Here is a 72,089-nt window from a genome sequence, read left to right as displayed (position 1 = left end):
CTTAATCTGTAGCAAGAGAGATTTAGGTTAGATGTTAGGAGAAGCTTTTTAACTATAAGGGTTACTACTGGAAGAGTTTACCAAGGGAGGTTGTGGAATCCCTGTCGCTGGAGGAATTTAAGAGCAGGTTAGACAAACATCTGTCAGGGATGATCACAGTGTATTTACTCCTGTCTCAGTGCAAATGGCCGGTCTGATTCTATTAAAGAAACAAAATCAACATATAAATCAGAATTTTGGGATTTTCCAAATATCAGGAAATGTATTGGTGTACATGTGATTTTAAAACTATTAGCGATCAATGATTTGCAGTGTTTTGGAAATGACTTCATGTTTATCAGCAAACTGAAATGTTTCTAAGATTAGTTCCATACTTTGCACTGTAATATTTTTTAAAAACCTGCTGAAATTTCCAAAGTAGAAGTATGTATTATAGCAGAAGAAGTATCTAAAGCAATCCCTATTTTATCTAATTAATAAGTGGGGCTGAAAAGAGCGATTGAACAATGCGTGGACCATTCTTGGTTGGAAGCATAATTCCTTCACAGAACAGTCAACTTGTTCCTTAGATGATCAACAAAAAACATGCCAGTTAGGAAAAGCAATCTGTAGAATAGGAGTAGAGCATAAACTCAGGTGTCTGTGATTGACATCTTGAAGAATTGGGGCTCTCCTAGAATTTCAGAGCATACTCTGTGTTGTACATTCTAGGTCTAGGTCTTTTGTCATGTAATCCCTGGAGCAGATTTTTTTTTTAAAGTTTGAGCAACAATTTATATGGACCAACAGTCTCACTGTATGTTGTCTAATTATAAAATGACAGAACAGGTAAGGCTAGCTTTTTGTGGCATGGACAGTCCTCAACAGTGCTTGGGTAGTACCTGACATAATGGGGTCCTTATAATAAAATGAAACAACACCAGATGTTCCACCAGAAGAATTCTTAACTCATTACTTTAGATCACAAAACTCAATTTTTTTCTACGCCCCCACTGTGAAGTAAAAATATCTCTGTTTTCAGTAATTAAAACAGACTACATGATATAGCATATTTCTGATATAGATCTTGCAATTATTTCAGTTGACCATTACAAATTTATCCTGAAAGATTTCAGTCTTTTCTGATTCCAAGCTTATTATAAGTTGTTCACATCAGGTACATATCCTAGTACATTATAGCTGCTGACATGAATAGGATTTGAAAAGTTTCAGAAATGTTTTCTATGGGAGAGTGTCTGTGAGAGAAATTTTACTTAAGATTCATTTTACGTAATAACTCTGCTTGTCTAGATGACTAATAGACACTTCTTAAAGGGAAAATTAATTGAAATTATGGAAACCAATGCAACTATTAAAAATTAATTTTTTTTCTCCAAGAGTACTGACCACTGGATAAGTTTAAACCTTTGCTTTAAAAGAGTGAATTTTATTACTTCAGCAGTTTTAATCTTTGACTATCTTGGTCCCTTCAGATAAAGAATGTTGTTATAGAATTTCAATAGATGCTAAAACACAACATCTTCCCCAATACTCCAGAACTTCATTTTTAGAAAGTCTAGTTTTTATTTTCAAAGTTGGATTGCACTTGATATAACTGGGAAATGTGTGAGTGGTTTAACCTTTAAAGGTAAAAAAACTGTCTTTGTTTTACTTATGGATACTGGAGATAATTCATGTTCGGCGACATTTGGAGCACACTTCTCCAATCACCTAACTCACGTAACAGGTCCAGGAATTCAAAAATATTTTATCTTACAGGTATCTCAATTTATTTTTGATTATTTCAAAAAGTTCCTGGATATTACTAACTAGTTCTAGTGTGGAGCAGGTGGAGGGCAAACACAATAGGAAAAAGGTTCTGTTTACTTCATGCTGCATACAATCAAATAAAACCACAAACTTCCCAGAGAACCAAAACTCAAACTAAATTTTAAATAAAAACTGTATGATGAAATTTAAAATAAAATGGTAAAAAATTATAAACTAAATACAAGCTAAAATACAAATTGACTCTGAAATTCTATAACACAACATAATATAGGTATTACAACTACAACATAGAATCATTGAAATGTAGGGCTAGAAAGGACTTTAATAGTGACCTGAGACAAGACAGTCTGTCTAAACTCTACTTAAAAACCTCCAATGACAGAGATTCCACAACCTCCCTAGGTACTTTGTCCCAGTGCTTAACTACACTTGCAATTAGGAAGTTTTTCCTAACATCTAACCTAAATCTCCCTCACTGCAATTTAAACCTATTACTTCTTGTCCTGTCCTCGGTGATTGAGGAGAACAATTTATCACCCTCCTTTTTATAAGAACATTTTACATACTTGTAGGCTGTTATCATGTCCCTCCTCAGTCTTTTCCAGACTACACAAACCCAATTTTTTCAATCTTTTCTTGTAGGTTCATGTTTTCTAGACCAGCGGTTCCCAAACTCTACCACATTGTATATCACCAAGATAAAACGCCACCACTTGTAGTACCGCCACCCCTTTTTATAAACAGGCTATGTATGAAAATCATCTTAAAACCTAAGTGTTAAAACACATTTTATCAATAGCATAGCTATTTATATAAAAAGCTGCAGTATTGCAAAATATGAATAAATGCATTATAAACTTGCTCCATCTGAGATTTCTAGTATGTCTTTAATGAGAGGGATGTGCTTGATTGACAGAGCAAAGTTGGTGGATATCTGATGAAATCTTGGTCAGTTTCAGGAGATGGTCGGTTCTACATTTAATTTTGTTCTGTACTTGGTTTTGATGGCCATCATTGCTGAAAATCCTGTCTCACACAGGTAACTTGTGCAGAATGGTATAAAAAATTTTAATGTCTTGTCTGAAATGTTGGGGGTACTACTCTTTTCTCTTGAGCCAAATATCACTGAGATGCATTTGCCTGAATTCCAGTTGCATGGCACTGTCACATGCAAGTTCTATTAGCTGGTTCCTCTCCTCACCTGAGAAGTCACTTGGCATGCTGTTGTCTTCAGTGAAAATGGGTTCCTGATCCAGTTCTCTTTTGTCACATCTTTGGGGAAATAGTCACTGAAATCTGAGATCTGACCAAGACCATGTTCTTTAATGTCAGTGATCAGGTGCGCGTGGAGTTTCACTTTGTTTTTCAGACAGAAAATCAGCGTTGGGAATGATTGGCAGTTACCTCGCTGTACGCCCGTAATTGTAGATTGAAGTTTCTTCAGGAATGCCCTTGTTTTGTCGTGAACATTAAAAGGAGTTGTTTTCAAGCCTTGTAAACTAGCATTCAGTTCATTAAGAGCCACCACTCATCAGTGGAATGTTCATGTAAGTCAAAATGAGAGTCAGTAAGAAAAATCTGCAACTTGGAACGAAGTTCAAACAGATGAGACAACACCTTTCTACGAGAGAGCCATCTGACTTCCATATGAAAAAGTAAAATTTCGTGCTCACTTCTCATTTCGTTACATAGCAGAGAAAACAAAAGTCAATTGAGTGGCCGTGCTTTCACAGAATTGACCACTTTGACTGCTTGATCTACAACATTATTAAGATTGGCGCACATTTTCTTGGCTGCAAGTGCCTCATGGTGAGTGCAGCAGTGGGTGAATTGGGCAGCGGGAGCAACGTTTTTTACTTTTGCCAGTACACCTCCTGACTTGCTGGTCATGGCTCAAGCCCCATCAGTACACACGCTAACACAGTTTTGTCACGCTGATCAGTTATTTGTCATAAAGTTGTCCAGCTTTTTTAAAATCTCCTCTGTTGTTGTACGACTTGACAGAGCTTCACAAAACAAAAATTCTTCCTTAACTGACATATCTGCTTCAAACCTTATGTATTCAACTAGTTGGGCAAAATTTAGTTACATCTGTACGCTCGTCTAATTGCAGAGAAAAGTACTTACTTCTCCAGATGCTTTTAATTAGTTTGTCTTTCACCTGTCAAGCCATGTCTTCAATTCTTCTTGATACTGTCTTGTTAGACAAGGGAACAATGTACAGTTGTTTGGCAGCTTTTTCTCCAAGAACCAATAAAACTGTCTTTTGCAGCAGGTAGCAGGAGAGTCTCCTTATCGTATGTGCACTCCCAGTTTGAGCAATCCTTCAGCTTACTTTGTAGGATGCTTCCAAAGCCCTCACATTAGTGCCACTTAGAGTTTATTGCTCTCCTAGACTCTTGTAACTGACTGAGTTTTGCTTTAAACAGATCTATAGGTTTGTCTTTAAAAGAATTGTTTTGTGTAAAGATGGTGCTGAAGAAGAAGCGGCTTCATTCAAGGATTTGACAGGAGTTCATAACAAATGATGCACTGAGGTACTGCTTCACTTTCCTCACCGCTCCAGGTAAATCCAAATGCTAAATAGCTGGGATTATATCCTCTGTTAACCTTGCATTTGCTAGCTGTTGTAGCCTCAGGGCTTTTAGAACTGACAGCAGTCTCCTTGCTCGCTTGAGCTATGACTGATGATGGTGTCATGACAGCTTCATCAACCTGCAATTCCTCAGATTCATCAGAGGTACTTTTTGTTTGTTTGCTTTCATTTCCCATAATTTAGCCACTTAAAATTTAATTATAAATGATTTTTTAGTGTCTGATTATTATGAACTGACACGATAAATTTCCTATTAAGCACAAAAGATGCCAAGATCATGGGCACCAGGTTTATATAGTTTTGGTGGTGCCCACCCCTCACACCTGCCTTGTAAGTCCCTGGGGAGGGTGCAGCATCCAGGCTCACGTGGGAGGGGGTGGGGCCAGGAGGTGGGGCAGCCACTGTGTTGCTTGGGGCAAGAGCAGCTCCTGGCCAGGGTGCTCGGCCCATGTGGGAGAGGGGAGGGGAGGGGGAAGAGGTGGGATCAGGAGGGGGCAGCGGCTTGGGGTCAGGGCTGTCACTGGAACAGCTCCTGGCTAGCTGCTGTGTGTCCATGGGTCTGAACGGCTGGACCACCACACTGCCGGGGTCAGGGCCAGCGTTGGAGTGGCTCTTGGCCAGCCACTTTGTGTCTGGGGGCGCAGAGGGAAGGAGGCAGAATGGCTAGTCCGCTGCACTGCTTGGAGGTGGGGCCAGCGCTGGTGGATCCATACCATTGGGAAGTGACCTGTGTTCCACAGTTTGGGAACAGTTGGCCTAGACTGTTGGAAGTAACGAGAGTCATCTCCAGAGAAAAAGGGCTCTTTTTCCTTCAGCAGCATCGTGCTAAAAGTGGAAATGTCCGTGTGCCTGCCAGAGTTGCAATAGTTGTAAATGGTGCTGGACTACAAGACAGGTGCTTGAACCAGAAACTAGTTTCAGGCAGACCTGCCTCTCATCACTTCAAGGTTGCCTTGATTGGGTTTACTGACCAGTTAGGTGTCCCAGTGTTCAAATCTCAGGGTTTTGGAACATCCATTTTGGGGAGTTAGACAGCTGCCTGGTTTCTGTATGTAAAGACTGCTCGGCAACATGATGCTTAGGGAGTTGAGAATTACAAGACTAAATGAGACACTACCTAAATAGATTTACAGATCTCACACCTTGTTACTATCTCAGAGCCATGGATAGACAAAAAGGCAGCATTGTTTGCTGAAGATGCTCCTCTCTCCAGTACAGAAATTCATATATTTGTGTTGTGATTGTTTTGGGGTGCTGTGTGGAAGTACACAGCAATGAGGTCAAAAGCCATTTATCCGTCTCTTTGGACAAGAAAGGGATGCTGCTTTACAGCACCAGCCCCCTACATTGTAGAATTCTACAGTAACCATTGGCTAATGAACTGTACAACCACAGTTTTGAATTAGCTTTGTGTGACTTATTTTCAGTAGGCATAATTTTTAATATTTACATCTTCTATTGAACACTAAGTCTGTAGATCTGAGATAGAACCAAACCTTTTTTGGTTAATAACAATGTTTGAAGTGTTTTCTTAATAACCCAACTAATAGTCAGTCCTCTGGAGAGTGCAGTCATAATTTAATTAATAATATGATATTAGCTTATTGGACCCTTCAGATAACAGCATGCTGATTCAGTGACATTTTGATGATTTCAGTGTTTTTCAAGAACTGGTTAAGGTTGGGCTTTCTGAATTAAATCCGTCATTAATTAGATAACCTCAACCTCAGTTCTTTTAGTTCAGATGCTTAATTATGTAAGATTTAAAAAAAAAACTTTATAGTTAACCTAATGGAGCCTACTTTTGATTTTGAATACTTTCTAATTGAGAGAATTATCACAGTTCATGTTCAGAAGTCTCCATGCTCTATGGTTTTGTTCCCTGCTGTTTTCAATTTTCTTTATATTTCATTCTCAGCTGGTTAGTTTACTATTTAATATTATACTCCAGATATGCTCTCAGCCTCCTTGAAATTTGAAACCTAATACATTATAGGATTTTGTTCTTCTTAAGTTAGGTCAACAGTATGTGCATGAATGTAACTAAGTATGGCAGAATTAACAATGTAGTTACCAGCATCTGTCTAGAAGGCTTTCCATCTTGTGACATAGTTCTGGGTAACCATTAAGCATCTATTTTATGGTTACCTTAATTTCTGAAAGTCTGTCAGCATAATATAAGATATGTTAAAACATTACTTAATTCTGCTTTTAAAATACTTAATTGATATTTTTACAATAGCCTGTAATAGAATGTTAAGGACCAAATTACAAAGGAACAAAGTCCCCAGCCTCTCTCCAGTTATGTATAGCAGAAATGGTAGTATATACACAGGCCAGATCTCTGTTGCGGGGTGAATTTGGGTCTTGAAGACGGTCAAAGTTAAGCTCAGTTTTGTAATATGACATTTACTAAAACAGACTGTCTGTTATTTGTAGTTCAGCAATCATAGGAACTGCAGGCTGATAACAAAGCATGCTGAGTATATAAGACATGCTTTCCTCAATCTCAGGGAGATCAGACAGATAATAGGACCTGCTGAACATACTCTATTAAGGAGGAGACAAGGAAAGGATCAGAGTGTTGATCCTGCTAAATGGGAATGGCTTGAGAAAAGCCTGTAAATGAAGGCAGGAGAAGAGCTAAGCAAAGGATCGTTTGAGAGCCCTACATGAAGAGGGGTCCACCCATTCCCTGACGAGGAGTCTATAACCCCAGAGAGGGTGGTGTTTGTTTGGCTGAACTTAAAATCCATTTTCCAGAGTAAACAAACAAACCAACCTCCCAACAACAATAGCAAAGGGCGAACTCATCCAACCAACAAGAGAAACCAAGGCATTGGACAAATGTGACATGGGAAACTACACTGTCATAGTCCTCATTTGCAACCATTTCTCTGCTATCAATTTTCTATATGGCTGATTCTGTCTTCCCCTAGCTCAGCTTTCTATATAAGCACTTCTATATTCTCCATTTGAATCAACGTCACCCCTCCTTTTTAGAAAGCTAGCAATGCTGTTCCCATCTTTGCAGCAGCTTCCACTGTTAGTCCTCTCCATTATTATGTATATAGGAACCTTTTCTTTTTTCATACCCCCTGAACAGTCATCTTTTAAATTGTTCCATTAGTGGAAGGGACTTACACCAATATCCAGCCATCTATCGCTTTTTGTATCCAGATTGTGGGCTGCTGCTTGACTCATCACCTACCTTGGTAAAATACCCCACAACTCAGAGCTCTTTAAGCATCCGGATGGATTTTTCAGTAACCATTCCTCTCTCCATAATGACACACCGTTGTCACATCAATGACTCACAGACTGTACCCACACCCCCAAATCCTCCTTCATCTCCTTTGTAACTCTTGTAAAATGGTGAGGTCTTGCTACGCCTGCAGTAGTTGCTGCCAGCCAAGTGCAGAATGCCTGCCTTAGGGTTACCACCATCAAGTAAAATTAAGGTGTCCAATAATAGATTGCGGCTCACAGAGTGTAACTTTCTTGGTCACTGTATCTTTTGTAAGCAAAGCCAGTAGCTCCTGAAGCTTATCCTGATGGAATCGCAATATGCCAGCCCTAGCGTCTAGCTCAATCCCTAGGTAGGTCAGTGTAGTAGAAGGTCCCTCTTTTTTCCTCCAGTAGGGAGACCCCCAAGTTTTTAGCAAGGGCCTGAAAGGTGTCCAACAGGTTAACACACTTATCTGACTTTTCCCTGCACGCAAATCACAGGCCTGGTCTACACTTACCTGGCGATTCGGTGGCAGTCAGCGGGAGTTGTGCAAGCTACGCAGAGTAGCTTGCATAACTCCCATCAACTGCTGTGCTTCCCTTCTGTGTGGCGTCTTCACTGCACTGTGCCACTTGAGAGGGTGCTTTTACAGCGTTGACCTCTGGATCAATTGAGCGGGTCTTCACTGACCGCTCAATAGATCCAGAAAGGTCGATCTGATGGCGGCGACTTTGCCGCTGTCAGTATAGACATACCCACAGTGTATGATGTGGTATCACTGGATGTCTAATTTGCAACTTTGCTGAAATCGTGAAATTAACCTTCAAAATAAAAATACGTATTTTATAAAATATGCTGCAAAAATACTGTGATTATGACAATGCAAAAACAGTTGACCACAATCATGCGATATCACTCCAATCATAGTGGATTGAGGATGTCTGTGAAGTTTCATGATGTAAATAAATAATAATAATAATCATAGTAAAGTTTAATACTCAAAGTTTTGCAGAATCTAAAGCTTACATAAACACATGTATGCTTTTCTAAATAAATACAGTCCATTTTATTTGTTAAACACCAGCATTCAGCATCCACCAGCAGTTGCAGTTATCTTCTGTCTCTGTGGGTTGAGTATCTGTTCATGCATTGAAATGACACGTTCTGCATTCACAGAATTGGTAGGAATTGTAAGGCAGCATTTTGCCAACTTGTAGAGATTTGGAAACTGGTCAGAAAGAGTCCCAAAATGCAGTTACTTTTATCAGCATCTGGCATTCTTTGATGAAGGTCAGGTAAGCAACATGTTCATTGTCAAGATCTTTCTCCCATCCAGGAATTGCTTATTACCTCAGGTCAAAACACTGGGAAGGCACTTAATTTGGGTAGCAAATGTGAATAGCACTTAAAAAGTAGGCAGCTGGTTGTTTAAACTGAGGTGGTAGTGAGAGATCATACCTATAATACTGGTTTAACTTCCCTGCTATTGACTGTAACAATTTTTGTGTGTGGCTATTTTCAGTTTGGCAGCTTGAAAGTTGTTGTGATGCCATATCTTCAGTTCAACTGATCAGATATATCAGTTTGTTATATGCTTTGTGAATCAAAACCTGCTGACTTTCACACCTCCAGTAGGGATACCCCAATTTTTTAGCAAGAGCCTGAAAGCTGTCCAAGAGAGTGGATGGATGAGTTTCTGTGGCCTGCATTGTGCAGGAGGTCAGACTAGATGATTATATTGGTCCCTTCTGACCTTAGAGTCTATGAGTCTTTTCAGTCTATGAGTAACACACTTATCTGACTTTGCTCTGCCCATGAACAAAAAAACCCATCTAAATAATTCACTACTTGCCATGATCCAGCTTAGAAGCAGTTAGAAGCTGCACGAACTGGATTACATTCTCAGCCATGAACTTCACTTGGTCTGCAATTTTCCTCTGTTTTATCAGAGCAGAGACATTAAGCAAATACTGTTTGCCTGGTGTGATTTCAAGGTCGTCACACACAAATTGTTGGTAGTATTTAATATTCATTACATGGTAAGCAACTGCATTAAACCATGAGTTCGGCCTTGTAATCACTGGTTCAGGTGGAAGCAATACTGGTTGGCTACCATTTTGATTGGCTACGGACTCCTTGAATCATAGTTTACGGCTTGGACAGTGCTTGAATATTTTTTTTTTAATAGAAGAAATCCGCATAGCCTCATCAGGGAAACTTGTGCACCAGATATCACTGGCCACTGAAAGAATGTGTGCATTACAGGTAATGTGAATTGCACTGGGCATCATTCTTTGTAATACATCAGAGAAAGCGTCTCAGATGTACATTGCATTGTCAGTGAGAAATGCTGAGACCTTGTTGAAATGTAAACTGTAGTTTACAACAGCCTTTACTACAGCTTGTGATGCAGTTGAAAAATTTACCAACTTGAGCTGAGCAGGCTCTGTTAGGAAAATGGGCATACAGCTGTCTATCCAGCTGCCAGGTACGAATAAAATGTGCAGTATGTACTTATCCTTAGCTTCTGTTGCTTCGTCAGCTACAACTGAAATGGAATCATATTCCGCCAGTGCAGATTTTGTAGACTGAACATGCTTTGCAATTACTTCTGTTAAATAATTTTGGCAAAGTTTGTTTGCACATGGGAAACTGCCACCATTTGGCACATGCCTTCTAAACAACTTCCTTAATTTAGAATTATCCATTTTTTCTAAAGGTATGTTGGAAGCAGTGAAGGTCTCCACTAGTTCCACTGTAGTATATCTTTTTGCTAAACTACTTACAGTTGTTCTTTTAAACATCATTGACACCATCACTTGTTTTTTGTTTGACCTGAAGCCTCTGTCCATGCTTTTCATTTAATATATGATTCAGATTCAAAATGGTGATCGATTGAAGTTTTTTCTGAACAAATCCAGAATCACGTTGCAAGATGAACAGAACAATTTACTACCGTCTGTGTGTAAGGTTCTTTCTGGTAACTGCTTGATACGATCCAAAGCTGATTTTTTTTTCTTTTTTTTTAAATTTGTCTGCCATCTTTACATGCAATCCTTTAACTCAGGGGTTCTCAAAGTGGGGGTCATGACCCTCGGGACCACGAGATTATTATGTGGGGGTTACAAGCCGGTAAGGATGGCATGGCATGGGTAGGGTCATTTTTGTGGGAGGGCCAACACAGCCTGAAATATTTTCAGAGGAGGTCCCAGCAAAATAAAATTTGAGAACTGCTGCAAAAAGTTTAACTCAATGGGATGACTGGCATGCTCACTTTATATTGACACACTCTCAATCCATGATCTACTGTAATGACTACCATGCTCATTTTAATCTACTATATAGTCTAATATATCCCTTATCCAGGATGATTTACAAACGTAACAGTAGTTCAGTACAATACTTGTGTATATATACACTGTATAAACACATCCACAAAATTTGCTATTTATGCCACATCCAACCCATGAAAAATGTGTGATTTCTCTATGATTTAAGTAAACCTCTAGGTATGACCTACAGATCTTGGTTTGTGTTGCCATCTTCAGTCTGAACTGTTTGTCATAATTAAACCAAGCCATAATACTGCATGTATTATATGTTCACCTGGTTATATCCATATATTTAAACAATGCTGGAGTTTTGTCTAGCTAAGCTTTTGCAATAACTCCCACATAGATTGGGAAGGCAGCTTCTCAATTTTTGCATGTTCTACTGCCTTGGGCCATTTGGGCATTTCATTGCCCTGCTTGCTCTGTCCTGCACCTATAATCTCCCCTCTATATCAGTCAACTGTGGGCTGAATCAGCATCTGCACACTGATCTGCTCTGTGTACCCCCAGGTAGTTTAAGCTAGAGAACATCACAGTAAGGTGAAGGTCCTGGTAGAGTTTTCTGATTTTAGGATTCTTTCTTCTCTCTTAATAGGTAAAAATGACTTAACTTCTGTGGGAATCAACATTCTTCCTATGAAGTGTTCAGTGTTTATCTGTTTATGCACTGTGCATTCAGAGGCCTCAAAAGTGAATGTTCTAAAACCAACAAATCTTTTAATTCTTTTTTCAAAAGGTCACCTCCTGAATAGATAATTTTCCTTCCCAAATGCCAGCAAACTTAAAAAAAAATCCAGTATTTTCAAGAGACTTTTTGACATGTTAACAAACATAAGGAAAAGATATGCTACCATATAGTAATAGGACTAATAATGATAGCTCATGTTTAGAAAAATTACCAATAACTGAAATTTTGACTACTTGATCTTGGGTTACTTTTAACAAGGTCAAGATAAAATCCAATGCTTCTGCCCCTCTATCCTCTAGTCTCAAAACACAATCACAATATGACTGAATAACACAATTAGAAGAAGAGTTCTAAGTACTTCATCTTCTTTATTTTGCACTGAAGAGACCCAATTTGTATGGAAAAGGCATTTCACCTGCTTACAAATTGGACACTGAAACCCTTTATTCATTTTTTTCCAAGTAAGGAAGACAATATAAACTGGATCTGCTCCCTAAATTTATTCTTTCACACTAACACAAGAAAGTTGGAGGCCCTGGCTTTATGTTAAAAAAGAATTACAGTCTTTGACTAATTATTACATTATCTTGCCCTGGGGTATGTAAAAGTATCTCAAATTCTGAATGTGACATTCCTCCTCTGCAATCTGGACTGGTGTGTAGCTGTGTCACCCCAATTCTTCACTCCCAGGCCCCGACTTACCCCACTTTGCTGTGTGAACCACCCCCTCCTGGGTCAGCCCATGCCCAGCCTCCTGTATGTAACTGGTCCCTCACCTAGGGAAGGAGAGCTCTGGCCAGCCACTCATGGGATAGACCCCCAGGAAACACCCCCACTCCCAGATGCAACCCCAGGAACTATGGTCTTGCAGGGTTCAGTGCTGAACACTGCACCCTGCAAGCTCATTTACACTTGTCCATCAATTTATCAAACAAACAAATTGATATGCACCAGCTCTGTCACTCTAAGTGAGGTCTCTGCACACACTCAATCCATATGCACTGTTTTAGATAAAACAAATAAGTGTATTGACTACAGCAATAAGTGAATCTTAGTCAGATTATTAATAAATCAAGGAGTTAATCACAATTAACTCGCATTTTAACATAAGATTAGTATGCCAGCTTACCCCACAGGCTTGTTGTGATGCCTCTTGCAACCAGCCAGTCCCCCACTATGGGTAGATTCTCAATCTTTGGTATAGCTTAGAAGATGGATTCCAGGGGAGAGCCAAGAGACAGACACCTCAGCTTTTAACAAGTTTCCCACCCCTAGGGGTCAGGTGATCAGCACTGTCCAGCAATGGGCATGATTTCTCCCACTTGAGCCAAAGTGCTCACAGGTGCATAGACCAGTCCATTGTTCCTGTATGCATGCCTTTGTGGGGCATGGAAACACAGCTTTGTGTTCATCTGCATCTATTCAGACTATGTGAGACATACATTTGGGGATATGACACAGCAGAGTTTCATATCTGTACATGTGTGTGACATTGCAGGAAACATGCTACCCTAACAGTAATGTTCAGTATGTCATGAGCATTCCAAAAACACTTTACATGGCATACTTTGCATCAGATAATACACAGTTACATTGTAAGGGTGAACATGAATGATACACAGATCACCTTATAAGGGTGGACATGGGGTACAGCATGTCACATTAAAGATCAGTTTTACTTTGAACATATTGCTTATAGGGATTAGTTAATTAGTATTTTTATAGTTTATTCTGGGTTATTCATCTCCTGCAAAATTACATAAAACTTTCAGTCCAGGGATGGACCAAGTACTCTTAGACTTACTCTCAAAATGAATCTGTGAGAAAGAGCTAGAACCTCTGCTGAAATTTAGTCGTCTGTTCTTTCCTTTCAGTTCTTGAGTGCACCTTTACTTTGATGCCATATTTCCAACAAGAATCACACATCTGAAAAATAAGGCAAAAGAGATCTAAGGCAAACTAGATCACTGAAGAAGAAGAATCTCCATAAAATGAATAAAGAATTCCAGGATTGTTATCCTAAAACTCTGGGACCCACAAGGCCCTGTGCTGGCATAGGTATACTAACAGTACCATTCCCAGCCTCACCTTTATATGCGGGTAATTACTGTGGTCTGCCCTAGGGGATTTACAAAAATTTTGCCGGAGGTTCCCATTAACTTTCACTTAGAAACTCCCTAGTCCTGCCTGCCTTGGTTTACCTTGGAGAGGACATGGATACAGCCCTCCTTTCAAAGGATTGACACTTAACAGCAAATTATTTGAAAACAAATGTCTCTTTATTAATTACTAATTCTAATACAGTTGGCTTTTAAATTGAAAATCAGTAGAGTAAAACATATAGAAATAAGCTTTTATTACAGTGCAGAATTCTATAATCTATATGGTACAAGAATTCTAAAATTGCAATACAGCATTCACAACATAATACAGTATTCCTGTATCATGAGCTACAATGTTATGAATACTTAATTGCGTTCGTATAACAGACATACAAAGTAACAGCATATAACATAAGGAAATCCTGCATAAATATGTATACATCCTTAGCACACTGTAATAAACTCTGGATATTGCAATGTGGCAAGTAATACACATGCATATAGTAACATTACAATAATATTCTTAACAATACTACTACTACCATAAACTAACTAAAATTCTATGAGTGTTGATCAGGCAGTCATAGAATGGGTGGGGTGATCACTCAAGCCACAGGCATCCAGCTTTATTTACAGTCATTCCCACACATTCTTTACTATTAAGAAAAGATCATACTTACTGCTCCTGGATCTAATCCCTCTGCTCCATCTAAGACCTCTGTCTGATCTATTTGTTTAAAGGAGTTGCAGCTGCTGCTCAGATTGTCTTCTGGTCCTGCTGCTCAGCTTTTCTTCTCACATCACAATCAACCAAGCCTATCAGCTCTCTGCCTTATATACAGTTTTCCTGACCCTAACAGATCCTTGCTGATTGGTTGCTTTCTTCATTTCAGTCAACACCTCCTTCCCACCAATGGGTGAGATCATGTTGAGTCAATCAATTGTCCACTATGCTAGTCAAGCTCAGACCTCCTCCTGCTCCTCCTCCATAGAGATAATTTCTTTAATCAATCAGCTATCTGGTATGCTAATGAGCTTCACTTGTTTACTCCAAACCTGATTCCACCCTGCTCCATCTTCTCACTTACAAACCCCTCTCTTTAGGTATCAAGAGTGAACTTTATCACACCCCATATTGCCTTCCTGCTATTGGTCAGTTTCTCAGTAACTCCATTTTGTTCCTACTCCCTCTCTACCTGATGACATCATCAGCCACCATTTTGATTTCTAACCAAAACTTGTACTTGTACAGGCGTATTCAGTAGCTAAGATAATCTAAAATCAAGATCTAACCTATAAGTAATATTTATTATTCAATTAATTTTAAAATTAAATTAAATTACATGAAAGGACAGTTAAACATAGTCAACAGGTCAATAGTATGAAAACTAAAGCCCATTGATAAAATTTAAAATATGGAGAATAAATATATCTATATCTAAAATATATCTAAAATCCACAGGATACACGAAATGAATGTTCAGGTTCACTGTTTATCGCTAAAAAGAGCCAACATATCCGTCGTAGCATACATAGCAAGTCTGCACACACTTTCTTTAAAACTTTTAAATTTATCAATACCTAAAATTTTAAAAATTTCATAATTTCTTTCACTCCATTTACCTCTCGCCCCAACCACAAATCCAAAGAAGTGGATGATCTTCCCACCAGTGAGCTGCAGCACCTCCTCCTCCAACTCAGAGTAGTATGTCTCCTTCTCAATGTGGGCTGCCTCCACACTGTCAGCGTTGTCTTCCCATCTAACTGTGACATCCACAACGGCTACCACTCCTTCCTTTTCAATAATGAGATCGGGTTTTCTCAACTTCCCTTCTTTATTATGAAGGTAAGGTTCAATCCAAATTTTACATCCTTTATTTCCTACTTTATCAATTAGTGCTTTAACTATCCTATTATGTCTTTTAATTCTTGCTTCTTTCATTTTTATGCACTGACCAGAGATATGAGGAATTGTTTCTTTGACCTTACCACACCATCTACATAACCCTTCCTCCATCTTCCATCCTCTTGCTAGAGCTTCCCTGGTGGGAAAAACATTCGCTCTCGTTTGCAATGCCGCAATCAGAGAGGAGGACTTGGCCAAGCAAGGATATTTTAAAAACAAATTACTAATACCATCATTTTTAAAATATTTAATACCAATTCCCTGACATCTTAAATTACTCCATTTTAAACACTCTTCATCTCTCCACGTTTTAGGATTAGCCGTTTTAGCACTATATATTAAAATTTTCTCCACTAAATTTTCCCCAGCATATAAAAACGAGAAATCTATCCAATCATCTTTGGAGACAATATGTCTCCTCCATTTACGAATTAACATGTTTGGAATTTGGGTACTAAATTTTGTAACTGCTAAACCCCCATCTCTAGTTCTAGCATAGAATAGCCCGTCAGTTGTACACTGGGGAAGATGTAAAATCTTTTTAAGAGTGTTCCTAACTAAAACATCTAATTCATTTAACATATAAAGTGGCGGCTCGATTAAAAGTAATTCATAAAAAACTCTCGTTAAAATGTAAACTTTTAAAATTATCAATTTCTGCGCAGGTTTTAACGGAGCCTTACATAAACTTTCACACCAATCAATTAATTTTTCCTTAGGGGAATTATTAGCCACTCCCACCCATGGATCTATTCTTGCACCTAGATATCTTTCAGACTCACCAGGTTGAGTATAATCAATTAATTCATCACCTAATCCCCATTTATCTTTTGGGTTGATAACATATGTTCCCATGCTTGGGAAAATATGAAAGCCCTTTGTCTTTTTAACATTTACTTTTAAACTTGAATTTTTACAAAACTGATTAAGAATTTTTAAATTCTTAACCATCCCCCTATAGGACCTACTTAATATAGCGATAACTTCATTGGCCTTTGCCGACGATATCTTTCTACCCTGCACTATAAAACCATCTCCTTCATCTTCCAATTTATATAAAAGAGGGTCCATGGCTATATTAAATAAAATAGGGGAGAGCGGATCACCTTGCTTAACTCCACTCTTAATTAAAATAGGTTCTGTCTTATCCTCACCAACACTAAACTATCATTAATTACCACTTATCAGAAACTTTAAAATTAAAACTAACTATATCACTATTCATGGCTAATCATTACGATACCATGACCATTTTTGTTTTTCTGATTAAAGCAGATAAAATCTTTGCCCGTTTTATCCCTCTCCACCTACATTTTTCAGCTGTATGACTGCATGGTTGAATGCTGTCTCTGGTGCTGAGCATCTTTTGTAAACTAGAGCAGCTTTAAAAACCTAGTATCAGGATAATATCTAAATAGTATAAATCCAGTTTATGGAGAGCCCTCCTGTCAATGCCTCCCGAGGTGATTATAATATAACTTTATTTCCAATAATAAAGACATTAGCTGTAGATAGTCCAGAAAGAGCTAAAATAAAGTAGATACAAGGCTGCTGAAGGCCAAAGAGTCCTATATTTAAATAAAACATATCTGTTTAAAAGAATTTAATAAAGATAGCACAGGTAGGGAGCTGGTGAATCTCCTCTTATAGCTTCCTTTATAAAGAGGTTAGGAGTGAAGAGACAAATGTCAATGGATGCTGTACGCACCATAAGAAAGCCAACAAACTTAACATAATTGAATCAGCACCAGTAAGACCATGGATAATTTATTAGGCACTAATTAAGCCACTATTCCAAAGCCCTTAACACTGAAGTCAAAGAAGACTTCCATTTTCTTTAGACAGCAGTGGAAAGAGTTCTAGATTGAGTTCCTTGTGTCTTTCAATGGTTTTTATGGATTTATTACATATATCCATGCAAGAACATGGTTTGTGTGGTTACCCTGCCATTTGAAGAGACAAGTTTGCTGGAAACGGCAGCAAAATCATAACAATATATGAAGTAATAGTGTGAGGGAAGGAGGAAAAAAAACATGAAAGCTGGCAGGCAAATCATTCCAGACAACTGAGGTAGAATACGGCTCTAGGCAACGGGAATGTACTTAGAGTATCCTGGTGTGAACTAACCCTCCATGAACAATGCATTGACCATTCAGCACTCCAACTGCCTCCTGGAGATAAAAAAGATTTACCAGGATGACTACCAGGAGTCTGTAGTGCAGGAAATGCATATGAAGTGTCTGTATGGTAATATCAAAAATGAAAAGGCCACATACATTCCATGAAATGCATTCTGTTCAGACTTGTCAGTTTAATGTAGCATTTTAGTGATTAATGTGTAAAAATCTGATCTGTCTAATTAATTTCACACTGTTCAGTTAGGCAGGGTTTAAATTAGATGTATTACAGGTTGCAGAGTGAGAATCTTCTTAGCAATTAACACAAAATGTTTGTTTAAGAATAGTTTAAAGAAAGGTATTTTGGATAAGATTAGTTCTACAAGTGTTGGTCTTCATTATATTCCTTATGGTGTTGTGTAAAAAGGTTTCGGTTAGAAGTCAGATGGGAAAAAATATAGCCTGGGTCAAAAGGCATGGGAACTGCCACCCTTACTTCCATGCTACTGTTGGTGGCAGCTCTGGTGGGAGAGCATGCCCCAGAGCCCCTCCCTGTTCTCCGTCCCTGCGCTCACCTCCCAGCTTTGCTTAGCACAAGCTCTGGCTGCTGCTCCTCTGCTTCCCAGGACCAGCCTGGGGGCACAGGAGATCATCCTGGAACCTGTGACTAGGAGCGGTGGCAGTGGCTCACTGGTGCCTTTGCCTTGCAGTGGTATCTTGGCACCAGCAGCTCTGGCCTTGCAAGGTGCCAGCACAGGATTAAAGCAGCACCAGGTTGCTCACTGATGCTGACTGGTGTGGCAGGAGGATGCGGCAGAGTCGGGGGGGACTGAAGGGAGGAAGGTCCCACTTTCTCCACCACCCCTTTGAGGGCAGCCACTTTATGAGTAATGCCACTCTCGGTACTGTGAGCGGGGCCTCTCTGGCTTGCGGGGGTGCTGTTGGGTCTGAAGGCAGCACCTTGCCGGAAAGATAATGGGTAGCTAGGGTGGGGAATGATGGCTGCAGTGGAATCCTCCTGGAAGTGGGGTGAGGTGGGGGGGCCTTTGGAGCAGCCTTGGAACAATCCCTGAAACAGAGACTCCAAAAGCATGAACAGACTGGCAGCAGCTAAAAAAAGGGGGGCAAACTCACCCTAAAGCTGCCCAGCCCTGTGCCACTCAGGTGGGAACCCCCACTCCCACTTCTTCACCAGTTCTCTCAAGTCCCTTCTTGTACCATTAGCTGTTTCTTCTCTTTTTACTTCATACTTTGTCCAGAAGTTTTAAGCTGCACCCCCTCCTCCCATTACTTCTGCCAATTCTCTTTCTGAAAGCCAGGTTCTGCAAGGAACAACCGGTTTCAACTTTGTTCTACAGGTTCTTGCAGGGATGGCAAATACTTGCTCCTATTCTTCAGTGGGGACTGGGAGTTATATCTCCAATAGCTGGGAAACGAACTGCTCTGCTAGAGCCAGGTGAGCTTTTGTCTAATGGGAGAGGATGCTTCTCCTTATCTACTTCAGTGGCTTCAGATATTGGAGTCACACTTGGGCTTTGACAAAATTAATGTAGTATAATTAGTGGGTTGTACCTTTGTCTTCCCCTTCATATGATTCAATCCATCCAGAAGCACCAAAGTTAGTTCACCCAAATTATTTTAGTTCTGTGCCTTGTCCTAAACCGGTGACTATTTCTGAGGAATAGCAAAATGTTCCTTTTACTTAAATTCACTTTCTTTCATCATGGCAGCATAACTGGCTATTTCAATAAAGCTGACCAAGATTATTGGGGAAAACACTGTTTAATTCAAATAGATTTTTTTAAAAACAATAATGCCTAATTGACCCATTAGCCATAGTTTGTCCAAGCACATATATACCTTAAGGGCCTGCCAACTGACTTCAATATAAAGCCTCCCATTAATTTCAGCGGCCTTTAAATCAGACCCTTGGTAAAAATACCATTTTACCAGTCTCCAGTGGGAGCCATGCCTGCCAAATCACACAGACTCTAGTCACTAGTGTCCTCCCTTCTCCTCTGAATCCACTTAAATATGCATTTGCGTCGTCTGATAATTACATATGACTAATTTTATTGGAAGAAGGTATTTTAATGAGCTAGAGAGATTAATTTTCAGTATGATTTTGCTATTACAATCTACATCTGGAAAGGAAATGCACAATTTAAAATCAACATTCCCCATTCTTTTCTTAAACTTGTCCTATTATCCTTAACTATTGTAGCACATATGATATGTATTGTCACACCCGGACCTGAGACCTCCGCAAAACCAAGAGTTCAAGATTGTTGTGAGTTTTAAGATGTCTTAAACATTTGCTATTTTCTCGTTAATTGTTTTAGGGGGAAAATCCACATAAAGAATGTATAGAATAATATATTATAATCTGAACCATTATACTATATTATGTAAACACGTTTACACATTTTTAATAGTGTGTCTTATGTAAATTTTTAAGAACTTTAAATATTCAAGTTGTTAACATGATAGGCTGCAAGAGTTCCAACATCTGTAACAATTTAATTCATAATTAAAATTTATGCAATAGCTATTTTTATGTATCTCACTTCTTGCATTTTGAAAGAGTGACTTTATGGAAACATGTATTATTTCAGTTCCATTGCATAACACTACTGGTATGGTTAAAGGCTCTGTAACAGTTCTACTTTATATATCTCAGCTATTAGGATATTATTTTTAGGCATAGATATTTGCTGCAGGCTGCATTTTTGGATTAAAGAATCTGAGCCCAAATTATATTAATGGTAGTTTCTCTAAAAAAAAGTTTTTAAAAGGCTTTATCTGTTTTTAGAGATTTGTAAATGCAAAAACAAAAGATAAATTAATTCATTTACTTACACATGTAAAAAGCAAGGTTTTTTTAAAGAAATACAGAGCCTGATTCTCATTTACATAGAGTCTTTTTTACACAACTCAATCAGCATAAAGAGGTCTTGACTTGTGAATAAATTATGTTTGCGGCCACTGTAAGGGCCCACATTACACAGTGAGAGCAGTGTAAATGGGCCCTTAATGTAAGTGAGACTCAGTCCCTAAATGTTTTTCATGTATTTGACTATTATGTAGACTGGTACATAGGAGTAATTACTTTTTAAAACAGTATCTTGGTATCAATTTCTGCCCTTGGATATTGATGTGCTCCTCCCTTTGAGTTAAATAGGTGCAACATGAGTACATCCATGGTCAGACTTCAACTGTTAATAATAGGCCTATAGTTATTTGCCAGATCCTGTCCCTTAGATAGAAGATGTAAACTGTTGTTTCATGTTCTTTGTGTGTGTAAATGGCTAATTTAAAAATATAATACATTCTCCAATTTAAAATAATTAGCTATTAACATTATTTATTCCAGAAATTTGCATTTGTTTAATGTTATTGTTCATTTTATTAGTATTATTAGTTTATTTATTGGCTTTTTTATATTGATTTTCTGTGAGTAAATGTTGCACCAGTGAGCTGCCATAGATGAAGTTTTAAACTAATCTGTCTCTATATATTTTTATTCTTCTTTTGAGGATAAGATAGATAAAACACATTTAAGTGTGTATTGTTAAAAAAATAAATAAGTAGGTGTGCCTACAGGATGTATAGCACAACCCCCCAATATTCTGTCTAGCCCACCTCAGCCCCCACTACCATTGGGAAAAGGATGGCACCACCCCTGTTATACAGTAACCTCGAGGATGACACAGTTTGTCCCTCCATTGCTTGCAGTTCCCTACAGGAGTTCATAGATTGGAAGAATCACTAGGCTCAGTTGAGTACAGGATTGTAATTTTAACTGGCCTTAAAAGTTGCATAAAACTTTCCCTGCTATTTTTTGATGCATAAACTGTAATCCCACAAGTATCTGTCTCCCCTTTGTATTATGAATTGCCAGTGAAATTTTGTCTTCCATCATTTAACGATCTGAGAGCTCAAGGTTCTTTATACAAAATGGCAAGTCTGCTCACCTCGGAGACTGTACAGCTATTTATAGCCCCACCTATTGACATTTAAATAGCTCTGCCTCATATAGAAGTATATTTCCAGCATGTGGACTCTGAAAGGGCACAGGAAGGAACCCCAGACAGAAGGAATGAGCCAGGAGGCTAAAGGAGCCACAGGATATATGTCTTTTGCACTCATGAATGCCATATGGGGCAACACTCTGATCCATGTCTGCAGTTCCTCCCTCTCCTGCCCCATGACAAAAGCAGCTCCATAACCTGCTACCTCACAACTTCTAGGCACAATCACACTCAGTCCCACTCTTCAAGGATGGGACCAGGCAAGGTGCTGGAGGCTGCACCTGCAGGTGTGGGGGCTGGGGAACCAGCCCAATATTGAGCTGAGTGGCAGGTGGTATGTGATCAATGACTTTGTCGTGGGGCCCTTAGCGCATCTCGCAGCACCTCTGGCTGCCTCCTACACAGGTGGCACTGGTCCCAAAGTCTTCACCCTGGCCACATAGGAGCCCTATGCACCATAATTGCAGGAAGCCTCACCTCCAAAGACTCCCAAACACTAGAATGCCTCCTACTCCTGACTTGCTGAGGAGATGCATCCTCTCCCTCCCTCATTCTGCCTACTCCCATTTCCTATCCAACTTCTAAGGGAGTTTGTTCAATGCTTGGGTGCGTCAGTGACCCTGACTAAAATTCACACTCGGAAAACAGAATTCAATGTGGCTACTATTTTCTCTCATGGTCTGAGTCTGAATCCTCCTTAGTTTCAGGGCTACCTAACATTAGATTTCATTTCTTGAAGGGTTTATCTCCTTTTCTTTTCTCCCTGAGGACATATTGCTGTCCTTGATGAGTGAACATGAACTTTAAAGGGGAAGCCTCATCTATACCTTATATAGACTTCCCTAGGTTGGCTGTAATTTCATTCATCTCCCTTCTTTTCTTTAAATTTGTAGTCGCTAAATCTTGAAAGATCTGCACTTTGTGCCCTCCTTGACTTAGTACAGAGAGTTCTCTGGCTTGTCTCAAAATCTGCTCTTTTTGCTCAAAGTAGTGTAGTCTTTGTATTATGTCTGTTGGTTTCAGAAAGGGAACATACAATTCTTTGTGAGTTCTATCAGTAACTATTTCCAAGTTCTCTCCCATGCTTAAATATAGAAGGAACGCTTTAGAAACTTATCTGATGCATCTTTTTCTACCCCTTCAGGGAGTCCCCTAATTTTTATGCAACTTTTTTCTTTCCTGATTCTCTATCTTCTACCTTTTCTGCAAGGTTTTTCCCCCCGCCCCTTAAGCAATTTAATTTTATTCTGTAACAGTGTTCCTAATTCCACACTCTTCCCCCATGCCTTTTTCCAGGTCAATCACTCTGTTCCCCATTTCTTCAGTGTCAGATTTAATCTTGTTCAACTTGACATCCATGGAGGATTTAAGGGAACTAAAATTCAGCAATCTGCTCACCAAAATCGTCCTTTCTGTTAGGAGCTCCTCTCTCCTTTTATTCATATCCCCATAGAGTGACTCCCGTGTGTGTGAAGAGTGCCATTTTGGACATCTGCTGCGAATCTACATGCTTGGCCTCCTCATGCCCCAATGAGTTTTTCTTGGGAAAATAAAGTTTTAAATTGCTCCCCTCTGTGAGGTAGCCATTAAGCAGGAAAAGCTGTTGTGGGTCATTGCGGGGGCTGGGAGAGGCAACGGATGCAGATTATGTCGGCATCACCTCACAGCTAAGGGCTTACGCAGCCACTAAACTCTGGTGGCATTAGCATTCTCCCTCCCAAAACTCTTCTTTTTCCTTTGTCACCTGGCAGGGTGTCTTCTATTTAAAATGGACTCCTGATGCAGTTCCCATTTGTTACACAGTCAGGAATGTATTCATTAAACTGGGTGACCAAATTCGGGGCAATGTTCTTTTCTATCATGATGAGTTTTCAATTCATTTTAATTGAGGTATTTTTCCAAGGTTGGAAGTGACTGGCAATTTCCCTTTTCTCCTTCTTGTGTTATAAAATGAAGCTTTTGTGTTATTGCCCTTTTTTTTGTCATGAACATTAAAAGATGTAATTTTCAGTCCCTGTAAACTTGCATTCAGTTTATTGAGATGTGTAAACAAGTCAGCTCAATTGTTACAAGGGAAAGATCTATAAAATGAGTGCTTAAGGGAAGGTAATCTTTATCAAGGACCCCCCGCTCTCTGAGGTCCACTCCCTATCCTGTATCTAATCACTGTTAGAAAAAATTCTGTTAATCACTGCCACAACAATATGTGAATGTGCAAACAGGTAAAGGTTTATTGACAAGAATAAGGGTAAAATAGAGTAGCCCGGATGTTATCAAGAAGCTTAAAGCCAGGGCCCAGTACTTCATAAATAAAACCCGTTGGTACAGTAGAATAAATGAAAATCAATACATCACCGTCACGCAGGAATGGATCAGGCATAAATCTAGATCAGGTCAGGATCAGGAACCAGAAAACCAGTCATGATCAGGAAAGCAGGAACCGGAACGACAGGAACAGGTAAGCTGTCTTCCTCGCCTGTCTTCTTTCTTGATCCATAGGTCTTCCTTTCTCACTCAGCTGCATGCTGCCACCATGAATGACTGCTCAAGCTTTCAAGAGTCAGAAATATCCCCTAGATTGTCCTATGGAGTAGCTCCAATTTCCCGCTCTGCTGCACCTAGCACTAAAATGTGCACACCACACTCTAATATGGTGTACATGGCATTCTAATGCAGTGCCCCCAGCACCATAAAATGGAATTCCCAAAGCAGTACCAAATAGCAAACATTTAACTGAAAATGTAGTATACAAAATAGGCTAGTCTTGAGATGATCCTAAAAGCAAGTAAAAAGATTTTATTTAAAAAAATCAAACAAACACCAACATAGTCTTAAAACTAAAAGGAACAGTGTTAAAATAAATAAGGCTTTAGTACAACAAACAAGTAACTTTTTCAGTCTAAAGACTGTTTAAAACTGAACACAGGAGTTAAAAGGAACAACTGCAAGCCATGTCTCATGGCTAATATTCAGTACCCACCTGCCTACTTAAAAATTACAACAACTTTTACAAGTTTGGTTACAAAACAAAATAAACTGGATATTTGTGATTCTTAAGTTGTACCAGTTACTCAGGAGTGATTCTGGCAGGATACCAAGCTCTGAAGGCCATGCAGAAGTAAGGGTGCCAATTTTGTGACCCCCCCTGATAGGAACCAGATGGGAATTTACCTTCCATTCTTGTAAAATTAAATGGTATTACATATATTTGGGTTAGGATAAGGAGATGGCAGGTGGCCATATTGGAGCTCAAACACAACTTGGACTCCATATTGGAGGGCCTTCCTCATGAAGTTTTCCCACCTTTTGGGAAGTTGGAGAAATCTGCCTGGCAACAGGAGTGTATAAAAGACTGCATGCCTGTCAGATTGGGGCTGTGCATCCCAGACGCAGCTGAGTAGCGTCACACTCCAGAGAAGATTAATGAAGACCATCACCTCCTAGGGAGAAAAGGGGACAGCCCCCACCACCAGAAAAGAGATTTGGTACTTACCAGTTGTGTTCCTGTTGGAGTTCCAGTATCCCGGTCCAGTCCAGGGCAGTGCAATCGAGATCAGAACTCTAGGGAGAGAGAAGAAAAACTGTAAAGTATTAAAGCATTGGACTTTGGGCCAAGGGTTGTTTTGTGGTAAGGGGTCCTGGAGTTAATCTCCACTATCTTGTTACTTAACCCTTGAATGGTCCCTTATTATTGTTATCCCTAAATTAATTGTCAATTTAGTTTATCTTACGATTGAATCAGAGTGTTTGCTCATAAATATCACCTGGTGATAGATATGGAGGGGGACCACTGATGAAAGCACACTAGTAATATTTAATTACAGAGAAGGGTTTGGTGTAACCCATCAATTTTCTCTGGTAACACCCCTACCTTAGGCTTGTGACTTTCTTTTAAGTCAGGATCTCCAGTTTGAGAAATGCCGTATACTTTTGTATACTTTTACACACAAGACCACATTTCACAGGGAAGACCGGATTTCATGGTCTGTGATTCACAGCTGCAAATTTGATAGGGCCCTACACTATTTATAGGTCTATGTATGAACCCGAACTGGAAATTGAACTTGAACAAACGGGAACTTTAAAGGAATAGGTGACCGTGCTGAAACGAAAGGCCTATACTACTGTGCATTACAGTTTAAAGCTAAAAGAAGTCAACATGGAAGAAACAAAAGGAAAAAAAAATGCAAATCCAAAGTGTTTCTTACACTGGAGCAGTGCGTTAAAGCAATATCACAGCTGGAAGCTGGAACCAGTTGCCATCAAATTGCCAAACTGTTTGGAGTTGGAAAAAACACAGATCCAAAAGCTGTTAGGATGGAAGGCAGAAATCCTCAAGGATTATGAGCCAAATGCAAATTCTCCAATGAAAATTAGATGTTCCAAAACTGGAAATGAAGAAGTCAGTTTTCTTATTTACAAGTTGTTTACATTCACTGTTGCTCATCATGTCAATGTCTCTGTTCCAGTGTAAAAGCATAAGCTGTTAAATTTGCAGAGGAGTTGGAAAACAGGGAGTTTAAAGCCAGCAATGGCTGGCTTGAATTGTTTAAGAAGGGACACAACCTTGTCTTTGGTGATGCAGTGATAGTGGAGACATTAACCAAGATTTAATTTCAGATTGGAAGCAAAAGTTACTGGAACTAATATGGGATTATCAACCATCTGAAATCTACAATATGGATGAAACTGAACTGTTTTTTAAAGACAGTGGCATTAGCAAAACCCTCCACGTCAAAGAAGAACATTGTTCAAATAGGAAATGTTCAAAGGAAAGAATCACTCTCAATTTATGTACCAACATGAATTCAGATAAAGAAAAGACCATACTGATCGCTAAACCCCAATGCCCACGATGCTAAATATCAGGGAGTGGCCCGTAGAAAATAATTAAAAAAAAAAAACGTGGATGATCTCGGAGCTTTTTGAAAAATGGATACAAAGATTTGACCACAAATTGCTATCAGAGGGAAATAAAATTCTGCTGTTTGGATAACGCCCCATGTCACCTCATATTAAATTAACAAACATTGATCTCTGCTTCTTTCCCCTAGACAACACCTCCATATTACAGCCTACAGATACTGGGGTTATTCAAACCCTAAAACTGAAATTTCAGAAAAGGCAAATTCAATTTATTCCTCATCAAAAAATGTTTTGCTAAATGTGGCAAATGACAGGTCATCACTCTACACAGTTTTTTCATGTTAAATTATAGGTAAAAAATGTTCCATGGGCTCTGCAAGTAGTTGCTTGTGACAAGTGCTCTCTCTTCAGAGGTGGTCGCAAAGGCAGGTTTTACTGTTCCGTAGTATCTACGCACTGTACATGTTTTACAAATACAATGAAATGGTTCAGATTTCCATTTCATGTCACTTAAGGCACCTTCCTGTGAGTGTGGTAGTTCTCTTACACATCTGTATGTATGTTTTGATCCGTTCTTTCAATGTTGTTGGTGGTCTTTGTTTTCTTTTAAGATGTAAAGCATTTGTCCTTATATCATGATTTTGAATGCATCCTGTACTGTGGTTAAAAAACAAAACAAAACAACATATAGTCTTCATTAGGATTTTTTTTTCCAGAGTTATCTAGAGTGACAAATTGAAATGCCAGTTTGTGTTAGTTTTATTTATACTGCCTGTGTGATGTTGTTTCAAATTGATGTGCACATGGTCCAATAAACCCATTTGTCAATATGTGCTGCTATTATATTTTTCAGAGTTTTTGTTTGTTTGGTTGGTTTGGTTTGTTTACACTAAAATCTATTCTGGAATAATTAGAACTGTGGGCAATGAGAGAGGCATATCCTATATATATTGGGTTCAGCTACCACCAATGATAAACATAATTAGGCTCTTGAATCATGTTTTTATATATATAAATTAATATTGGGTTTATCTCTTGAGTACTTATCTAGAGTGACATCCAATGTGTCATAAAAGTCTCCTAGCATATAAGATATCATAGAAAAATAGTAGAATTACTTTGTAAGGTGCATACGCTGTAGGGCTTAACCTAGCTTTAGTTTTTTACAATAAAGATAAAGTCAGGATATCTGAATTAGGAATAGAAGACAGAGGATGACAAGAGGGCCAGTTTTGTTGGACTTTTCCCCCCTACACTTCATGAAAGTTCCTTTCATTGGGTTGAGAGTAGGACCCTTGAGAGGGAAAGATGTATGCTGTTGCAAGGTCTTCTTTTTTCCCACACAAAGTGTTTCTCTTTAGACTGTGGAGCCCCTGCTAGTAGTAAGGAGAGGTTCCTGGCATCAGTGAGGTTGGGAGGGAGGAACTGGAGATGCTACACTGTCCAAAAGTCACAGAGAACAAGAGAAAGAGGAGCAGTGTGGAGACAAGAGTCCCTAAAAGAAATGGCCCTTATCTCCAGAAGATCACATGAAATCTGTGGGCTTAAGGGTCTGAACCCCTAGACTTCTGTGCAGAGATGGAGCAAATCCCATCCAGCTTTGGAAGAATGAGGAAGAAATTTAGAACTGAAGCTTGCTAGCCAGAAAGTGATGAGGATTATAGTGATTCTTAGTTTCTGTGGAAGTTTGTTCCATAGTCATTGATCAGCACGCAAGAAAGCTCTGTCTCCTGTACAGACCATGTTTAGGTGGAAAGCTGGCCTGAGGAATGGAGTTATCAGCTGTAAAGGTATAAGAGATACCATTCATTTGGCATCAGAGGCTTTCAGTGGTAGGCTTGCTGATTAACCCTGCCTGCTGCACCTGGGAAGGAGCTGGAATTTAAATAGGTGACCCATATAAAAGAAGGCAGCAAGACTAGAAGAGGAAACTGCAACACCCTCAAGAAAGCTGATGGACTGTGTGCTCAATGGACATCTACTGGAGCTACTTCAGAGAAGAATTGCTCCAGAAACCAAACAGAGAAGCAATTTCCAGCAGGTTTAGTTGTTTTATTTTAAGGCTTCTTAACAAACAAATCAAACCTTACAGACTCTTCCCTCAAAGTCTGTGCAAGGTAAGTAGCCCATTCCCCAAATCTGTCCCTCACGCCAGTAACTAAAATTTCCCTGGCTCTTACCTCAGAGACTCAGAACACTCACAATTCCTTCTGCTGGTTTTTCTGCCTCCAATACACATAGACTGCCAAATGAATGTCCTAGTCCTCCTGACTTTGCAGGTAGATTAAAAAGGTTTTTTCCTATATAGGATAGCTCAGCTCAGGGCTGGCCATGTGGCTTAGTGCCTCAGGAAGTAGATTCCATTCTCTGCAGCTGTTTCACTATCAAGCCCATGGAGAGTTTCTATTTTTGATTATAGAGAGCTGGTCCAACCATTGCCATCTGAAGCAAATGTCTGTCATGAAAGTATAATCATCACATGATTCCCAGAATGGAGGAATACCAAAGATAAGAGAGGCTGGGCAAGTTGGATTAGAAGGGGTGAAGCCAAGCAAGGAAAAGATGGGAAAACGAAGGGAGAAAATATTTAGTACAAAAGTTGCATTAGCAATAACAATGTAATACAGTTTTTTAAAAAGTATATAAATAAAATACTGAGCATGATTCGAGGGTCAGTTTTAGGGGTAAGGTTTTAGTAAGTCCATCATTAACTTTCAAATCTTTGCTATCTGCTGAGAAGGGAACTTCTTTTCAACTAAACAATAAGGAAAACTTTCCCTGTCTGTAAACTTTTAGTCCCAACTTAAATAATAATATGTAGTTCTTTTCAGAGGCCACTTGCCTCTGGCTTCTATGGGGAATCTAAAGTCTCTGACATCTTGAGTTCCAGTCTAATCTTGTATTTATTTTGTGATAGGGAAGTAGAGTCTGACCTGTCTTGTGGTGTCTTCTTGACAATCAGCTTGTCTACATTTGAACAACACAAAGTTACCTCTTTTAGCGGGACAGTTTGATATTTAGTAAATATGAGGCCTGGTTTGTGAATTTCACCATCTTCAGTGCACAGATGTGGTTCCTTGTGTACTTTACATTTTTGTCTGTCTGGTTCTTTCACTAGGATGTCACATGCAAGGCCAGATCCACCTTGACCCCTAAGTATTTTTCTGCATTTCCAAGATGAAATATGTCTAGTTCATCATTCCTGATTAACCCAGGTTTACAGTTATTGAACTGTTAACCTTGGTTTACAGTATATATGAATTATGGGTAGGTGTTAAGAGGAATGTGTGGCATTTGGAGGCTTGAATCCTGAGCCCAGAGAGATCTCAAAAGTCTTTTAGAAATCCAGTTTTCTTGTTCATGCCTTGCCAGGAGTCATTAATCAGTACTTAATCATCACTGAATGCAAAAACTGAGAATTTTCAAGATGGATCAGATTGCAAAAGGGAGAACAATGAGTCTAGAGCCAGATTAGATGGAATGTTATAGGTGAGAGAAACTGGCCTCTGACTTTTTTATGAGTTGCTTATTTTGATACAGCTTTCCTTGATAATGATACTCATGTGTGGGTCCAAGCCTCTGTCTGATAGTACCTGAATATATGGTTGTGAGACAGTCAAATGCTTCTGCTATTCCCATTGGAATATAATTCCCAATGAAAACTTCATTTTTGTGGCATGTTTAATCATCACGTGTTAGTACTTCTAAATTTTCTGAACAGCTGAATGCAGATATAAAAGTCCTCTGTCTGGTGAGAGCTGAGTTCTCAGTAATCCAGAATAGAACCGTAGCACTATAGAACCAATAGTTATGGGCTACCAGTTTCCTAGAGCTTTTAGGTTTTCTAGAATCATCGATTTAAGGATTGGAATGGATTTGCATTTCTTGACAGAATTGGGGATGAGACGGGTTATGAACCATGTATTGTAGAGATCAGCTAATTTGTCTCCTTCAGGTTCCACCTTCTACACGCTTTTTAAGCAGATTTTATCTGGTCCTGCAGCTGGCTTCAATTTCATTTCCCTCATGTTCTTAATAATGTCTTTGGTCATGAAAGGGACTGAACATACTTTATTGTCAACGGGCCCTAATTATTGAAATTGTCTTAGTCCTTGGAATGATGTTACAGATTACCACATCTGTTTATATGCTGCATATACCTCATGTAGCCTGACCTCACATTTCATAGGTTGTGCTCATAGGCAGAGTTAGGGGGCGACAGGCAAGCAGACAGGCACAGGCAGCTCCACACACCCCCATCTCCTCCTCTCCACCGAGGCCCTGCCCCCTGGCCAGGTTGGAGGCCAGGACCAGACAGTTGCAGAGTGGCTGCTGCTGTGCCTGGTGTCTTGTGGCCATAACCCATCTGCTTATCATCCTGCTGCTGCTGCTGCTTGGAGCCTTGGGTGCTCCTCAGCTCAGAGCCATCTGGGCACAGGAACCCAGACCCAGCAGAGTCCTTTGGGACCAGTGACCGCAGAGGGGGCCCTGACTGCACATAACCCCTAGCTATCCCCTGCCTGCATCCTGAATGGTTTTCAAACCTTTTTTGGTTGCACCACTGCCCCTAACCCAGACAGTCTGGGTGACCTACTGAGGTGAGTCAAGGGATGGAGGTGTCATTCCTCTGCTGGGCTTTGCAGCGCAGAGCTGGCCTGAGTCCTGCCAGGTCCTAATGTAGAAATCAAACTATGCCTTTGGTTCTGCTTAATCAAGGATGATGGAGGCTAGTTTTGGATTTTTTGTTTTTTAATAGAGATTCTGAAATCTCATATTTGCCTCTCTGTGAGTTTGATTGCTCTTTCCAGTGAGTCTGAAATAAAGCAGTTGGCATGCCCCTTGATATTCATGAGGTGTGATTGTCTTTGGATCCAAGACCCCATTGACGGCACACATTAGCTCCTATCAACATCACATGCCATACTCTCTCATATGCATGTCACTGTGTCTGAGGGCAATCCGGAATGGCTGTATTCAGGGCCCATTGACCCCTGCAGCATAATGGGACCAAATTTCTCAGCAAGCTCCAAATTCTGTGACAATGCTATTCTAGCTCCAACACTTCATTCCCAACCCCTCCTCCCTTCTTAAACGCATACACCCCCTTATGGCTCACAGTTGAAAATACTCATTTCGGTAAATGAGCTAGTAGGAATAAGTCTACTTGAGCTGGAATCCCAGCCTTGACTCCAAGTATAGACATAACCTCCATGTATAGTCAGGCTGTCCCCTCACTGGGGCTCTGAAGCCCTGGCTAGTCATTGATCCAGTGACCTACTTGTCTATATCACCCAATGCAGAAGCCTCCTATTGGCTCCAGGGAGATTCTTAGTTCTGTCTGTCCCCCACCTGATTCCAGGCATGCCGGAAATGACGTCAAAAGGCTCTGGTAGCCATAATTGTTGTAGTCCTTTTGGTAGGGCCCACTAGGCTCAGTCCATAGCTCCAGCAGCTGGCAAACTCCAAGTGGCGGTTACAGAAAATAAGTCTCTTCTTGAAAAAGAAAATCAGGCTGCAGTGATGGGAAATCAATGATGTACAAAGCCAAGATTTTTACTTGTGAACATTAAACTCCAACATGGCGGCTGTTTATTGCACATAGCAACACGTATGGTATTTGTTTACAATATATTTTTACAGCGGATCATGGAGTCCATGGACTGAAACAAATGACTTCTTGGTGGCAATCCCCAAGGAGTCTCTTCTTGCTCCCTAGAATCCCTAGTTTTAAAAAGCCCCAAAAGGTGAAATGGATGGAATAGGCCTATCCCCTCAACATTATTTAATCAGTTAAGCTTTATTACCAATACACCAAGTGAGGCCATCATTTTCTGGTTTTGAAATATTTTTGTTTATAAATTATGACCTCAGCACAGTCCTTGGGTCATACTAGAAACACTTTTTGTTTATACAAATTTAATCTCTCTCTCATTTTTAGGCTTTTTCTACTAACAGATTATTCTATAAATTAAGTTATAGTCTGTAAATTTTCACATGGTTGCTTCTCTATGGCTCACACAATAGAGCTAGTCCTACGAGGTCACAATTAACACAGTAATCCTGAAGCAGTGATATGGGATAACTTCTGCTACTGTCCACATAGTAACCTTGTCATTATACAATATTTGCGTGACCACCTCTTTTTTAGTGCAGGATTGGGCCCATGATATCCATAGTTTTATCTGTGGTAAATTTACCAATTATAGCTATTTTGATGGTCCATAAAATGCATGTAATTGTATTTCTTTCAAAAAGAAACATTCCTTTTATTTTTCTGAAATGTTCAAACTGTCTGACAATTTTTCTGCAGCTGATTCAGAAAGGCAGGAACAATAGCTGTGCATGCTTAATATTTTTCTAGCTGAAATGAAATCTTTGTGGTTGAGAAATATAATGGAATTCACTACTTTTCATGGTCATTTATGAATACTCTGTTTTTCTGTGAATGCATGATACAGCCTTTGAATATTAATATCTGGTTGATTTCTGCCTTGCAGTTTGAGATTCAGCTCACTGAACTAACCTGTTAAGTCAACTAAAAAAGCCTATAAGGGGTATCTTATCGGTGTCAGCAATAAACTTTAAGACAGGGAAGAAATCTTTCCAACTTTTTTTTTAATGTCGAGAGAAAAGAATTGATTTCTGCTCTTAGGCATCAGAAACCTTTTCAGCCCCCGACCTTTCCTTATCTATCTCTCATCATTAAGCAGCATCAAATTCACTGCTGATGTCTATTCCAGGATGCTGTGAAAGAGGTAATGCTGTAACAATGAATTAGCATGGACATTTACAATCTTCATAACTATTCTGTGTTAAACTTTATGAAGACTTAGCAAACAACATGGGAATAGCTTGGTGGATGATTCAGTGCTAAGCAATAAACAGGTTTGACGTGCTTTCAGGCATGGAACTAGAGTTTTTCTTTTTCTGTCACGGCAAGCTTGCATTGGCAACCTTAATTTCACCTGTGGAGATTCACAGGGGCTCTATTTTTTTATTGTTGCCCCAAGACCCCATCCTACCACACACACACACACACACACACACACACACACACACAAGACTTACCAGCTATTGTTCATTCTTTGCATGCAGCCTGACACCAGTGTTAGCAGGTTGAGATAGATTTGGGGGTAATGTGACCCTGCTTATGTTACTTTGCAGACCAGACTTTGGGTTTTTGTAGCCCTTTGTAAATGTTTCTTAACACTGTCCTCAGCAATCTTAATAAGGCAGAATAATGTTCCACATGGACTCTATCAGAAATGCTTCTCAACTGGTATCATTTATACAAGGAACGTATCAGGTCACATATGGCTTTCCATGAGAGTACAAGTTTGACATGTTGGGGTACATAATTAATTTTTGTGTGTGTGAAGGATGGGAAGTAAAAACTTTTATGGAGTGTATCAACCATGCCATAGGTAATATGAAAGTGGCAAGGAATATAGGAGACTTTTTATTTGCATGTTTTTAAGTTTTCGCATGGGTAAAGCAAGTTTTCATGCAAACTTAACCATCACCAAATGTAATTCTTGATAATGTACTAGGGTTTTATTTTATTTATACGGGGATGGTTATTTCAGTGAGAAGTTGCCCAGGGTCAGGGAGGGGAGAGAGGGAACTGCATTGCTAAATCTGTTCCTGGTGGTATCAATCTGCCTGAAGGGCATGAGATATTGTAACATGTCTCCAGAATGTCTTTGCCTCTACAACATTCTATGTAGAAAAGGTATGTAGGTCTTACAACCTAGCACACTTTTGACTGTTTTTTCCTCTCCATTATGATTTTTCTCCAGCTACGTGGGAGATTGGAAGAGGTTTAACTATCTGGTCTAACCCACAAAGAATTTTTCCAAGTAAACAAATATTTCAACTAAACACCAACACAACTGCTGCAGCTTTCTGTCACTGTCTAAATGTTTATTTGTTTTGTCGTTGGTTTTGTTCTGTCTTTCTCTGGACCTGAACTGTTCTCCTCTTTGTGACAGTGGTTTTCTCCTTGGACTCTTGAAGAATGTGGGAAATATCAGTATGATTTTTTATTAAATGTATCTCTGTTTATTTGACTGTTTTGTTAATTCCTGTAGGCTTTCCCCTCACGTCTGCAGAAAGGCAAACAGTGGCTTTAAGACCACCAGTAGTTAATTGATAATACAGGTGCTGGTGTCTTTGAAACTTTGTATCCAAGCTGAGCCTTTAGGACTGCAAGCAGGGAACATGGAACAAAGCACTTTGGAGCAGATAAAAACTCTAAGGCCCGAAGGTCAATTGAGAGACAGTACCTGCCGGGAACCAAATGGAACCCTGTTCCCCAGAAGCAGGGGTTATCTGGGATGAGTTGGGCCTACCTAAACATTTAGGGAAATACTGAGCTTTAGGTGAGACACATCAGTATAAGCCTTTTGTTGTTTTAACCCTTTTCTCTCTGAAAGCTATGTTCCTAGGATAAACAATAGTTTGTTTTGAATATGCTGTTCTGAGTTTCTGCATTGACCTACAGGTCACAGCTCCTGAGGGGAAGACACTTCCTATACAGACTTCTATTGTGTAATGCTTTCTGGAAACACAAGACTCTGGTCTATGCTTCAGCAAAGAGTAGTTGAGCTGAGAAGTAGGAAAGGAGAGTGTAATAGTAGCTGTACAACATTTAGCCTCTCCACCTGGCACAAAGCAAAATGTGGAAGAAATGACTGAAATGTGAAACATCTGTAATTTGATTATTCACATAATAGCTTATCATGGTTTGTATGTACAAAACCTTCTTTAAAGTTGTCTTATTTTGTGACTTTCATGCAGTTATAATATCACCCACATAGGTCATGGCAAGGTTTGAACCCTGGCCTTTCAGAATCCCAGCTCCTACCACTTCAGCTACAGAATTAATTACTAGCCTCCTGATGAGCCAGATACTTAAGGACAACTCCTGACACAAACTTTCCCAGTGTGTTACATAACTATATGCTGGACAAGAGTAGAATATAGGATCCCTGGATTCCATTGCTGGAAGAAGAAAGTGGTTCTGTAGTTAGGGAAACCTCATTTGGAACAGTCATATGGAAGACAGTGAGGGCAAATGTTTAAGATGTGGTTCTGTCATTTTAGAAACTGTTTTGTATTCACGACTATTCCTGATGTGACTTTGCTAATTTATTTGTAAAACAGGAAGAGGGATGGTGGTGGTGGCAGCTTATCTTGGACTGCCTTTTGTGGTTAGAACTTATTGTGTTGATCACTAATAAAGTTAGTTAAGGTCTGGCAATATAAACAGTAGTTGGTAAAGGTGAAATTTGAACTCAGGGCCACCTGGTTATTATCTGAGAGCATTTCCCTTTGGATCTAGCTATATTTGCTATGGAATGTGTCTGTCATCCTCACCCATTGAGACTTTCACTGATAATTGCAGTCATGGATTTGTCTTTGCATTTCTTTTTCTAAAACACTGTTTGAAGAAATTGTATTAATCAGCTCATGCAGGAGCAACATGTGGAGCAATACACAGAGCTCCAGTGTGTTCTAGACTTGCAAAAGAGGTCTGAAAAAAAGTGACAATCCTGTAAACATAAACCTCTCCTGCTTGACCATAATATATAGTATCTATTCAACAGAGAAGGAAATCTGCCATGTGCCAGATACTGGTTTGGTGAATATAAAATAGTTATAGCTTTCTTATTCACTGAAGTTCTAGGGAACAAGCTTAGCTTGCCTATAAGGTCTGTTATTACAGAGACAGAATTAGATTGTTTGTGTATCTCATAGATTCTAAGGCCAGAATGGACCATTGTGATAGTCTGGTCCAGGAGTGTGCAAACTACGGCCCACGGACTGCATACAGTCCATCTGAACTTTTCATCAGGCCCTCCAGCTAAACTGGTGGTCTGTGGAAAGATTGCAGAACAAGCTGTGCAGCATGGCAGCAACTGGCCCCTCCCAGCCCCGCCCCTTCCACCGCTCCTTTCCCACCACATGGGCCCAGTGGTGCCCTGGGCAGAGTGCAGTGGCCACTCCCCACTTCTGGCTCTGCCCCTTCCCCCTGCCTCTCTCACACTATGTGGGCCAAGCAGCGCCCTGGCCGTAGCGCAGCAGTTGCTCCTCCCTTCCAGCCTCACCCCTTCTCCCACCATGTGAGCCCTGCAGCACCCTGACTGGAGCAGCACCGCCCCTCTTGATGGCCCGCCATACAATTTCTATATGCAGATGTGGCTCTCAGGCCAAAAAGTTTGCCCTCCCCTGGTCTAGTCTGACCTCCTATATAACACAGGCCACCAAAATCCCCCAAAATAGTTCCTACAGCATAATTTTTAAATCAAGGTTTTAAGGAATGTCAGTGATGGAGAATCCATCATGACCCTTGGTAAGCTGTTTCAGTGATTAATTACTTCCACTGTTAAAAAAGTACACCTTTTTCTAGTCTGAACCTGGCTAGCTTCAGTTTCCAGCCATTAGATCATGTTACACCTTTCTGTGCTAGGCAGAAGAGCCCATTATTAAATATTTGTTCCCCATGTAGATACCTATAGACTTTGATCAAGTCACCCCTTAATTGCCTCTTTGGTAAGATAAATAGACTTATCTCCTTGTGTCGATCACTGTAAGGCACATTTTTTAATCCTTTAATCATTCTTGTGATTCTTCTGTGAAGCCTCTCCAATATATCAACATGCTTCTTGAATTTTTGACACCGGAACTGGACACAGAATTTCAGCAGCAGTCACACCAGTGACAAATGCAGAGGTAAAATAACCTCTATTTCTACTTGTGATTTGTGAATTTGGGGGCATTTAGTAAAGTGCTCTGAAGCAATTCCTAATTATCATTCAATTTTTTCTGATTAAATTCTTCCTCCTAGCTAATTTGGCTCAATTGTTTTCAGCTTTTTAAAAGGTTCAGTTTCACAAGCACTGCATGTGTTATACGTGTTCACACATCTCTGTCACCCCCAGTGATGTGGACTTTATTCTGTTTTGCACATTATAAATATGATAGATATAATTTATTAGGGATATAAAACCTCATGCTTGAGGGATCAATTCAACTGCTATTTGCCGGGATTAGGAAAAGGTCCTCTCTATGGACAAATTATTCCATAATTTTCCACTATGAAGTTTCTTCCATCTTCTGTAGCATTTAACACTTGTGACTGTTGAACAGTGTACTGAGCTAGATATACTCTGGTATGAGCCAATATGTCAACTCTTATATTTCTGTGGACAAAATTATCACATTTGGGTTCTTAAAGTTAGGTTTCTAAATCCATATACTTACATAAGAAATCTAATTTTCAAAAGGCTTTGAATACCTGCAGGTCCAATTGGCTTCAAGGAGGTTTTGTAGGTGTTCTTTAAAAACGAGAGAAATCAGATTCCTTATGTTTAGATGTTTAAATGTGGATTTAGGAGTCTCTCATCAGGCACTCAGTTATTCCCATTATTCCAGTTCCTATGCAAAAATGAGGGTTTTGTTTTTATGACTCTACTCTAATCTCACTGCAAATAACCTTGCCACATGTGAGTTCCTTTTTAACCACACCTCTAATACATCTCAACTGGGTTGAGTTTACTGATGAAAATGATATAAAAACAAGAACCAACCATACCTTGACTTTGAAATTCCAGGTTGAAAATTCAGTTGTTGCAGTTACGGGGAAAAAAGGCACTAATCAGCCCTGGTGTCTGTTTTCCACTCTTAGGATATGTCTTCACTGCCATGGTGGCAGGCATCAATGCAGTGGCATTGATTAAGTGGGTCTGTGGAGACCTACCCAGTCAATTGGAGAGCACTCTCCAGTTGACTCAAATAGTCCACCTCCTCGAAAGGAATAAGGCTGCATCGATGGGAAGGCATCTTCTATCAACGCAGCACTGTGAAGACACTGTGCTACTTGACTATAAGTACATCGAAGTACCATTGACTTGCTGCTGCCATTGTAGACCAGCCCTTAGTAGAAACTATTATCAGGAACAGGACCCAATACCTTGAGTGCCAACAAAGAAGACTTGACACACTCTGGCCTATTTAAAATGATATCTCACCAAAGCCCTTTGAAATTGAACACAGAACTGAAATTTCTCCAAATCATTATGAAAGTACTGCCTACAATGCTAGTTTACTGTCCATTAATCACAAGAAATTATTGTGTTGTTGATGCTGATCTTGGGTCAAACCCTGTGTAGTGATTAGCTCCATGTCTGGACTCCTTTAACCTTTTCCCAAGTCCTCTGAACTCTTCTCGCTTTCTCTAAGGTCTGGTGGGAACAAACCCAGCTGAGCTGGACAGAATTTCCAGTTCATTTAAAATCTTTCAACAGATTATGAGAACTGTAACTCTGGATGGAAACTATACTGCTTAATCTCTTTCCTTATACTGTTTTCTCATTTGTAAAGATGTTTTATTCTACACATGATTTGTATAATTTCAGGATTAGCCATGAAACTGGATGGAAATATTTAAGTATGTGCTTAATCTTATCACATGAATAGACTTATCATGGATCAGGCGACTTAAACTTCAATATGGCAAGTTTGTAGTGTGAATGGGAAATGGGAAAAAACTTCTAAGTATTTATAACACATACATACATCATGGTGATAGGTGCTTATATATAATAATGAAACTGGGAAACATAACTTGACATTTTAATGAGATTTATATTGTATTTAGATTGCAGGTTTGTTCATAAAAAAACTAATTGAACACTGATAGCAATCGCCTTTAATATTAAACTGTTACTATCTGATAGCAATCACCTTTAACGTTAAATCATTCAAGTTCTTAAATGTAAGCCTTTGAAATTGCAAAATTAGCCATTTCCCCCCCCCCCCCCCTTTTGAAAGCTAATCTGTAGTTCTGCAAACATGGTTCTTTCACATTTTAATTTTCATTGAAAATGTTTTGGAACCCACTGCTTGTAACATCAGAATATGTGAGTGTGCTATGGTGATTCATTGAGTGCAATCTGATTTTGCAGTCTATTTAGAGTTCATCTTCAGTCAGGAACCAGCTATTAAAAAATTAAATCTGAAAGTGAAAGTTGCAAAACATTGTAAGTGGGATTAGGATACTGGAAACAGTTATGCAACATTGATTAAAGCAGTCACTGTCAATCCTCTTATAAAACTCTCCTATGTAGCCTATGTTAAGATGAAACATTTGCCCTTTGATCTCAGGAGCTACAGTAGCTCCTGTGTGAGGAAAAAATCCACAACAACATCTGACAACCAAAATATTTTCCTTCCTTAATAGAGAAAGATATTGTGGTATTTCAGATACCAATGTGGGTAAACATAGAAAGCCAGATCCTCAATTTCATTTAAGCCAATATTTAATTGAGCTAATTACATAACATCTCAGATGACTTGTTAATGTATGCACTACATTTCAAATTTACAACATATATATATATGTCATATGCCTTCATAGGGACTTTTTTCTGTAATCTTGGGAGAAGTGATTTTATACTGATTACTGCTTTCATCTGGTGTTTATTTGCTTGCTTTAAAAAAACAACACAGCACTTATAGAACAGGAGTGGCAACAAATCATCATAGGTATAATATTAATGAAAGTCTGATCACTGTCTTCACTAGGATAGAAAACCAAAAAGTTTCTCTGAATGACAATAGCTGTTTTTGTTTAAGTTATGCATGTTTAAATTCTGTATAAAGCTGACAGCAAGAAGATACTAGACCTCCTTTCTTTTACTGGATCAAAAACACGGATAATCTATACGTGTGTGTGTGTGTGTGTGTGTGTGTGTGTGTAAAATCACATACACACACATTTATAGGTCACTCAGGTTCATTTGATAATGTTCATTTATCTATGGTGGCTGAAAAATGTGTCAAACTTCTGAATGATTCAAGCTTTTGGATTGTTCTTTCAGTGGTGAGACTGTCATGTCACCAAGGAAGATACTTTATATTATAATATATAATGCATATTTTAATTGTATTAATTTCAGAGCAATCAATCTCCAGGGTCTGAAAAGAATGTAGATGCATCAAGATTATGATACTTTCTTTCCCTACAGTGATAAGTGTTAAAAAGTGGTACAAGTTCATTCTCTAATGAGTCTGGTTCAATTAATACCACCACTTCCATTAAAATTAGTTATGAGGGCATTAAATATTAGAAATCCAATTTCAGGAGCTCTGGGTCTTCCTTCCAATTTCTCAGGCTCATATGATTAGATGATTGTCCAAAACTCATCATCAGGTGGCTATTGTCCCATCTTAAATTTAAAACCTTTTAACACTTTTATGAAGACAAAGTCATTGAGAATGGGCCAAGAGAGATTTAAAGCTAGCTCTATATCAAAGAGATTGTATAGCATATATAGAGCTGAATGATTTTTTAAGTGTTTTCTATAAATCAACACATGTCTCACTGGGAGGAAATATTATGTAAATGGAACATTGACTTCTGACTCTTAGTCCCCAAGGACACTAACCAAGTTTCTGAAACCTATGTTTACTATTAAATTCTCTGTGAGAAAGAGCCTGGTAGAAACACACTCTTCTTAGACAAAAATCTTTGAATCCAATGTGTACTCATCTCCCCTCTCCATATAGTATGGAGCTCAGCCAATCAGAGAAAGAATGTTTGAGGGTGCTTGTAGATGCATTTTAAATATATCATTTCTGAAAGGCTTCCTTGTCATCCAAAATATACTTTTTAAAAGTTATATAGTTGCAGATAAGAATATCTAAGTTCATAGGCAATCTTATTATTGCTGTTGACTTGTGCTACTATTGGAAATAGACTTATTGCAATTCATAAGAGAGACCAGGTAATCAAAGATATCCTGAGCTTGGTTAGATTTAGGCCCCAGTCCTGGAAAGACTTGGACCTAGTCTATACTAGGAAAGGATTGCTGGCACAGTTATACTGGAAAACCTTTTCTCATGTAGACACAATTTATAGAAGCAATAGAGTGCTGTTTATAGAGCTTATTCTGATTCCTCAAGAAGAGTGATACTGACAAAAGCACTTTTTCGCCTGTACGACTGTCTTCTATATTGGCAAACGCTCTAGTGTAAAGTTGTTAAAAAAATTACCTTAACCAACATTATTATATTGGCAAAAGTTTCTAATGTGGGTCTGGCCTCACACAAACACTTAACTTTAGACAGATAAGCAGTCCCACTAAAGCTAATGGGACTATTTACATGTCTCAGTTTAGATATACATGTAAGCTTTTGTAAGATCAGAGTCTTAGACCTTTCCTGCAATTTTTTCTATGAATCTTAGCTCCTCTCAGTACATATAGTCAGTCACATGAATGTGTTAGTGGCCCCTTGACAGTACTGACATGGAGAATATTTTGAAGTAATTTTGAGTTTTTGTATTAACTACAATCATGGCCACAAATGAAGGTGAGGGAGAGGGTATGTATGAAGGCCTATTCCTTGAAGTCTTCATGTGTGAATAGCATGATGAGGACTAGGGAGGGTAGGAGGGCCAGTATCAAAATGGAAGGTAAGGGATTAATACCTGCCCTAGAAGTTGCTGAAACAGGTAGCAGACTCTCTCAGAAAGCACCAATTAAATCTAATGAAAGTGATGTTGCAGGAAAGAGCTCTAGCAGGGCGTGTTGAGAGAAGAGGATTTGATTGTGTAAGACAGGAACATAATGTGCTCTAAGGTGTAGAGATGTCAAGTGACAAATGCAGCCCAACTGGGTGACAAACAATAAAAATGCAGGATGTCTGTATAATGGTCAAGTAAGAATGACTTTTAACGATAAAACCTGCTTTAAGGATGTCCTCGGTGTATACGCTAAACTGATTTCTAAAAAAAGACAATAAGGAAAAACAAATTCTACTGTGCACAACAGTAAGGGCACCCCTTGGATGGGTCATTGTCAGAGTTTGAAATCTTGCATGCTGAGATCATCAGCATAGACTGCTGCTGTCTCTTGAGCTAAAAATGTAATGGTTAGCCTTCATGTAGATGACCCAATAAAGGAGGATTTAACACACACTTTTCCAGTTACAAAAATGTGCTAGACAGTAGTAGACAGTTGGAGAGTTGGCTTCTGTTCCAGATCCTGAATGCTGAGTGTGGTCTAACGGTTGAAACAGAGATTGGTGTGATACAGGATAGCCAAGACTAGGCATATTCATTCCAATAGGCAGCACAGCTGAACGTATAAGACTTGGATCTGTCTGAATTCTGTTTCCAACTTTGCTTTAAGTGAGCTCGCACAGTTTCTCAGGCTATGTCTACACTGCTGCGGGAAGTCAACTTTGTTTAATTTGACTTTCAGCAGGCAATTTTTAGAAATCGCAGCAGAGTGTACACACTACAGTGTTTGCGCTGGTCTCTTGCATTCACACTGACCAGCCTTAATTCGAATTAGAAAGTAGTGCAATGTGGGTAGCTATCCCACAGTGCAACTAGCCATGGAGACTGTTGGGACGAGTGTCTTCGTCCCAGGATGCAGTGCTGCTTCTCCCACCCAAACAAACAGGAAAAGTTTTTTCGCGCCTTTTTTTACTCCCCGCTTTCTTCATTGCTGCAGAGACATGGAGCCAGCTCAACTCTGCACTATAATTGTGAGCATGACAAATACGTCACGGCTTATCATTGATTATTTTTGAAATAGAGCAAGAAGCAGAAGCAGAGACAACACCAATGCCACCGAGGCTGCCTGCTAGAAGACATCGAGCAGAACAATTCCCAGTTGCAGCAGGCTGTAACGAATCATCTGCAGTCCGTGGAGCACAGGTTCTGGTGCAGGGAAACAAGCACAGACTGGTGGGACCACATCATTATGCAGCTGTGGGATGATGATCAGTTGTTGCAAAACTTTAAGATGCAAAAGGCAACTTTCCTGGAACGGTGTTCGGAGTTGGCACCGTCCCTGAAGCACATGAAACTCACTTGAGACAAGCTGTGATGGTGGAGAAGAGAGTCGACATCACTCTCTGGAAGCTGGCAACCCCTGACTGTTACCAATCAGTTGGGAATCAATTCAAAGTCGGTAAATCTACAGTGGACGTAGCCGTGAATCATGTGTGCAGTGCCATAAATAGACTGCTGCTATGAAGGCTAGTGACTTTGGGAAATGTGCAGGACATAGTGGAGGGGTTTGCCACGGTGGACTTCCCAAACTGCAGGGGGGCCATTGATGGGACACATATCCCCATCTTAGCGCCTGGACACGTAGCGACCGAGTACATAAACCGCAAGGGGTACTTTTCCATGGTCCTGCAAGGGCTTGTGGATCACAGGGTCGTTTCACAGACATCTATGTGGGGTGGTCTGAGAAGGTGCAATGAGCTCATGTATTTCGTAACTCGGGGCTGTTCTCTAAGATGCAGGAGAGAACTTTCTTCCCTGACCAAAAAGTTCAGATTGGGGGTGTGGAAATGCCCATAGTGATCCTGGAGGATCCTGCTTACCTCTTGCTCCCTTGGCTAATGAAGCCGTACATTGGTCACCTTGACAGTGACGAGGAGTGTTTTAATGAGAGGTTAAGCAGTTGCAGAATGGTTGTAGAATGTGCCTTTGGGCGTTTAAAGGGCAGATGGAGAAATCTCCTCACTAGGCTGGACATGAGTGAGAAGTACCTCCCTTCTGTGATATCTGCTTGCTGTGTTCTTCATAATGTGTGTGAAGCAATGAGTGAGTGGTTCCCCCAGGGTTGGGCTGTAGAGGCAGAAAGACTGGCTGCCAGTTAGCAGCAGCCAGATGCCAGTACTACGCTGAGACGTAACCGCGGAGCACTATGCATTAGGGAAGCTTTGAAAAACAGGTTCTGCAATGAGATGCCGGACTGATTTCTGTTCCTGTATGTTTTTTGCCTTTGGTATACCTCCCCCCAACAATATCTGTGCCCACCAAATCCTTCCTAAACAAGATATGATTTAATAAAGAAATGTGTTGAAATTATGCAAAACTTTATTTCTGAACATTTGAGTCATGGGGGAAAGAAAAGGGGGGGGGGGAGGAGTGTCCATTCACTGTATCAAAGGGTGGGGTGGTAGCTCGCTGGCCAGTTATCAGTGTGGCCGCGGCTTCTTTCTGTCCCTGTCCATGTTCTGTGACAAGGTAAGCCTCCATGCTCTTTGCTCTGTCTCTGCGGCTGCTGAGGCATTCATGAGCTCCGCAAACATGTCATCTCTGCTTTTTTTTCTTTCCCTCTTCCTAATCTGAGAGTCTGTCCACAGCATTTCTTAAGGGTCCGTCCAGTGCCAAGGTGTCTAGAGAATGAAAGAAAAGTAACAAGGTAGCCACAGTTAGCATAGTGAAGAAAATGAAACAAATGTAACAATTGAGATAATGACCCCCTGAAAAAATGTAGCAAATGATTACAGAGAAACAATGTACACAATGTTACCATTAAAAAGTTGCAAATGGTTTCCTTGATACAACGTAGCACACGATTCACTCTCTCTGCTTGTATTTTAAACCATTACAGAGAGGAACTGTGGACGGCATTGGGAGGAGCAGGCTATGCTTAAAACACATGAAGCCATGATGCAAGTTACCTTGATTGCTGAGAAGAATCCTACCGTGGAGGGAGGAACAAGGCAGCCCTCCCCTGGAAAGTTTTTCTAGGGATAACAGATTACATACATTAAAGTTTCCATGAGATATTAACTGATGATAAATTTAGCATTTCTCATCACATAAAAAAAAATTTCCCTGGGTAACCACCCAGTACAGTCAATTAAATGCCTGAGATCCCCTTCATGTCCCTCCTCCTGCCCCCATTTACAGAGACAAAAATGCTAATAAGAAAGAAAACTCACCAGATGTGTCTTCCCTGGGATCATTTGTGCTGTCCTGTGTGCTGATGGACTGCTCAGTGGTCAGGAATAAATCCTGACTGTCTGGGAGAATGGATGCCCCCCTCTCCTGCACCCTGCTCTTCTCAGCTTCCTCCTCCTCCTTGTCCACAGAGTCCTCATCATTGATCATGGACTGTGATCTACCAGAGGTATCGATGCTGCGGGGAGACACCATGGTGGGATCCCCACTGAGAATTGTGTGCACCTCATCATAGAACCTGCATTTTTTGGATGAGGAGCCAGAGCAGCTATTAGCTTCCCAGGCTCTCTGATAAGACTGGCACAGCTCCTTAATCTTCACGCGGCACTGCTGAGCATCCCTCTGGTGTCCCTTCTCCAGCATGCCCTGGGATATCTTTCCATAAATGTCCAGATTCCTTTTGCTGGCTCTGATCTGAGCCAGAACGGACTCCTCGCCGCATAGCCCCATGAGGTCTAAGACCTCTGGTCGACTCTATGCTGGAGCGCGTTTGTGCTTTGCAGTAGCCATGCCGAGAACAGTGACAAAGCTCTCTCCATGCTGGTGGCACAGGAAATTAAAATTCAAATCTTCCCGGGGCTTGAGGGGCGGGGACGTTTCCTGCTAGCGAGACCACTGAGCAGCACAACGTGACTGTCCAGAGCAGTCAAAACACGGCATTGTGGGATACAGTCTGTAGGTTAATTAATTCAAATTAAGTTCCATTGCATCTACACTGACACTAAATTGACTTAACAAATTTGAATTAGGCGCTACGCCTCATGCGGAGGTGGTCTTATTAAGTTGATTTTACAGGCACCTTAATTCGAATTAAGAGTGGTGCCAGTGTAGACGCAGGTGTAATTAAGTCGACTTAAGTCAGCAGTGTAGACAAGGCCTCAGTTAGTGTGTTTTTATAATGGGGGAAATGAACTGATGGGACTGTGTGGGCAAAGAGACTGGGACTGAGAACTAGTGGGGTGGGGAAAAGGAGGAGAGACAAGTCTGTGAGGAAGCAGGCTGCGGTGAGAGAACTGAGATCGGATGAGAAGCCCAGGGAGCTAAATTAGTTTTCTTCACTACACAACCTTGATTAATCCACAGAGCAAATCCCATGCACTGATTGAAGGTGGGGGTGTTGTGAGAAATATAGTATGTGATCATGTAATTAAAGATTGTACCATAATGCCGAATGCACGGTATATGTATAAATTGCTGCTTTTACACATGGGGTCTTCATAAGGTTTCAGAAAGACACCCAGAAGCAACAAATAGAATACAAACATTATATATTCCCAATTTTCATTTAGACCATAGTTTACTTCTTCACGTTACTTCTGGAACAGATCATGGCAAATGCTTTTTGTCGCACATAAAAACTTGAGATATGGAAGAAATATGTGAGAGAAAAAATAAATCTTGACCTTCTTGGCTGCTTTTCCCAATGCAGGACAAGCATTATTCCCCCAGTTATGAAGGGAATGTATCAAGGGCAAAGGCAGGCATCCAGAAAGTTGGCAAGCTGGTAAAGTGAAAGGCCTGTAATATCTATAGATCAAATTTTATAAAGACTGTATAAACTCGTATTAGTTCCCTTCCTTTCCTATTTTCATATAATAAATTGCCTTTGGAAAATGACTTGGGGAAAAAAGCAGTTATTAGTGAAACATTATTTAAAATACTCTTTTGAACAGTTACTGAGGACTACTTGCCTTTGTTTTATATTCTATTGCTTTAGGGAGCTGTGAGTCTTTTTTGTTTTAAACTGTCAACCAACCAACCATGCATTAAACATTTACTTATGCTCTGTGATTAGATGCCATGGTGATGGGCACCTTATAAATACTTAAATTGGATACACAGTGTTTGATAGGAAGAATGCTTTTTTTTTTTTTTTCCAGTCAGAAATAATATACTTATATGCCATATATCCATCATTCAGTATGTATCTTTCAGTATTCTAACTTACTGCAGTGAAAGCCTATGCTACCAAACAAGATAGACATATGCACTAACTCATATATGGAGCTGCAGAATATTGATCAGCTTTTGAGCAATCAAATTTTATTCACCTCAGAAAGCTAAATGTCAACCTTCCATGTTCAAGTACTCACACCGGAGCTGGTGTAATGTATATATAATGGGTTACCAGATATAGCAGAGGGACAGGATTCCCAAAGAAAGAAAACCTTTTAATAATGCCCTGGCACAATCAAGTAAATGAGCTGCACAAAGATTGATTGCAACCTTTTTACCTAGAATTATGCATACACTGTTATTTTGTAAATAAGAGGGCAAAAGCTACATTTCACCTGTGCACACAGTGAGTAAAACTTAGAGTAACGTTTTTTTTTATCTACAAATGTTGACTCTGATAAGGTCTGTGAAGTAAACAAAGGAATAATGTATGGTTTTCTAAATTTTCCTAATCCCATCTATTTGCAGTGTCTCCAGAAGTTGCTACTTCCTCTGAAAGATTCAATTGTCTCAGTGCCTTCAAGCCCTAGTCTTCAATATCAGAGCTGAGTATGTTCAATCAGAGAACACAAACTTACCATGTGGCATACAAGCACGTTTGAATTCTGAATATTTAGCATTGTATAGTCTCAGTGAATTGTTTGTGGGCAAACCGTGTATTAAAGAAAATCTCATCAAAATATGTCAAGTAAATTTGAACAAATAAATTGTAGGAAGCTGATATTTACCTGTGGACATTGTGCGAGAAGATACAGAGACTAAAATCATCAACTAAATTATTCACTGTGAATATTTGTCAGTTTTTTTATGACCACGTTTACAAGAACAGAAGACAGGTTTTCCAGTGTACTTTCGTTATCTCTACATCACAGTTCCTTCTGGTTTTAGGATGGCGAAGTTTTCAGATCTTTAGCTTATTGAGAACTGTGGAGGAAAAACTATACAAGTATCATGCTACATAAAGTGGCAATATTGTATAAATTGGCATTTTTAAATATTCATTCTCTGGCAGGTTTTGAAATATTTCATTCAAAACTGATATGTACTTTGGTCTTGGAAATGTGGATTTTCTCTAAATATCAATATGATTGTCATACAGTGGGTGCTTACTAATGAATAAGGATAATCTCAAGGGTTTTTCTTCAGAGGCCTATTGTCATAGAATTATGAGTCACATTTTCAGTTTATCTTTCTAGTCAGTCATTCACCTAACTGCAAGACTATGGATCAGTATTTCTATATAGCATTCTAGCAATCCATTTTTGTGCACTTATGACAGTTTTTATTCTGAAGACAGAAGACGGTAAATGTGACTTTGAAATACAGAAAACGTCAATCTACAAATCTGTGGGTAATAATACATTACTTACAGATTCCAGTTACAGTATCTGCAGATAGTTCAAGTTACAAATTTGGATCAGACACTGGTTGTATATAAATGCATTTAAAAAAATGTTAAAGTAACTAATGCACCTTTCCTAATTTATCTCATGTAGTGCCCAACATTTATACATAAACATTGGTTAAGAGCCTCAGCACCACTCCATCTGCTTTGTGTTGCTCTGAAAGCATAAGGCAGCCATAAGGAGAACTCCCCATGCCTGAGGGAATCTGTGTGGTATAAAGCCATTGTCTGTTTCTATGTCATCCCCATCTGGTTCCCTGGCACAGTGGATATTAATTTGAAAAAGGACAAGTAGTCACGGCATCACTAAAAGCTGGCAATCCTCAACTGCCACAGCAGTGACCGTTGCCTACCAGAATAAAATAAAGTAACCTTGAATCTGTTCTAATTTATGCTGGCCACTGGTATAATGGCAAGAAAGCCCCAAGATAGAATAAATGGAAAAGCCACCATTGGACATACTCTTTCTCAGAACATGGTTGGCACAGCCCAAGATTTACACTATTTTAAATGTTCACTTAATATACATGTGAGTCTAATAAAATTCATTTGGTGTTGGTACAAAAGAGGGTTTTTACACAAGGTTCTATATTTTCTGAGGAACCTCAGCAAGCCCCTGTCAACCCCAACTCTTCACAGTATGCAGAGTTAGCACCTGCAAAGACTCTTCATGATATCCAATAGCAGAAGGAATTACGCTGTGGAAACCAGAGTCCTCTGGATGAGAGGCTTACAAACTGTACAATACCTATTTTTTGTTTTAAACTACTCTTCTGACTAGCAACCTTTGGTTATAAGGGAGTTTAAAAGGGAGTGTTCAACCTAACGCTGATCTCTTTTTATATATTACCTGCAATAACTAAGAAGGTCCTCTGTGCTGGATAAATAATAAAGTCTCACTAAATGGCTGACAGTAGCACTGTAAAATCATTTATTCTCTTAATTACAATTAACAAACTAATCCTCATATTAATAACCCTCTTAGCTGAATCTAGCCGTATGCTGGGCTAATAGGACACACCTGTGACAATAGCAATAATCCAAATTATGCACTTCCCCCCACTGTGCAGCGTTGGAAAGAACAGTGCATACTTAGACTGCAGCTCCAAAGAAGTACAATTTGAGCATTAATCAATAGAATAGTTAAAGACTACTATTACTGCAATTTTGCCTAGAGAAGTATTGCTTTCAAGCCATGGTAAAATTGCTACACAGCTAGCCAGTGAAGCAAATATTTTGCTCATAGAGAAGTAAGAAAGCTAGTCTACAAAGATTGTCAGGATATTACAGACCTCGAGGCGCTTTATAAGAACAAAGAAGATGAAGAAAAACCGGCTGTATAACAACAGAAACCCTTTAGTACTTGTTAACAAATGTCGGCAAGATAGATTTAAGAGAATATGTATTAGCTCCGCTGAAAAATATATTGGGTGTGTTTTATGTCAGTTCCTTAATGACAATAATAGAAGTGTAAATAAATAGAGCACTAAGGAAATTCAATACATTTCTCAATAGCGCATTCAATCTAAGGGTCTTCCTTAAGTCTTTTCAAGTACTACTGATAAACCATCATTAATATACAAGAAAGGGAAGCTACAAATGAGATTTATGTAGCACTGAAATTCTTCTAAATGAAATAATGGATTTGTGGAAGGTTGCTTATGACATGGGTAATCTAATGCTTTTTGTGTAGAAAAGCTACCCAGTAAACCAGGATTCTGTCCAGTCAGACCACCCACTAGAGACTATGTTGGGATAGAGGACAGAGATTCTTTAACCACATAAAATATGTATTTTTAGAGAGGAAGTATTAAAAGAAAGATAGCTTTATATCTTCCTTTGTTCTGCTGGAGCCTTTATTATCAATTATTACCTCTCTAAATTGGGGGTAAACATTTCAATAGAGGTGTAAATACTCCAATTTTTGAAGAACTCACTAGATAAGATACATCTGCCAAATTGTAATCAAGCGGTTAAAATTTGGTTCCAAATTACTGAGGAGAAGGACTCACAGTCATAAGCAAAGTTAGTGGACAGGTATACAAAACCCACTTTGCAAACTTCTTAATTGTTTTACCTTAGAAATGGCAGATATTTTAGAATATGCCCAATTTAAAACAGTTTCAGAGAACAATTTTTAATTTTTTTTTTAATTTCCTTCCTTGAGTTTGATTTTGTGAACTGATATATCCATTTATTTGAGTGGCATTGTTTCATGACATTGGGATTAGAGTTTTGTAGACACAACATTGACAAGTGATAACTGCATCTAATAGAAAAAATGCCTCTTCAATGGAACTATTCGGACATGTACATTTATTCACATATGTAGATGATGATGCCCTTAGAGACTGATCCAAAACTCACAGATGTCAATGCTCATTAACTTCAATTGGGTTTGGATTAGGCTTTAATCTGTACTACAATTCAAGTTACCTCAGAAATTCACAGTTTGTGAGAGCAGTCAGGATTTTGTGAAGGAAAAGGGCTGTCTTTTTTGGGGGGGGGGGGAAGGGGCGGGGTGGAGAGGGTGCACTTTGGACCAATAGAAACCTGAAACTCCCTATTAGAACAATTAACTTGTATAATAAAAGTTAGGGGATATTAAAATAGATGTCGACAGGTCCTTCTACTGAAGATGTCCAAAATAAATATTTTACACTAAGCATGTTTAAGACTTGTACATGGATAATATGTTTTTAGTTTAAAAAAAAGCTAAAACTTATTTTATAGATAGTTGATTGGATCACTTGATACTGAATAGTGTCAGAATTTTTTTTTTTTTGTTACATGTCCTGAATTTCTAAGTAAAGACCATCAAAATTAATAGAATTGATTTCCTCTCTTACTGTCCCATTTTTTTTTCTCTTTAGGAACTGTAATATCCAGTGTATTCTTTTCCCTCTAGATTTACTATTACTCTTCCAGAGGAAAATAGTTTCTTCTGCACTAGAAAATTCATTCTGATTAAATTAAATGGTAACTCATAGCTGGAAGTGGTTAGTAAGTAATATGGTCATAAAGCATGCTGAGTTGATTTAATGTGCTAGGAATTAAAGTTCAACAAGGTGATTATGTCTGCAGACCCTGGAATACATCAGATCCAGAACATGTTGTATAAAGAGATCATTCTTTTCTTCCCCTACTGTGACATCTGGAGAGTACACAGTTCTAAAATACCCTATTGTCTCACTCTGCTCAGCAGAACTCAGCTCATTCTGCCATTATTTTGGCTCGACCTACACATCATTTAATTTGATCTTTTTTGCCACAGCTCTGCAACTTTGAAAGAAGTGCACACATGGCTTGGGTAGTCTGAATGCCTTTAACAACACACTATTATATGTATTTCTGTGAAATGCACAGTAAAAGTGAAAAAGGTATAAAAGCAACCATACTGAATCATAACAGATGTAAGTATTTATCTGTCAAAATCATAAAAAGTCACAGCAATTAGTGGCAGGGCCCAAGCATAATTTTTTTGGACCCAGTACAAACTTGTAACACAGGCGCCCTCCCACACACATACCACAATCACTCATCCCATACATACAACCTCATGAGCCATGAAAATTTTTCTCCTCATGGTAATGGGGGCTGCAGCCTGGGCCGGGCCTCTCAGGGCCTCTGGGCCCTGGTAAAGTGTACCCTTTCCTCCCCCCCCATGTGGGAGTCCTAATTAGTGGAGCCAAAATGTCTCCAATTAACCTCTGAAATACCTCACCAAAATTGTAATTAGTAGTTTCCCTTACATATCCCACAATTCTGATTTATTGTTCCTATATTTTTATTATTTATTTTTTATTCTGCAGTTTCATTTGCATATTTGAGATAAAAATATATATTAAAGAGTTTGATCTACCGGATGATCTGGACCTCTACATCCAGGGATATATATTGCCATCAAAAACAAAGGGCATTTCAAGTCTTTAGCAGTCAAATCAATTGTTAGCTATTAATGGCTACCTGGGATTTAACTGTTTTCCTAAGCATACTCAGCACAACTGTACTACTTTAAAAATCAAACTATTAGGTGTGAAACAAATGTATCTTTGTTTAGCTCCAATATAGACCAAATTTAAAAGTCCATAATTTTGCTGTAGGCATGCCCTTCTAGAGAGTATCAAAGGTTTTAGAAATATTAACAATATTTTGACAATGTGTTTTTTAGAAAAGAGTATGTTCTTGAAGATCTTTGTTTCTGTAGATAAACTGTGTTTCAGCTGGACAGCATTTATAGCATGGCTACTTCTTTATCTGAAAATAGACGATATTCAGTTGCCTTTTTTATGAGCCATATGGTACTCGCTGGACTGATTAGACTTCTGCTTCTGGCAGGTTGTTTCGCATGTGTTAATATAAGCTGTGTACATATGCAGGAGCACTCTACAGCCTCTCTGGCTTTATTGTGAACATGTCTGACAGATATTCTTGTGTCAAAATTCTACTTATGCTGCAGGTATAAGTCCTGCTATAAGGATGCTGCAGGTGATTATCCTGTGATGGGGGCTGACACTTTTGATGAGCTGCTGTAGAGCATATTGTATCTTGTGAAGTTTCCTATATTCTGCTTCTTTTTTCCTTTTCTTTTTGAGCTGGAGATATTAGCATAAAAAAATCTATACTATGCCCTAGCTTTTTTTAAACACAAAAAATAATTAATAAGTCCAAACTTTGAAGAGATTCACAAACCAGTAATTTATCCTCAACTCTTATAGGTAGCAATAAACATCATAAGAATTAAGAAAAGATACTCATAGGAACTAGTGCTCGCCCTCTTTCTACCTTACCCCAACGTTCAACAGATACAACTAGTTCAGACCAAGTGGGAGAAATAAGTACCCACGTTGAGAGCCCCTGATAAAGATTGCGCACACACAAAATCCGCCAACTTCTGCCAGTGTACTTTGGTGTAAGGGTGTGAAGAGAAAAAGATCCTATGAAAATATAACACCTGAGCCAAGGTTAAACCGTTTATCACTTACCCTTTGGACTGTGTATCTGCCCAGCAGTAAGTTGGACACTACAGAAGACTAACTTGTCATTAGCCCTGTGCACGTGAGAGTTGTCTACCTGTACCATAGGGCATAACCCAGGCAGGGAAGAAGGCTCCTCAAAGCTATTTCTGTCCCTGCAGAGGGTGGGTGGGATAGCATGCGGCAAGGACTCGGCGATGCCTTGGTTACACATCCCCAGTGTGCCAACCAGTGCAGCTATGCCAGCACACTGCATGCCATAAGATGTATTAGATAAAGGCCCAGTGCAATTTACTTCTGCCCCACTACAGAGGGAGATTGGAAGGTAGGTTGTGGCAATCCAAATCACAGTCTGCTTTAGGACTGCTTCTGGAGCAGCACAATCAATCAAAAAGTGGTGATCTTGTCCTAATTTGGGATTTTCTGGTTTTATTTTGATTTCGTGGTTATATTCTGTTTTATCAGAATGTGAAAAAAATCCTCTCAAATATCAGTCATCAAGGACAATTAACTAAATACTGTTATGCTAAGACTCTTACTCAAACAGTATTTATTGTGTGTTTTTATTACTATGGTGGAATATTTTTCACATCAACTTTCAGAAGAAGGAAGAATTTAGTTGTTCTAGGTATACTTGGTCCTGCCTCAGTGTACAAAGATGGATTGTCTGATCTCGTAAGGTCCCTTCCAGCCCTATATTTGTATGATTTTATTCCCATCTTTATTGGCTGGGTTGAGTCCTTCAAAAAAAAAAAAAAATTGCTAAAACCTGGGAGTCAGTGTGCAAGCAGGAAGTGATTACTGCATCAAGCACTCACTGGTCCATAGAGAAACATTTCCCTTCATCTCAAATCTCCATTACTGTGAAGAATGGCCACACCACACCTGAAGCAGAGAGGGGATGTTGTCTGGGCTTGCCGAAGGAAAGTAGCAGTGATTTATGGGTGTGGGGAAGAAGGTCAAAAACTGCTGAAAAAGGGTCATCTGTCCAACACTGACTCATCCCCTGGGAATGTAAGGGTGGAAAGTTTAAAAGGTGCAAGCTTGAGTGTTAGAAAGAAGCCCTTCTCCATGCAGCAGGTAACAGGCAAGGCAGCAGCAGCAGCAGGGAGCAGAAGATCCAGGAAACTTTAGGCAGCATAGTTCCATGTGGACGCAGGACGGGGAGAGACAGGAGGAGAGGAGAAGTGCCTCCCTTCTCCAGGGAAGGACAGGCAGGGTCAGGGTAGAAACAGTAGACAGGGAGATGAGTCAGCAAGTGAGATTGCTTGACAGGATCTCTGGGCATTGGGAGAGGGAGCGAGACGGGAGGGAGCTTGCTGTGGGTAGAGGTTGGGTTTCACTTTTTTCCTGCTGTGGGCAGGTTCAGGCTGGGAAGGATGTACCTTCACCAGGAGGGGGCGAAAACAAATGCTGCACTGGGCAGTCCGAAGGGGAATGAAGGGATGAATGGCGACCCAGAGATAGGATCACCACAACAGGGGCAAGGGGCTGTTACCAGGACAGGGGTTAGGGAAGCCCAGGATGGTATGTTGGATCATCCAAGGCAGCCTCATGGACTGAAGGATTGGGATGCTCCAGGGGAAGCAACCACAATGTGGGTGAATGGGCTGCATTTGCTAGTTGGACATTCAGCAGTGATTTGCTGCAAGTCGTCAGTGAGGTTTCTGAGGTTGTTTCAACAGCATTGTGTGGCTTCCAAAGTGTTTCCAGGCAAAATGCTCTAGGAGCAGAGGGGTAGTTTGCACCTCATTACGGTGTGTATAGCACAAACCCAGATCATCATTCCAGGAACAAAGGACTGGCCTGGGCATCAATGGAGGATCAATTGGACTCTCCAGTGAGTCACCTCCCTTTCCTCAGGGAGCTTGGAATCAGGAAGAGGTAATGCTCATGACTCAGGACATGGATGAGTCCATATAAGGAGACTGCCAATGGGGGGGCGGGAAGCCTGAGAGGGGAGAAGGAACATTATTAAAAGGGGAGACATTTTGCTCTCTCTTCCACCCCATCTAAAAACACCACCAAGCAACTGAAGTGCTGACTAAAGGGAAACCAGTCAGCCAGTGGTGAGAATCATGTAAGTTTGTAAGGTTGCTGAAAGTGTGAAGCTTAGTTTAGAATGTGTTTTGCTTGTGTTTATTTTGATCAAATCTGACTTGTTATGCTTTGATTTCTAATCACTTAAAATCTTTCTGTAGTTAATAAATGTGTTTGTTTTACCTAAAGCAGTGTGTTTGGTTTGAAGTGTGTTGGAGACTCCACTTGGAATAACAAGACTTAGGCATATCAATTTCTTTGTTAAATTGACAAATTTATATGAGTTTATATTGTTCAGTGGGCATAATGGAACATTGTAAAACGAAGGTTCTTAGGGCTGTATCTGGGACTTGGGGTATGTCTGGAGTCATTCTATTGCATAATCCAAAGAGTGGCTGGCTAAAAACACTCAGTCACTTGGTTGGGAGCTGCTTACAGGCTGGAGGTTGTGCATGAACATCCCAGGAGTGGAGGTTCTCACAGCCAAGCAAAGTAAAATGGGCTGCAAGAGTGAGGGACTGGGGTGACATAGCAATTCTCCAGTCCAGATTACTTCAGGGGAATGTCATACTCATGGGTTGTGTGGTATCCTGTTCAGCATTTGAAAAATTTAGTACAGTTTTGTACTGGGTAGTCATGCAGGCAGCTAGACTACACCAAGTAGTGCATTATTTAGATGACTTTTTGTTTATGGGATGAGTCAGGTCAGATGAGTGTGTTAACCTGTTGGACACTTTTCAGACCCTGGTCAGCAGTTGGGGGGTACCCCTAGAGGAAGAGAAAACAGAGGGCCCTTCCACTACGTGGACATACCTGGGGATTGGCCTGGACACAAGGGCTGGCATATTGTGTCTCCCTCACGGTAAGCTTCAGGAGCTATTGGGATTGCTCAAGAGAGCTGTAGAAGCCAAGAAACTCACACTACAATACCTACAGTCTATTACAGGGCACATGAACTTTACCTGCAGGGTTATTGCCTCGGGGTGGGCATTCTTTGGCCGGCTTATGGGGGCAACAGAGGGCATATCTAGGCCATACCATTATATACGAGTTACTAGAGAGATGAAGGAAGACTTGAAGATATGGGCATGGTTTTGAGTCAATTTAATTGGGTGTCATTATGGAGGGAGGAATGATTATTAGAGGTGGGTTTGAAAATCCATTTGGATGCTTCAGGGGGCCTGGGTTTCGGAATGTTTTTACTAAGGCAAATGATGTGCCCAGAAATGTCCTGCCATCTGGATACAAAATGGGGTAGTGCTTGACATGACTTTTCTGGAATTTTTACCCATTTTAATTGCAGTGGTTATTTGGGGACTAAAACTGGCTAATAAAAGGCATGTTTCTGGTGCGACAACATGCCAGTGGTATGTTATCATTCACCAAACTTCCAGATCACACAGGGTTATGAATTAGTGAGGGCATTTGTACTACAGTATTTAAGCCTTAACATCTGTTTTTCTTCCAAGCACACGCCCAGGGTGGATAACTGTTTAACAGATGCCTTGACTCGTTCTCAGTTTGAGAGATTTCAGGAGCTTGCATCAGGAACTAGCAATGAAACAGCAGCTGCTGCTGCTGAAGCTATGGAGCCTCAGCATATGATGATGTCAGTGGCATGGAGACCTTGGCTCCAGGCAAAAGGCTGAGCTATGAAATATGTTTTAATGAGTCCTTCCAATTTCAGAATCTGGAATGCTGGTCACTGATATGGCCCATCACAGAGGCACATGTGGCTCAGTACATGATCATTAACAATCCAGCTGCTGGTGTCCTCTACAATCCTGACATAGTGCAAGTGGCAACTGAGTTATTTCAGGAGGATGGGGTTCCCCTGTCAGACTTGGGGGCTGCCATATTTTGGCTGCTATAAAAAAAGCCATTGGAAGGTGTCTGGGAACCTGACTGAGTTTCTGGGGGAGGCAAGCAACCTAATTGTTGGTGCCTCCTTGCAGTGGCTGTCCAGTGGCAGGTACTCCATAGGGAAGGTATCCAGTGACCAGACAAATGGCCTGGTAAAGGATTTAAAAAGGAGGTGCTGGTTAAAAGAAAGGAATGGGAGAGGGTTCAGGCTCCTATGATTGATACGACAGGGAGCCAACCCCCTTTTTTATAACCCGCCTTAACCCTTCTACAAAGAGGGGTGGATGGTAAAGTCCTAGCCATGGGTTAGCTGGGAGACCTGGATGGAAAATGAAGGGGGGCTGGTGGAAACCCCATGTAGTTATTTGAATGAACATGGAGTTGCCTGCACTGCACTATTGTATCTGCCAGGGAGTTTCAGACATCTAATAATAAAGTTGTAGGCTGATTAAATCCATATCAGGTGTCTCCTGTCCTTCTTTCGGCATAGCTGGACAAAGAGATAATGGCCCCTCAATAATTACATTTGCAAGAAAATTCCAATATAGTTCTTAATTTTGTTCTTTCTATAATTTTGGTCTGCAAATTTGGCTAGGCCTTCAGATTCTTAGCTTTACTCTGACAGCTAAGAATTGTTCAGCAAACTTTTTAAAGATAAGTCAGACTGTTTTAAAGTGACACATCTTTAAACACTTACCATGATTTTAAATCTTGACTTGTGTCTTGCATCAATTTGTTTGCCTCAACTCAAAAATATCTTGCTACTATCCATGCAAGTTTATCATGTAGCTAAATATTCTTAGAAACTTATGCTCCTACTACATGTGAAGAAAATAAGGTGTAATTTAATGGTTATTAGCAATTGTTTTACCCACTTCTTATAGTTAGAAATAAATGTACACATGTAAAACATTATATTGTATCATGTGGTGAGGTGGGCCTATTTTGCCCTGTGGGTCTGCGCTCCTTATGGCTATGCCGACCCAGGGACCCTGTGAGGAGTAGCCTCAAACAACATAGTCCAATGGCTACTACCTTCCCTGGGTCGCTCGTCTGTAGCCCCCCCCCTGGCTTGTGGCTCTCCTTCAGGCTCTTTGGGGCCGGCGTCCTCTGGTCTTGGTTGCACAGACTCCTTTTTACCTCCTGTGGCTGGGTGCTCTCACCACACCCACACTAGCTCTTCCTCTGGCTCTACACGCCGCAGCCGCAGCACTGACTCCACACCTTGTCGCTGCACTGCGCAACTCCCTCTCAGCTGCCCCCATCTGCCTGACTGGGATGCTTTTAACTGCTGGGGCAAGCTCCTTGATTGGCCTCAGCTGGCCTGATTGTCGTAATTGGCCTAATTGTCCTGGAGTGGCCGCAGCTGGATCACCCAGGGAACAAGGATTTGCTAAGCCTGGGGCTGATATATATGCCTTCCAGCACCCTCCTATAGCCGACAGGGCTAGCCCCGTCAATGGTCTAAAGAGAACTTTATGTGTATACTTTATTATGTGAACTTCATATGTGTAATATTGTGAGAATGAGAACTTTGTACAGTTCTTTGAGGTCTACTGCTGAGAAGCTTAAAATGGGAGATAGGTAGTAGTAGTGACAATATAGAAAATAGGGAGCTATTATAGCTACAAAGAAAATGTTCTTTTCACACATAGGTCAAAATCCTTGACCTAACTTAGGCCTAAGACTTTAAAACATGTTAAACAGCAGAGAGGTGACCACCCATCCCTTATTTAAAGGACCATAGCTTATTTCTTTGATTTGTCAGTAAGGGTGACCATCCATCCTTTACTTTAAGATTGACATGTATTAAGCACACTTTTAAAACATTAAATGGAAGCTTATGATAATTACGTTTCTACTGCCCTCAAGTATACAATGCACACTTGAGAGGAAAATACAGGTTATGCTAACGGAAATGGTGTTTCCTTAAAGTTTCTCATAAAATAATGTCCTCTATTTTTCATGTGGCTTTCCCTTATTCCCATCCTACAAAAATAGTCACCCTACACACCGAGGAAATGAATAACTATAACAGCTAACTAGTTAAGCTTAACCACAAACTCTTGCCAAGTTGTGGAACAACTTCTTTATCCTTTCTATTTTTATTTTAAATACTTTATGCCTGTAGAGTTGTAACAGAGATACAGCTGATCAATTTGCTAAACTATCATTTTATTACTAGTTAAAAAAAATCTAAACAATGTTAATTAAGATTTAAGAAACTAGATCAGAAAATTAAAAGGCATTCCTCTTCAGTTAGAAGAAATTGTGTTCCATAGGCAACTGGCTCACAAAATATTGCAAATAGTTCAGACCACACTGTCTATTTTAAATATTAATTGATCAATAGGAAATATGTAACTGATTTTAACAAATATATATCTAACAAGATATTTGTTTGATACTAATTAAAGAAGCTGATAAATTCAAATGTTCTGCTGAGAAGCCAATGTGAAGTATTCATTTTTAAGGTGAACCAGCCAAATTGTTATAAAGCCGCAAGGCCAGATTGTATGATTGGCAGTTACACTGAGAGAGTTTCACATATAAAGCAATCCTACTTATCTTATCACTTAAGTATAAGGAATTTTCAAGTACTGGTACAGAGGTGTATACGCGTGTTTTGTATTAGTTCATTAGTTGTAATATCCGATTGGAGGTGGACCAAGGAAATGAGTCAAATAACTTGTATTGCTGAATGAAGCACCGAACAATAACAGAACCATCCAGAAGTGTGTGTTAAATATAAAAGCTGTTCTAACTGCAAAATGGACACTTCTGCAGACAATTAAATGCTGATGGAAAGAGCATAGTGTCATTCAAAGTTGGCCAAAGGACCTCACTGCAAAGTAGGTGTATGGAACTGATGGGAGTAGGTTACTGACTGGAGCTAAACAGTAGGTATTCAATATATGGCCCAGCATGTCTTACGCAAATGGGCAAAAGATGTTTTGGAGGAAGATACCAGAGTTTTCCAGACAAAGTTGCAAAAGGACATAAAGGAGATGCCTCATGTTTCTCATTGGATGATAAGGGACAAAATTCATTTTGTGAGTGGACATTTCAAATCATCACCAGAAGCATGGGTCATTTTCTGATTGGTCTATATCAACTTTGCCAAAGAGGATGCCACAGTGAAATCAGGAAAGAGAATAGGAGTACAACTGTCATAACATGAGTGAATCACCTGAGTGAACTCAGTCTCAGGAAACCAGACATTGCAGCTGTGAAGCTGAACTGAAGAATCTGCCTTCATACCAACTGCTAAGCAGCAAAATACTTTTATAAATGTGTTGTTTCCTCTCAACTTGGTCAGGTTTAGTTAAATGCTTCTCAGAGAGTTTGTATCTGAGCGAAAACCCGCTGAATAAGGGCACATCCACACTTAAAATGCTGCAGAAGTGCAGCTGCATCGGTGTAGCTGCGCTGCTGTAGTGCTTCAGTGAAGATGCTACTACACTAACTGGAAAGCTTCTCCCATTGGTATAGTTAGTCCACCTCCATGAGAAGCAGTAGCTATATCAATGGGAGAAGCCCTCCTGTCAACATAGAACTGTCTACACTGGGAGGGGGTGGGAATGGGTAGGGATAGGTCAGTATAACTACATGTGAATAATTCACACCCCTGAGCCACAGTTATACCAATATGAGTTTATGGTGTAGACCTGACCAAACTAAAATGTTGACTGTGTACTTGTACTTATTTAACAAGTGTAGTCTTAGTTGTCTAGAAGTTACATTGAATCAGTAAGTAATAAAGAGCATTGAGTCTGGATAAACTCATTACACTAATTAATCTTAGTACCATTTGTAACAGGAATCTCTGTTTCCATACTGCAAATTTTACTGCGAGAAAGCCCAAGTGTTTCAAAGGGTTCAACCTAAAAATTACACAGATGTTGTGGTCAAAAGAATTGAGAGTCTCTTAGACAAAAAGAGGAAGAATCTTTGAATTGGCTTGTAAGTTAAAGATTTTACCACTATTTGAACCTTTTGTTAAAGGGACAAATGCTTACTAGTGCAATTCCAGAAAAGTTAAATAATTCAAAATTATCGCTTGTATATTTTGTTTTGCACTTCATATCTGATAATTGTGCATGCGTAAGTGGCAAAACATGGCTATAAGTATCACCTGGACAAGTGTAACAGGGCCAGTTGCTTTCAGAACATCTTTCTGGCTTGCAGCCCCCTCCTCCAATTCTTTTCACAATCAAGGGTCTCTAGTAGGAACTGGGCCTGGTACACACAGGCTTTACCTGGTGAAGCTCAAGCTTCTTCAGCCCTCTGGTTCCAGCTTCCAGGCCTAAACCATTCTGTCAATCGTAGTCGCAAGCAGGAGCCTCTTGCTCATTGCAGTATCTCTTTATCATAGTTCCCTTAGTCTTAGCATCTTCCCTGCAGGACCCTTTCAAACTCCCTGCAGTTTCTCAATGCTGAACTGAAATCCCCTTCATTAGAGCCTTCTGCTGCTATTAGTAGGCAATCACCTAGATCTCTCTCCCACATGTGGCTCATTATGTAATCAGGGTTGGCTAAGCGGTGAGCCAACCTGTTTCAGAAAAGTTAATTTTTAACTAAATTGACAGTCTTTGATAATTAACTTTCTAAATTCTACTTAGAATTGTTTGGTTGAACTGACGTGAACCAACTCATAATTCCATTGGCATAGAAACAAGATTGGAAGTCAATAAGGATCTATATTTAAGGATCCATAGTTCCACATTGGTAGCAAAAACCACCCTGCCCAGACTACTGTAGAATTGGGATAAAAATTTGCCTTTGTAACAAGATTTTGATAAGACCTTGAATTCAACAGATTTATTATCTGTTGAATATTGTAACATCCCATGTGGAGTTCAATTTTTGATATTGTGCACACTCATAACAATCATTATTTTACTTTCTGTAATTTCTTATCTACTTTAAAGCTATTTTGGCTAATAAGACTCATATGTATATAATAATTATCCAGTTTGTACTTTAGATGAGGAACACATATCCAAAGAACAGTGAGAAAACTATCAGAGGTAACTGATGATTTAAGTTATTCAGCCATTGTGTGATTCGTAAACCTATCTTTCTCACACCCTGTAGAGCTGTCCACAATGCATCTGACAGAGTTACACTTATATAGTAGCACATTATCACTTTCTGGGGTGCAGTTCAGACTAGTGAGGCATTGTGTCACTGCCTGCCCTGTAACTCTGGGTTTCTTAAATGCTCTGTTGCTGTGGCACACAGCCTGGACACCGACAGCCAGCAAACAAGCATGCACTGAGAGTCTGTGTGTTAAGCAGCTGTAGCTCAGCACTCTGATCCCTGTAGCCTGCTTGTTACACCTGAATCATATTCTAGTATCTACCACCTTTGGTTAGTAGTAGCCAAGTGACTTCCAATACACTCCCAGTCCTGAATTTTCCCCAAACTGTGTTCTGCAATGTCCAGCCCTTTTCTGGACCATTCAGAGGAATGAAAAGGTTAATTTGCTCCTCCAAACAGTCAATATCCAGCAGCTTGCCACATTAACTGGAGTGAACAATCACTTCAATTCAAATGCAGCACTGGGTTGGTTTAGATTAAAAGTGAAAAATTGTATTAACAACAGGACATAGATACAGTGATGCCAAGTAAAAAACATAAAGGTAGAGATAGTTACAGGCAAATTAAAGTGAAAACAAACATCTAAAAGTCCAAACTTAATCTATGTACAGCCTTTGATTGAGATGGTTTCTCACCCATCACTTTTTGTTCAGCATGGCTGACTGACTCTCAGTCAGGACTTTCCAGAGAAGAATAAGGTGCTGGTTCCTCTGGTCTTCCTAGGTGAAAGATCACTTGGGGTACTAGCCCCTCTCTTTTGTAGTCCAGTGAACCTTTGCGATGGATTCTTCTGAAGGTTGTCCCCAAAAATAAAGTTCATTCAAGCTGTGAGGAAGAAGATATAGAGTCTGGTAGTGAACAAACTTCCACTCTGGTTTCTTCCCCCACTGGTGTTTGTTAAATTACAGTTTCAACTGTTCTTTCCCTCTCTAATACAAATGGATGCCCACTAGATGCAATTGCTAGACTCTGACTCCTGGCTGGAGGCATCAGCTTGTCCTTTGTCTGGGGGAAAAAAAATGTTTACCTACTCCCTAGACTTGCCTGGTAAACACAGTTTAGTTCCACATTTCCTTCATATTTGTGTGTTCCCTTGTGCACCTACCATATATACACCGTGCAAGAATATTAATGACCAATGTGTTATTAGTTTTCTAATCATACATTACATGACTCATGTCGGATACAATTTATGATATTAATGAATTGGGGTACCCAGAACTGATCAGCTGAAACTCACTACCAGATCAATGAGCTCCTTGCCCTTTTGCATTGGAATGCTGTTAGGTTTACACACCCACAACTTGAGATTTTTAAAAACACCTACTTACAAATTCAAATGTAATACATCTAAATACACATTTTGGCAGTGGCCTGGTCATGATGAATGCGCTGCTTTGAGTCCATATTTGGTGGAAGTGGGTACATGATCAGTATCTAGATGATAGGATTCACTGACTCAGATCTGGATGGGTGGGATTTATAAAGGAATTTCTAGTCTATATAAGGGTGATGGATGGAGTAGATTGATTGTCTTCTCACAGTGAAATCGTGAATGGAGAAAAATTGTTTCTGGACTATATATGGATAATTATATACGACATGTGAACTCTTGACCATAGTTGATTGGATATCTGAGTGTCTAAACTCTAGTCTGTATATAAAGGGTAAGTGCCAAAATGTTGGTATTTCTGGTTAATAATCTTTGGGTTGACTAGAAGATGGATGGAGCCTTTAATCTTTGGTTCATAAGTGGTGGATTTGTGGTGGTTTGTGAGTTGCTGTGGCCCTGGCTGGAAATAAATATGGTGTAGGGTGGGTGGGTGGATGTACAGGGTTTCTGAAGTATAGGTTGATGTTGGGGTGAGTTGTGGAAAGAATTAAAATTGGTTTTGATTAATACAATGTGATCTTTTACACATGTACATTTTTCAGATATAATATGACTGTGAGGATACTTGAATATTTATTTTCCTCCTGTAACTGTTCATTTCCATATTTTTAAATGTCGATGTTTGTCTCGTTTGCTTCTTCTTGTAATGGTCATGTGTGTGTCATATGCACACCCAATAGTAATGGTCATATGCACACCCAATAGTAATCTCAGTTTACTTTTAACAAAGTTTTTTGCCTGTTAATACATGAATGTTCAGTTTCTGTTATATCTGATTGGAATAACTGGGTAGGGCTTAAGGAAAATGGGAATTGACACAAATCATTACCCATGTGCAAGGAAGAACAATTTTAAATGTATGCGGAGAAAATTATTAATTTTATGCTCCAGTTACTTTCACTATTCAAACATAGTACCAATGGCACTGCAGTGATATAACCAGAAAAAAAAAGATCTTGCTTATCCATTTTTCTACCTAAGTCTGTTTGACTTTTTTTTTCAACTTCAATCTTTGTTTTACATATAAATTAAAATTCAGTTCTCTTGTTATCCACAACTCAGATTGTTCCACGCATAAAATACTGTGCCTGGCAGTTTTGACTGCAAGACTTAGATAGACACTTCACAGGCTTACATTTATTACCATTTATTACTTGCGCATTCACAGTGTGCTTAAGCAGGATAGGTTTAAGATAAAATGGACAGAAGAATGCTTGAGACACTAAAAGAAAGCAGGATCACACCCCTGTCAGAGAAGGAGGGGACTCTGAGAGAGGAAACATCTGTGAGAATTGCTATTCTGCACTGGCTTTGTTCCCTGGTAGCACAACTTCAATGGAGCTGCTTTACCAAAGATTCTCCCTGGGCATGACTGCCCCTGGAGCCCACATTAAAGTGGGTGGAGGTTCCCCAACACATGAAAATGTAATGAAGTCCCAGGCTGTAGTACCTGTTCCAGGCAAGCTCTGCAACGTTTGGAGGGGAGCAAATAATATGCACAACCCACCTCATGTTCCCACTATCTTTTTGTCCCCTCCCCTCCCATTTTGGTCACATTTCTAGGCAGAGACTTCCATGATGGATTTCTGCATGGAGGTATGGGGGATACAGTCTGGCCCCAAGATTAAAATGAAGGGGGACTAGGCCATTACAGATACATAATTCAAATAGTGTTTTAAGATTAGGTCATTTCCTGAATTGGGTGACTTTTCTGTGTCAGGGTCCAGGGAATGGGCAATAGCTGATTCTTCATTCTCTGTACACACAGTTAGCCAGGAAAGATGGAACGTAATCCAGTTAGTCAATCTCAAACCAATAGCGCCCTAATTCATACAGATGCTATGGAGCTATGCCTATAGAGAACAAAGTATGCCATACTGGCTGTGTTCTCTTCCAGCCTCAAGCTTGGGGCCATTTTCATTACATTAGTACAAAGTTGCTCCCCTCTGCAGTGTGTGAGTGAGGGGAGCATTTGGTGTTTAATTTGTAATCTAAGAGCCTCTACAAGAGCAGTCACAAAACTTCACAGGAATGCAAAGGTTTTTCCAGGTACAGAACATTTTAATATTCCTCCTCTCCCCAATGATCATTCATTTTAATGATAGCTAAAGCATGTATTGCCATGGCAACTTGTCACGTATTTACAAATGTAACAACACAATTTATATTAAGCTACTCACAGCAGTACTATTAGCAGCTATGTTGTCAGGCAACAATAACAATGAATTGCTGAAAACTAAACCAAATTAATACACCTTGCATCATGACCAGACTCAGGCTTTGATGGACTGACAAGAGAAGTGCGTTCCAAAAGCCTCATCATCCATCGGTCCTGGAAAGTTCAAGCCTAGTGACTAATGACAACGACATCTCAGCCATCTGTACTGATATGAAGGACAAACCAAAAGCAGTCTTTCAGCTAGTAGGATTCCAGACCTATTAAGTACCCAGAGTTCAGCGGAAGAATTATGGGATGAAGTAATAACTAGACAAAATAAAGTCAGACAATGTGGGACAATGTATATTAGGACAATATATTATAGGAATGAAAGCTGCTCTGACTCCTTCCATATTTTTTATTGCTGACTATTGTCTTTATTCTACTTCAGCTAAAATAAGCTTTGGGAAGGTTATCTGTGTAATTAGCTTTTTCTTTTGATATGGAAGTTGTCTGTATATTTTACGTTCTTCTTATTAATTTGGTATTGCCATGGAACAGTAATCAGGGAGCAGTGCCCCATTGTGCTAAGCACTTTACAAACAAGTAAAGAAGACAATCCTTCTCTCCTTACAACATATTCTATACAAGCAGCCTTTGAACTCATAGACCAAGTGACACAAGTTGCAGGGCCTACGTGTCAGTTCAAGGCCTACATGTCAGACGGCACACAACATGTGAATGAAACACACAAACAGGGTAAAATGGATTGTTGAGGAGGAGGATGTAACCATAAAACAAACAGAGTTTAACATAAAAGCAGAACTCACTGCTTGCCTAATCATTGCCACATCTAATTACATGGGGTTAAATTTACCATAGGCTATATTTTTTTGTGCAGAGTGGGAAGAGGGGATTATTGTACGCTAAAGAAATCCCCTATATAAAATGAACAATCAAAATGTTCCATTTTTTAAGTATAAAAAGCCATTGGCTCATGCTGGGAAACATTCTGTCCTCAGAAATGGATTTCATGCTGTAACCTGCACAAAGTTGAGTCAGACACCCAGAGTTCTGTCAAACTACCCAAAAATAATTTGAATGGCCAGTGATCCATGCCATATGACCTTTACCCATTCACTCTCTATCTGCTTCTGTTCATTGCTTGCATTTTGGGGAATTGGATCCTTGCTGCTTGAATAAGTAGTGATGACTAATTGTTTAAAAATATTTTCTAATATCTTTGAGACACTCTATTATGGCCGGTTATATCAATGCTGCAATGTCTCACATTGTCTTTTCTCCTGTTATGTTATACTAATTCAGGTGAACTGAATGGGCTGTATGTTCAGTGCAGTGTGAAGGGTGTTTGATGCATCGTTCCTATTAATAATAAAAAAGAAATCAGTGTGGCTAATTTCCTGTGCACCAATAACATTAATATTTAGCACTTTTCGTCTTCGAATTCCTTTGCAAACAGTATTTGTTAATATTCACAATATCTTTGCAAGGTACCTAGAGAATGTACTGGTAAAACTCAGACCCACATTTTCAAAATTGAGGGCCTAAAACTGGGCACCCAGATCTATATTTAGGTGCCTAAATCAATGAGATCTGATTCTTTTTTCCAATGGCACTCAGCACCAACAGAAGGCAATAGCTGATGTGGATGCTTGTTATCTTTGAAAATCAGGCTATTTTATTTTGGAGCCTATGGATTTTGGAACCCTAACTTCAAAGCCCTGAAGTTTGAAAAATTTGGCCCAGGTGTTTGAATGTAAAAATGCTGAGCTCCTTTGATTCTTGTTTGCTGCTGTGGGAATTCAGTATGCTTAGCACCTTCCAGTATTGGACTTCAAATATTTCAGATTTGACTCTTAAAAACAATATTGCTTTGACATAAGAGCAGAACAGATAGTTTTTACTTGTGCTGCTGTTTATCTACAGTTGGCAAGTATCCAAGGACTGAACACTACATCTGCTTTTTTCAGGTATGATTACATATCACTCCAGACTGTTAGTGATACAAGAGGTAATTGTTTAGCTCCCAATGGATAAGGAAAAAAAATGACAAAGTGATACTCCTGATTTGAGAGGGTTGCTTCTTTGAACATTATACCTAGACTGCAGCAAAAGGCCGGTATCACTATTAATTCTATAATATCCACAAACCTACAGTGAGCACCATTACAACAAATCAACATTTTTTCTACCACTGTGGTTGGCAATTGTCATATTTTCTACCCTTAGGATAGATGGCACCAAAGTAAATTAAATTGGCATAGACTGAAAATTGACAGAAGTGACTGATGATTTCGGGAGTCTGAGGTTCCAAAAATCAGGCCTCTTTAAGGTTAGTGCTGGGAACCTAGTCCCTGGAAATCAGTTGCCTTTGCAGCATTTTAAGTTGGGCATCTAAAAATGGAGGCATCCAGTAACACTAGCTTCTTTTGAAAATCTTGACCTAATAGTTGATATTTTAATGCTGTTAAACTGTAAAATGCATACATTTTGCATTTAAATGCATACAAATGCATTTAATAATGTTATATAATGCATATCATTGGGTTCTTAAGCAGACTTGGTACTCATTATAACGTTTGCTGTGGACTAAAGCACAGGTACGATTACTGGCTGGGTCCAAATATTTCAGTACTGCATCAGTAATCGTGGTTCTCTTTGACTGTAAAACTGGTTTCCAGGAAGGGCATAGATGATCAAGCACAGGCTGACCTGCTTCTGAACTCTCAACAGGCTCTCTTAGCTTGAGCAGATGCTTTTAGATCAATTTGAGCAGAGACTGACCTTCCCCAGCTGTCTCCAAGGAAAAAAGAAAACATTATTCCATTTTTAAAAGTCTTTTGTAGTAGAAAAGGAAATGAATGTCAAGTGACAGCCAGTTAGGCAGGGTGTGCAGAAAGAGGGCCTCAGGCCAAATTCTGCCCAGTCATTTTTTTAACTACCATTTCCTTTTGTCCTCCTCCAATGAATTGTTAAAATTCTCTATTCTTTTCACCTGTAGGTGGTTTCGGACAACATTGCTTTTAGCTGACTGACTGCATAATGCTCTTACACCTGATATCTTGGATGGTGGGGGAGAATCTTTGTAAAGTTTATGATAAACTTTGCTGGGAACTGTCTTTGACAAAACAACAGAAGTGCAGCTTATCTACTATTTTTTGCCATATGTTGGCGAACACTATGTCTAGTTTAACCTTATAACTCTCCGAAAACTGTGGAGGTGATATTACAACCCTATTCACTTGTATCTTTAATAGCAGCTAGATGTTTCACATAATTTCAGCCGGCAAGGATATGGATATGTACTGAAATCATACTGTAGAGCTAGAAACAGGAGCTTTATACTATTGAAATGGGGAGATTCTGGACTTCTCAATAGGACTTGAAATAATCTGTAATGCTTTTATGACTGCCACTGAGCCCTGTGGCGTTGAAATGACGGTAACCAAATGATCCAACTTTATAGGTGGAATGATGAAGAAAAAAAAGTGCCATAGCATTTCATAAAACCCTCTAAATATTCCTAAAATAGACTTTCTGTAACATGTGATTTATGTAAAATACATCATGTTGAAATATACAATAAAAAAGTTTTATTGGTGCTAGTTTGGGATTATCTGCAAACTAACTTTTAACTTGGTCAGTCCCGAATAATGTGGCTATCCCAAAAGCATGTCAACAGAACCTTCAATAATTACATATGGAAAACTGTTAAAAGAATAAAAACAACGAGAGTTCTGTGGCACTTTAAAGACTAACAAATTTAATATTTGCAGGCATAAGCTTTCGAGAGACTTCAGCTCTTTTCTTCAGATGCAGTAATACAGAAAATAGGTAACACAGAGGCATCTTATAGATATCCAGGTGCATTGAGAACAATGGGGGAGGTGGAGTCCGGTACTTAGGACCTAATGATGACCATTGAATAGGAGGTGAGAATGGGTGAGCAAAGTAATTTACCTTTGGTAGTGAGACAGCCACTCCAAATCTCTGTTTAAACCCAGTTTGAATGTGTCAAGTTTGCAGATCATTTCTAACTCAGCAGTTTCTCTTTGAAGTCTGTTTTTGGAGTTTTTTTGGAGAAGTACAGCAACTTTCAGGTCAGAGACAGAATGCCCTGCGGAATTAAAGTGTTCTCCCACTGGTTTATGGATGTTGTTATTTTTTATATCTGATTTGTGTCCATTTATCCTTGTGCGTAGTCATAGTTCAGTTTGGCCAATGTACATGGCAGAGGGGCATTGCTGGCACATGATGGCATATATAACATTAGTGGATATGCAGGTGAATGAGCCCTTTATGGTGTGATTGATGTGGTTAGGACCAGTGATGATGTCATTAGAGACGATGTGTGGTCAGAGCTGACAACGGGGTTTGTTGCAGGGATAGGTTCCTACCCATTCCTATTCCTATCCCTGCAACAAATCCCGTTGTCAGCTCTGCCCACACATCGTCTCTAATGACATCATCACTGTTAAAAGAATGTTAAGGTTGCAAAGTCATGGACTCAAAAGTTCGTAAATGCTAGAATTAATGTTGGTGATTATCTATTGCGTTTCAAAATCAGTCTACTGCTTTAATTGCCTAAATATGCATTAAAGAGCCTATACTTCTGCTTCTGAAAATCTTCTCAAAATAAGTAACTATGTGCAGCAAGTCCCCTCAGCTTCATGTTCACAAAACTTGTTATCATACACTATATGTTGACTGGGTCAGGCTGTTATCCAGGTTTCCTTGACCCAGTAACTTTTAGTCTCTGCAAGTTGGTATCAGGAAAGAAACCAAAGGAAACACAGTATCTCTGCCTCCTATATGGTTGACATAGACAAATCAAAACCAAAAGCTTTTAATATAAATTTTACTTCATTGGTCTCCAGCAGTTCCCATCGGAGTCACTTTTACCAGAAGTCTCCACTTATTAGTCTTAAGCACATATAAATACAATAGGTGGTTAGAGGACCTCAAAACTTGATACTTACACCACAAGTCTGAGGCAGTCTTTGGGTGAATCAGTCACAGTTTTCCAGACGGTCAGTCCTTCCATCTGTGCCTGGAGATCTTTCCAAATGTGTCCAAGAAGCAATCCACATGACTCAGACTTGCTACCTCCCTCGTATACCCCAAAATTTACAGAGACATGTCAATCAATAGTATTACATAGCTGAGAAAATGGAAAGAATTGTCAAGCCAAGGCAAAGGATACAAGGAATGTCAAAACAGGATGCAGTTATGCGGTTTCAAATAGTTAGTCTGGCAGGTGTGAACATATTCTGACTGCCTGCCTTTTACCCCGCACATCAAGAAAAGGGCACAGAGTCAGGTTCACTCCTCCTCCTCCCTTCAGGCTTTGCCTTAGCTGAACTAGGTCACACAAAAGAAAATCTACTAAATAACTGTTCCTAGAAATAAACAAATAAGCAAAATAATTGATAGTTCATCTCAGTGGCTGGCAGTGGCTTAGGTGATTTGCTAAAATGCCCTCCTTCAGTCCCCTCCTCGAAGGCTACCTCCTTTTTTGTGTAAGGGGTCCTTCACATAACTGCTGTCGTCCTCATGAAGAGCCTTGGTTGCACCAGAGCTGTGCTCCAACAAAAATTCAAGGCTCTCAAGTGTGACCGAACAAATGATCTTGTTGGCATCACAAACTCAGCACACCAGATTGGCAGGGTGATGACTATGGGATGACAATTTCCATGTAATCTCCTCCTGAGGAAGGTGAAAATGTGGAATACTCCCCTTCTCTAGGTGAAGATAATGAA

The 72,089-nt window shown here is 39.7% G+C and overlaps 1 long non-coding RNA gene across 1 annotated transcript; it reads left to right on the top strand.

Moving 5' to 3' along the window:
- Positions 1-14,557: 14,557 nt before the first annotated feature.
- LOC137167705 (uncharacterized) lies at positions 14,558-48,141 on the top strand. Its single transcript, XR_010924172.1, has 3 exons — positions 14,558-14,634; positions 19,099-19,196; positions 47,840-48,141. It is a non-coding gene; the product is annotated as an uncharacterized lncRNA (long non-coding RNA).
- Positions 48,142-72,089: the final 23,948 nt, after the last annotated feature.

This window comes from Emydura macquarii, unplaced genomic scaffold (assembly GCF_026122565.2).
Source record: "Emydura macquarii macquarii isolate MOO-44397 ecotype Brisbane River unplaced genomic scaffold, CSIRO-AGI_Emac_v2 contig_2975, whole genome shotgun sequence".
In the NCBI taxonomy this organism is placed as follows: domain Eukaryota; kingdom Metazoa; phylum Chordata; order Testudines; family Chelidae; genus Emydura; species Emydura macquarii.
The sequence above is the reverse complement of the archived record's forward strand: the minus strand, read 5'-3'. Positions and strand labels throughout refer to the sequence as shown.